Source organism: Cryptomeria japonica, chromosome 4 (genome assembly GCF_030272615.1).
Source record: "Cryptomeria japonica chromosome 4, Sugi_1.0, whole genome shotgun sequence".
Taxonomy (NCBI): Eukaryota; Viridiplantae; Streptophyta; class Pinopsida; order Cupressales; family Cupressaceae; genus Cryptomeria; species Cryptomeria japonica.
Window position 1 is genome coordinate 237,309,202 of NC_081408.1, and position 72,089 is coordinate 237,381,290.

Here is a 72,089-nt window from a genome sequence, read left to right on the forward strand (position 1 = left end):
CTGAGTCAATGAGCTAATGGACTTTAAGGCATCCACCTCAACACTGTGTTTCACAATGGAAGGAATAGTCACATGCTCCACCATAGGTCTACCAAAGGGTCTCAGTGCTACATTTGGGTCACACTGTGCCCCTACTCTATCATGTGATGATCCCCCACCCATACCTTGAAAATTTAGGTAGTGAAAATAGTTAGGGATCTCATTGAGGACAAACTCACAATAGAGTTTCCTCAAAAAGTATTGAGGCACCTCATGATTATTACATGGTGGGTGATCAAAAACCATCCACCACCTATCCCAAAATTTATTCCTTATCCCTTCATGGTGGCACCAATGGATAGGGAACCTCCTACATCCATGTTGTAAGGGTTGATTGGTTCTAGGGTCTGTGAAAAGTGCACACAGGTCAACTTTGTTTATTTTCTTTTTCTTTATTGCAGCATATGATAACTTGTTTGCATAAAATTGTTTTGTTCTTCTCTTTTGTTGGACCAAATATTAATTTGACCACTCACTAAACCTACATGGGCTATAGTAGATTCTAGTGACTCTGCAAGGCTTGTCCTATTAGAGGTTGTGGAATTAGGATCTTTTAGCCTATTTATCAACTCCTCAAGTTGTTTTTTGTTGTTTTCAATTTTCCCTAATATGTTTTCTTCAGTTCCTGGGGGATGTCTAGGAATTGGGGGAGGGGTTGGTTGTGCCTCTTCTTTAGAAGGCTCTTCATGAGGAGGTGGTGGTGGGTTTTCAACATTTTCAGATGGGTTTTGATTTCCTGAAATTTAAAACAATTTTCAATTTAAATACCTAATTTAATCCATATTTTAAATAAAAATTAGAGAGTAACAAATAGAAATAAATACTTCTTCGACCCCCTCGACATAATGGTGCCATTTTGATGAAGATATCACACTACTGGAAGCTAAAACTATGTCTCTATTTGGCATGCCCAGTCTAGAAGGCGAGATATGCAAGTCAAAACGCGGGTTTAGCAGAAAATGGTGTCTAAAATGTGATTCTCCCACTTTTAAATATATGGTTTCTTATTTGGCATGCATTAAATGGGTTGTTGGGGACCAAAAGATTTTTGGCATCTTTTTGGTCCCCCATATTGGTGCATATGCCCTCATATGGTGTCCTAAGGGGTCATATGGTGTCCTGAGGGGAATATGGGGTCTTAAAGTGTCATATAGTGTCACAAGGGTCATAAAGTGTCCTAAGAGGTGATATGGTGTTGTTAGAAGTCATATGGTGTCCTAAGGGGTCATATGGTGTTGTTAGGGTTCATTTGGGGTCCTAAGGGGCCACACATGTTTTAAAACACTATATGGCCCCTTAAGACACCTTATGACCCATTAGAACATCATATCTCATCCATGCTTCTTATTCCCTTCATCTTTACCTCTCTATCCCCCCCCACCCTCCTTAAACTACCATCTCACCTCTCTCTCCCCTCTAGACCTCTCACCTCCCTTTCCTTCTGTGCACTTTATCACCAAGTCTCTCATTCCCTTCATGTTTAGCTCTCTATACCTCCTCCCCCACCCTCCCTAAATCCCCATCTCTCCTATATCTCCCCTCTAGGCCTCTCACCTTCCTTCCTCTCTATGTCCTTTATCCCTAAGTGTCTTATTCCATTCATGTTTACCTCTTTATCCCCCCACCCTCCTTAAAACCCCATTTCACCTCTCTCTACCCTCTGAGTCATCTCACCTCCCTTACTCTCTATATACTTTATCCCCTAGTCTCCCACCTTTCTCTCCCCTCTAGGCCTCTCACCTCCCTTACCCTCTATGTTTACCTCTCTATCCCCCCTTCCCTCCTTAAACCCCCATCTCACCTCTCTCTCCCCTCTATACCTCTCACCTCCCTTCCCTTCTATGCCCTTTATCACGAAGTCTCTCATTCCCTTCATTTTTACCTCTATCCTCCCCACCCTCCTTAAAACCCCATCTCACTTCTCTCTACCCTTTAGGCCTTTCACTTCCCTTCCTCCCTATGTCCTTTATCCTTAATTATCTCATTCCATTCATGTTTACCTCTCTATCCCCCCCACCCTCCTTAAACCATCATCTCACCTCTCTATCCTGTCTAGGATTTGCACCTCCCTTCCCCTCTATGTCCTTTATCCCCAAGTCTCCCACATCTCTCTCCCCTCTAGGCTTCTCACCACCCTTCCCCTCTAAGTTTACCTCTCTAAGCCCTCCACCCTCCTTAAACCCCCATCTCACCTGTCTCTCTCCCCTGTAGATCTCTCACCTCCCTTCCCTTCTATTTCCTTTATCACCAAGTCTCTCATTCCCTTATTTTTTACCTCTATCCTCCCCACCCTCCTTAAAACCCCATCTCACCTCTCTCTATAGTCTAGGCCTTTCACCTCCCTTCCTCTCTATGTCCTTTATCCCTAAGTATCTCATTCCATTCATGTTTGCCTCTCTATCCCCCCCCCTCCTTAAACCCTCATCTCACCTCTCTCTCCCCTCTAGGATTTCCACCTCCCTTCCCCTCTATGTCCTTTATCCCCAAGTCTCCCATCTCTCTCTTCTCTAGGCTTCTCACCTCCCTTCCCCTCTATGTTTACCTCTCTATCCGCCCACCCTCCTTAAACCCCCATCTCACCTCTCTCTCCCCTCTAGACCTCTCACCTCCCTCCCCTTCTATGTCCTTTATCACCATGTCTCTTGTTTCCTTCATGTAGACTATTAGATAGGTGAGAATCCTAGAGCAGGAGAGAGAGGTGGGTAATAATATAGAGAGGGAGAGGTAGTGAGGTGAATAGGGAGGGAGGGAGGGAGGGAGAGCCCTAGATATGGGGAGAGAGAGTATAGAAGGGATAGGTAGTGATCAAGAGAATGGAGATGGATGAGAGAGAAACAATAAGAGAGTGAGAGAGAATAAGAGAGAGGGAGGGAGTAAAGGATAGAAATAGGGGTAAGGAAGGATTGAAAGGTAGACAAGGTGGGATATACCTAGAGAGGGGAGAGAGAAGTGAGAGAGACAAGAGAGGGAGAGGGATAGGTCTAGAGTTTGGGGAAGATAAAAAGAGTGAAATACAAAGATAAAATATTATAATAGGAGCATGCTAATTAATGAAATTTGACTATTTGAAATTTTATATGATCCTCTAAAAACTTGAATCTACGTGATGACTTCTATAGAGTTGAAACCACTCTCAAACATCCTGCCAATATATACATGAAATATAACTTAAGATTAAGAAAGAAAAAAGACATATTGAAATGTGAATTATACTTAAAACTTATATTTCATGTATATATTCTCCTTTGGGGGTGGGTATAACTTGTGGCCAAACTAGAAAAATGCAAAAATCAATAATGCATGACATTTAACAATGCAGGACATTTGGCATGCGCCAAATTTGGTGTTTGCCAAATGCAAAAAAATTCAATTTTCACATTTGGCGAGCACCAAATTTTGTGGGTGCCAAATGTGAAAATTCAAAATTTTGAATTTGGCAAGTGCAATATTTGGCATTTGCTAAATGTTTTGCCTTGGAGAACACCAACCCTTTGGGTTGGATTTGCCTTGGGAATCCAACCCAAATGTTTGGAGGACCATTTCGTGCCAATGATGCATTTTTATCAAAAGGTTAAAAGTGGAACCTTTTTGGTACCACGACTTGGTGCACTTACCCACAATACCCCATAAAATAGTGTTGCCTTGTAAGAAAAACAAAAAGTACAAAATAGCCACTATTAGATCTATGACCTAATGAGAAATGGTCAATATTTACAATGATAAATTATACATAAAATATGGCTTCTAGGGCCCCAAAAATCCCCCATTGAGGCACGTGGCCCCCAAACCTCAAAAGTAGGGTAGCCCCCCTTGCAATCCCACACTCTCATTTATCAATAGTAACCTTTCATTATTGCAAGGTTGAGACACCATTTTCCTAACAAGAATTAGGTATTATAGACTTTGACATTGGTTTCATACAATTATATGCATAGGGTGCAACACTCTTTATATATGCTACCAAGATATCTATGCCGGATTAATTCAATGATAACATAAATATTTAACTAAATTGTTTTCATAAAACCAACATATATATGATATGAAAAGTTATGGGAGGGTAAGTGCACCAAGTTGTGACATAGAAAGGGGGGATTAAGATGCCATTTTTTTTCCCTATAACTAGTAAATTATTTTAGCTTTGACAAGAAAATGAAGATAGTTACATTGAAAATTTGAATATGTAATAAGAACAAGAGTTGTAGTGCTCCAAATCTACTATCTAAAATACTATTTTTTTGGAAAATGGTGAAGATTAAAGGTTTCAAAAGAGAGGAGAACACAAAATGGTCCTATTATTTAAAAAAAACATAACATAGTGTCTAGTGTGCTCTCTCTAAAATGTTTTTTATTTTTTATAAATTTGAAAAATTGATTCAGTAAGAAATTAGATAACATGATGTAGATTATGTGAGTTTGTTTTAGCTATTTTTTAAATGAATATACAAAATTTTACTAATTTTCAAAGTGTACACATCATCAAAAACAAAATTTTTAGCTTTCTTCCCACTAAATTTTTTGAATGCTAACCAAATATCATTTTTTTTTCAATACATGTAGAATGGAGTGTAGTTTCTAAAAATGTAATTTGTCTAAAAATTTGATGAACAAGTGAAAAACTATACACAAAATACGACACGTTGGTTTTTAACAAAAATGGACACATAAACAACAAAAATAAAAAATGAAAACCTTAACATAATGAAAACATGAAAAAACTTATATGGTTAGATAATCAAGAGAGGGATTAACATCATTGTGTTGTTTTTTAAATTTGTATTGAAAACTTGCAAACTTGATGCAAAGCACTACCAAAATTGTGTCATTTTTTTTTTACCTTTTAAAAAAACACATCTTTGCATGAAATGGTCATCCAACCCTTTCAATATGTCTTCTTCCTTTATTATAATTTAATTTATATTTCATGTGTATATTGGTAGGATGTTTGAGAGTGGTTTCAGATCTCTCTAAAGGAAGAGAGAAGAAGAGAGAGGGAGGGAGGCAAGTATAGAGATAAGTTTATGGAGGGAAGGCAAGGTAGAGAGGGTAGGAGAGACCTAGATAAATAGAGGTACCGAGGGAGAAAGGAGAGGTGTGTAAAGATAGAGAGGATACATATAGTACAGAGTGAAGTGTGTGTGAGAGAGGTATAAAGGTAGATCTACATCTTGGGGAGAAAGGAGAGAGAGATATAAATGTAAAAAATGAGACAGAGGAAGAGTAATAGAGAGATATAGGTCTAGAGTTTGTGGGATAAAAAGAGTAAGATAGACAGAGCAAGATAATATTGATACAATTTTGTTGATTACTAAAATTTGATTAATCTTGAAAATTAATAAGATCTTCTAAAACCTACAATTTACATTATAACTCCAAATTATCATCATATTCTTGTTTGGTAACTAGATCCTATGTCTTTAGACATTCTAGTCTACAACCATCCTTGTTTTCTTGTTTTCTAGGTGGACTAAGGTGCCTAACACCATATTTCCTATAAAGGAGGGCCAAAATCAAACATCTGTTTGTTGGTTCTCACCATTTGTGATCCGATCTCAATTATTTGATCTATGACCATTGAAAGGTAGCTTAAACTAGGAAATAGCTTGCAAACCATTTATAAAGGCATCATTTCTATTTCACTTTCACCTAAGGATTTTAATATATAAAGTTCATAAGTTACATTATCGAGCAAGGGCCTTCATATTTGAGTATTATAGAGTAGCAAGGTACAACAACCTACATGCATGTGTGTTTCTATGATTGATCTTGTTTTGTCTTGTCATGATGTCATGCTATTGCATTAATGCTTGAGATATTTATCAAACGAGCATTGATCAACACCATTATCAAGCGTAAGAAGAACATTTATTTGTTGATAATGCATACTTGGCCTCTATTCTTGGTGGAGTTCTCTTACGACAAGGGTTTCTCCATGTAAATCTTGATTTATGTAGTTGTCTCATGTTATTGATTTTTTATTCTTTATCGATATCGTATGGTGATATTATGCATGTTTTATTTTTGTTATAAGTTCACAAAATATGGTGGTAATAAGCTTTACATGAAGGTTGATTTTTAGAATCATAAAGCAATATCTAATCATGGACAACTTAATTTTATATTTTCATATAAATTTCATATTTTTTGTTGTAGTTGTCCCATCCCTATATCTCATCCATTGACTGGTTTATTAGATAAATATTAAATTTCACAACTTTTGGTTATGAACTTGTAAATTTCTGAACAATATCTTGCCAAATAATATTACTAAGAATATTGTTAGAGGATGTGTTCCAAATATAGAATGAACCTACCTTGTTGTGTTGTTATAACAAAAGTGCTATATTGATGACAAATAATCATGTGTTTCTTATTGCATAACTAGGCGAATTAAGATTGAACATCATGACATCCACAAGTTGCTTCAATAATGATTAGTTGAGGTTGCATATCATGTCATAGAAATGATCAAATAATAGGCATATTAATGAAGTCCCTAACTTGTAATAGGTTTTAAAAACTTGTTGACTTATCTTGAGTTTTTTCCATTGTTTATTACAAGTAAGAAACAAAGAACAATACACATTGTATAGTTTATATGTATTATTTAGTTTAGTAAATTCTAAAATTTAATATATTGTAAAAACAAAAACATTATCAATTTATAAATAATTTTATCGTTAGCTATTATTGTTTAATTTTCTATATAATAAAAAAAATTATAATCATAACATTTGAAATCAATACTTTAAAAAACTTTTATAATATATATTCTATAATTATTATTTCTTTTTATTTATATTATTACTTTATTCCTTCATTTACTACATTAAATCAAATATAAAGAATAAAGCCTTTAAAAGAATCATATACCCTTGTAAAAAATTACAATTTTCTACTAACCATAGCTGGAAGTTAAAATATATTGAAAATTGAAAATTAAATCCTCATTTATTAGTGAAATGTGGAAATCTAAAAGATACCGAGACTTCCAAATTATGTAGTCGTTCTATATATCCATGAAAGGTACAGATAATAATCTTTCAGTGTAATATACCTGAGAAAAATTCAGAATTCTTAATCAAAATCTATTGTTATGTCCACCCAGTTTTTACTAAGAAATTTAGCCATAAATGTCTCAACATCTTAAAATTTGATACAACCTAAAACTTCTGCAAGAGTTATGACTGATTATCACGCATAACTGATTATGGTGTTGACTAGAAATTTTTCAGGACGAATACAATCATTGGTTGAGTGAAATAATGTAACCCTAGAAAAAGCTTCACAGTATAAAAGACAATAATTATTTGATTGCTACTATATCAAACTGTTTAAAGGACAATAATTAACGATTTGAATTGTTAAATCGTGAATTATTGTAGACCATTTTCTGTAGCCCTCAGAGTCACATTTTGTGTGCCCTATCAAACATTTTTATGCAGTCAATAAAACTACGCGCATGAATGATTCAAATCCTTTTTGCCTGACCCAAAATTGTTGGCATTAATCCTTGTAAATTGTTATTGTTTAGGTACAACCTTTCAAGATTTGGAAGTATAGACAGAGTGGATGGGATTGTCCCACTGAAATAGTTTCCTCTTAATTGTAGCTCTGCCAACTTTGTGAGGTTGCCAATCTCATCCGCCAAGTATCCTTCCAGTTCATTCAAGGCCAGTCCCAAATAGTAGAGACTAGTTGAGAGAAGGCCAACTGTGGAGGGCATGGTTCCAGTAAGATTATTAAGAGACAAGTCTATAACTTCTAAGCTGGAGCAATTAGTCAAGGCTGTTAGAACAGGCAAACTGCTGCTTCCACTCACCAGATGATTTCCCCACAAAACAAGCTTCTGAAGCTGGAGTAATTTCCCAAATTCCAAGGGCACTGTGCCACTAAACTGGTTACTGTCTAAGTCAAGTATTTGCAGACGGGTACAATTGGAAATTGAACTCGGTATCTCCCCATTCAGTTGGTTTTCCCGTAAATACAGATTTTGTAGATTTGATAGTTTGCTGAACTCCCAGGGGATGTGACCAACTAATTTGTTCCTAGACAACTGTAAAATTTGGAGATTACTGCAGTTTGAAAGGGCAGTGGGAATTGGCCCGGTAAGGCTGTTGAAACTCAGAGTAAGAACTTGAAGTCGAGCAAGCCTACCCAATTCAACTGGAATATTGCCATGGAGTCTATTGTTTCCCAAAGTCAATTGACTTAAAGAGGACATGTTTCCAAAGAAAGGTGGGACTATGCCTGTAAGCTGATTTGAATCGAACAATAGAATCTCAAAATTTTGGAGATGCCCAAGCTCGGAGGGAATGTTTCAACTCAAATTGTTAGACAGAATGAGAATTTGCAAAGAATGGTAGCCTCCTAGAGATGATGGTATCAAGCCTTCCAATTTATTATAAGACAAGCCCAGTTTCTCTAAGGGACAGTTGTTAGAAGGTAAATTAATTGTAGCTGATCAAGTGTCGGTACAGACCCAGGGAAGCTTCTAGACATCCATACGTGCAGCTGTTCCAGAGCCTTCTTTCACCTGCCCGCCATTAATGCTGCATCTTACTTCTGTCTACAGTTGACAGAACATTTAATGTGTTTTTGCCTATAAATTGATTGAATCGAAATACTATCTCAGAACCCATTTATGGGTTTCTCTCCTGTCTCTTCTCCTCTGTATTTCTGTGTTTCTGCTGTTTTTATCATGGTATCAGAGCCGAAGGTGATAATAGGGTGTGCTCTAGTCTGCAGAGTTATTCTCTATTTGGTTTCTCTTTATTCTGTTGTGTTTGTGTTGTGTGTAGATGCTAGTGAGTTTTGCACCACCTGATTTGGTGAAGTCTGAGTTGTCTTTCTAGTTTTTGCGGTCGAAAGTAAGTGTTTATCTTGGGCAGGTAATTGAGTAGTTCAAGAAAGTAAGTCCTGTGTTTTGATTTCTGATAAGTCCTATGTTTGCTCGTGAGAACCCAGTCAAAGAACAAAGAGAATCCCAGAGTTCCCAGCACACTTATTGTTGGTTGAAGAGATTGAAGTCTGCCATTTGTTAGCCCACTCTGTCTAGCAAGGAAGTCTCCAGGAGTTATTGCCTATAGAAAATGAGGAAATTGTTTTGTTATGGGTGAAGAGAAAGATATTTCTAATCGGTTTTATTTCAATCATCTGTTTTATTTGAATATTCTGAAGCTGTTGCTGTGTGTTAAATGGAGCAGTAGTTCCAGTGAATTTGACATGTTGAATGTTGCCGCCCAAAATAAGGGGAAACGTTTGTGGTAGAAATGTATATCGAAGATGCTAGTGTTGAAAGATTGAAAAGACGCTAGCCAAAGATCGCTAGACTGAAGAAAGTTTGAAGTGATTCGAAGTGAAAGACTATTGAGACACGGGTGAAGAGAGTGGGATCTGAAACAGAGGCTGAAATAGAGGCTTGGAGTCGTGAGCGCTCCAGTTAGTTGTGTGGGGTCAGTCAATTGTGTGAACTTTGATTTTTAAGGTTTTGTAATATGGTAGTGAACTGTCTAGGTTTGTGTACCTGTGTCGTAAGTAAGACATATAGGCTTGGTTTTTGTGAATATGTGTGAATGTCTAGTATTATAGATATTAGATGGAGTTAGCTGTGATAGCATAATGTGCATAGTGTTTTGATCTGCGGTGAGAAAAATTTTGTCTCTAAATCTGAAGGCTATGTCATTGTCAAAAGTGGGACAAGTGTGAAAGTATGTGAAAGTCACGCGTGGAGCTTGAAGGTGTGATGATTTGTGCATCATTAAAGCATTGTTGTGATCCTCCATAGTATTGTTTGTGAATGGGCATAATTGATGAATTTGTTTCTTTTTGGAAAAATATTTAAAGGCAAAACAGAAATGGGTATTCTATCTAAGTTTGTGTAAGGGGTGCATGATCGATGGTACCCGACACCCCCCGGAAGTGTTTGGTTTAATATATTGATGAAGCATGTATCTGAAAAACATTCCTATAGAACTGGCGAGCACAGTTGCTGGTTACCTATGTGTCTCGGTAGATGGTTTTCTTTTTATATGGACTCAATAATTTTAGTAAAAAAACTTCGCAGTGATGAAAGTTTCCCCATTGTGATGGTCATTGGAACCATGTTAGTGCTGAGTCTCTTGTGATGGTTTGTGGTAAGCCAAAACTACTTGTTTGGGTAAAAAGACCCAAAGTAATGTGAAATTCAAAGTGATTGTATCAGTTGGGGAAAACCCAAATGGTTATGGGTAAACTGGTTAAAAACCCAAAAGTTATTGTAAAAGAGAAGTTTGTAGTGAATCGGTGTTAAGGGTAAACTGTGAAAACCCAAGTGATTAGGGGAAACAAAATTTGTTGTAAATGGGTACCTAAAAAGGCTTGAGACCAAGGCCCATCCTAATTCGATTATGGGGGGATATCAAAAACAATTAGACAATTAATTTATGGGGGATGTTAGAAGGTAAATTAGTTGTAGCTGATCAAGTGTCGGTACAGACCAAGAGAAGCTTCTAGACATCCATGTCTTTCACGTGCAGCTGTTCCTGAGCCTTCTTTCACCTGCCCACCATTAATGCTGCAGCTAACTTCTGTCTAGAGTTGACAGAACATTTAATGTGGTTTTGCCTATAAATTGATTGAATCGAAATACTATCTCAGAGCCCATTTATGGGTTTCTCTCCTGTCTTTCTCCTTTGTATTTCTGTGTTTCTGCTGTTTTTATCAACAGTCCGCTAAAGCGGAGGGAATGACACCTTCCAATTTGTTAAAAGATAATCAGAGACTTCTTAAGCGAAAAAGCCTTCCCAGCTGAGGTGGGATTTGTCCCCGAAAGCTGTTATTGAATAGATCAAGTATTCTAAGGAAAGAGAGATCCACCAGAATAGGAGAGATGGGGCCAACCAGTCAGTGAAGTCACACGTGGTCAAGAGAAAGAGAGTTCTTGAAAGCCAAAAGAGCATCTCGATCAGAAGAATTAGAATTATGGAATGTGTGAGCAGGCAAAACAAGTTGTGCAAGGAGAGTGAGAGTGAAACACAGAACTACCATTATGGAAAACATTTTTATGCAGTCAATAAAACTAATAATTGGATGGAATGGATTGAGGAGTAGGGGTGGCCTTATAACATACGCGCATGAATGATACCACCAAGTAACCGCAGTTTAATTTTTCTTGATTCTTTTTTAATTTTATTATTTCTACCTTATCATTGGCTTTAGGGAATTATTCTCTTCCTGGTTTGTCTACAACGTTTTAAGTTAATTCCATTAAAAGAGGGGTAAATGTCCAGAAAATTTATTAATAGGATGTTTAAGTTCATTTGAGGGTACCTTATTTATTTATAATCTTATTCTGTGTCTTTTTCTGTTTGTTTTCTAGTCTTAATATTGACTTTTGTGATGTAATCTTACTGTGGTTTATCTATAATTTTTTTAAGTTAATTTGAAGATATATATATAATAATTTTTTTTAAGTATCTTTAATTTTATTTAAGGAGGGTACCTTATTTGTAATCTTTTGGGTGTCTTTTTCTTTGTTTTTGAGTCTTCACATTGAGTATTGGGTATAATTTCAGTTTAATTATTTTTTATGTGATATAATTGTATAATTTATCATTGAAAAAGTATATATTGAAAGTTTCAATGAGGAAGGTTTAAGTGGAAATAAAAAATTCTTCTATATCTTTTTCCCTTTAAAATTGCAGATTTTTAATAGTATATTCAATATATAATATGTTTTGTCATTTATATATTGCAATATTGGGTATAGAACTGCATTATGCATCATCCCATATAAAAGTATATCTTGAAATATCTCCTAGAGAAGACTTATGTGGAAATAAAATATTATTTTATAATTTTTCATTCTTTATATGATAGCTTTTTAATATTACATCTTATATACTATATATTTGCCATTTTATAAAGAATTTAAGAAAATAGTTGTTGTCAAGCTCATAGGAGATCCATTTACAACTCTATTATAGTGAATGATTATCAATAATTCAATATTTCATTGAATGTGTATAAAAAACTAAAAATAGTGTTGAAGACCTATAATTGGTTATATTCTAGCTCAAATTTATACTCAATCTTCTAGTATTAGTTTTTAAAATTCTATCAAATTTTTCGTTCTAAAGATGGATTTTTCATTGCACTTCATGAAGTATATTTTGTATAAGAGTAATTATTAATTAATTCTCTTAAATTATTTTATTTCATTTTTTCAATATAAAAATTAATGAGAAAGTTCACAATAAAAGAACTTATTAATCCTACATTTGATACATAGTAAATTTTGTCATTTAGAAATAATTTAAAGAAAATACTTTTGGTAGAAGTATATAGGAACTCAATTATGCCCTTGCATTTTAGTGAGTGTCTATCCATTGTAATTATATTGGTGTTTAATTACATATTTTAGGAAAAAAAATTAATAAAAAATTGCATATAAGATATTTTATGCCTATTCTTTTAGTAAACTTAGGCTAGACACCGATAGGCCACCCAAAAAGTGTTAAAGTGAAAAATTATGGTAATTTACAATTCAAAAAAATTAATTATTTTAATGTCTTATCTCTCATCTATCTATTAGAAAGATATATTTTGATGAGATGCTTATTTCTCAAAAATATAGGATCTTCAAGCCATCAAGTGTACATTTCTATAAGGTTCTTTACTCTAATCCTACTCTCGAATACTTGATGCTCAACACTATCTTTAAAATACTCAATAACTACTGACTTAACAATAATGCACTTTGAGATAGAAGGATGAAGAATGCATTCCACTAGTTGAAGACCACATGAGAGATTTTTGGAGATTGTAATTAAACTTGAGTCCTAAAGCAAGGAATAGGGAGAATAAAAAATGTCCTCACAAGTGATTGGAAGGTTATGATATACCAAATAATAGTGATGATTAAAAAAAATGTTAAATGAAAAGGCAGTAATAGATGAAATTAATTTAGATGGAAAAAGTACTAATTTTATAGTTGAAATATGGATTCCCTCAAAAAATAGATTATAATTATTGTTTTTTTAAATGATCTAGCACACAAAAATTCAAAGGTTGATAAGTAGTGAAATGGTTCTCCCCACCTATTTTGAAAGAAGATCAATCCTCCTAAGGGTAGAATGTTGAAGATTAATATGTCATGGAATACTCACATAAACTATTATGTTGAGCTTTGAATTAACAAACTAGCCCTTGTAATACTTGAGCTATTTTATAGAATGGGAAAATGGTTAAAATAGTTATTATCCTTTTTTGAAGACTCTTTTTATTAGTTATACTAATAATAGTTTCCATCCTTTATCATATGTAGTTTATTGTACCTCAAACATAAGTGTGGGAATATGAAAAGAAAAAAAATACATATCTAGATCCTTTTCACCTATTTTGCACTCTTTTTGGTTTTATCATTTAAAAAAAGACTATATTGGATCCCATAACAACAAATGATGCTAAAGTACTAGGGTATATCAATAAAAATCAACAAATGAACAAGTCATAACACAATAGTTACTTAAAAAAATCTTTACTATCCAAAACCTAGAAAGAAAACACACCATTATTATTATATTAAATAAAGTTAAAATACAATGAAAATAGGTTTGTGATATAGGATATTTCCAGGCATGTAGAGAAATTCCTATCCCAAAAGAGATTTATAAGCAAGATGCTAATAAGAAGTCATAAGATATTTTAAAATTATGAGATGTAATAGATGGTTCAAACAAAGATATTGAACTAATGCATTCCATTTCATCAATACAATTTTGAAACATAAAATATAAATATAAAATATATTTTTTTACTTCCATTGTCAAGGGGCTCAAATACTGACCCCAATCACCCCATATTAAAGCATTCATTTCTTCTATAAGATACCCTTACACACTCATGTACATGGTTATATTTAGTTGATTAATGATTCTCTACATAGTATTGTTGTCAATCTAAATCAAATGCTCTGTTGCAAACATCATAGACAATAATTGAAATTATAGTAGGCAAAAACAAGAAATATTGGGATATATCCCGAAGGTTCTTCTACATTCCATTAGAGAAAAACAAGTATGACATCATATCTACATTGATTTTCACTGTGCATGGCACACTTGGCATATCAACTTACAAACAATGACCTTTGATTATTTTTTCCCCTTGGAGCACCAATTTTGCCTACAATATTACTACACACCCAAATGAAACCCCCATAATGTGTAGATGCCTTCTCATTATCATTCCTCACAATTTTCCCACCTAAGATGCCAACACTTCACACTCATTTCTAGATTTAGTTTTTTTTTATTCTTATTCAAAGACTTACTCTTCATATCTTAAGTGTTAAAATTTTACTACACTGGTTTGAAAATTTTAGAGTTTTGCTATAGATGAAGAATAAATGGAAACAAAAATGGTCAAAAAAAGAAACATTTATAACCAAACAGACAAAATACTTAAACTAAAGAAAACACTTATGGCAAACAACTAGATATTCCTTATGAGACATTTATGGTTTCAATATATAAAGGCTTCACATAATTTGTGGTTGTCTAAAATAAATATTAAATAAACCTAAGATCATGAATGGGTCAAATACCCTATCTTGCCACATGTAACAATTTCTTCTAACAAATTACAAATAATAATTTTTTTTTTCAATATTTTCAAAGGATATCATTATATAGGACAAAACAAAAACTCATAATTAAGATAGAAACATGTGGGTGAATCAAACACCAGTGCATGAATAAGACATGATCATAAATGGACATATAATACAATGATGAATGAGACTCAACTATGAATACTACCATCTCTAACAATACTGTTCTAAAACACAACATTTAAAATCCACATTCTACTATTTCAAAGATTCTCATTTTCTTTCCTTTATCATCAACATCTTCTCTAGCCTTCAAATTGGACATGAAATGCCATCCATGTTTGTTTTATGCTTTCATTTGAAATGGACATTCTCACTCTCTATTCTATGATTTTTTTGTTATTAGAAATCTAAAATTTATCATTAAATAATTTTAAAAGTAATTAAAAATTATATGTAGAGTACTATTACTAATACTCTAGCCTTGAAATTGGACATGAACACCCTTCCTTGTTCACTTTATGGTTATGGATGTTCTTACTCTCTCTTCTATGCTTTTTTGTTCTATAGAATCAAAATTTTATTAGTAAATGATTTTAAAAGTAATTAAGAATTATTTTTAATATACTATTATAAAATACTTCTATTGTATATTAGATACAATTCTTTTTAACATTAACCTAAATTTGTGCTCGTGATAAATGGTTTCTTTTATTATTTTGAAAGATGATTTTCAAAAAAATCCAAATCCCTATACAAAGTAAAAATCTAACAGTAGAACCTAATGGACATCACATTACACATTATTAAAAACTACCATAATGGTTCCTTGGGATGGTAGTATCATTAGGTTGTTTTGTAAGTTATTCTAGCACCATTATGTTTACAAAATTTAGAAGGATAAACTCATGCATTGTAATTTATTTTATCACTGATTCAAGATTGAGCTACAAATCTAAAATATCTTTCATATGATAGAATTGTTCCTTAATCTTGTCCATTTGATCAGTTATTAGATTTAACTGCATATACAAATTCTCCATCTACATCCTTCTTCAAGTCTACAAAACTAGATAACCATACAATTTATACTTCCAAAATGTCTATTTGACCCTTGATGTCTTTGCTAGATATAGGCCACTAGTGACAAAACTAATATGTCATAATAACATCCTTTAAACTCTTCTCAAACACTCTTATTCCTTCCTGCAACCAATTATGTTCAATTGCACATTTATTCACTAACTTTTCTACTCTCTTTTCAACATCTTTCAAAGTTGTTGCTTCCTAGTTAGAAGCATGATCTTTTAATTCATTAAGAAACATCTATAACTACTCTGCATTAGTCAATGTATCATCCAATACAACATTCAAAATATTCTCGTAGAGAAACTTCACTGTATTTATTGATCAGCTATGTTCTCTGCATTTGAGATTTCATGAAAATTTTGCACGTATACTGGTGAAGTATATCACCCAAGTGTAACATGTGCAAGGGGGAGAACTAGTTAAAGTATACTTGGCTTTGTGTTATAGGTACCTAAAGTGTTGGGATGTTGTTGTTTGAGTGTTACAAATATGTGCTTGTGTGATATTTGAGGATGTTTGAGAGATATGTTGTCATTGATGTCAACATATTTCTCTATCTGGTGTAGTGATGCAATGGTATTCTGTAACCTGATTTGTACTATGGGGAAGTGCACAAATATGGTGGTCAAAAAGGGGGGTATAAGTGGACACTTTTTTTTTCTTTCTGAAATCAGGTGAACTTGAACTTGGAGGCAAAATTTGAAAGCCATCCACTCAAGATATGAAGATAATAAAAGAACAAATATTGTAGTAATTTGAATCTAGTTTCCAAACTACTAAACTTTTTCAAAATTGGATAAGATTAAGGGGGTCAAATCCTTCGCGCACAAAAAAATGACCTTGATTTTTTCTAAAAAACATAACATAGTGTCTGACGTGCGCATCAAAAAAGTCATAGTTAGATTTAGTATTTTCACAAATCCTTTGGCAGAAAGATAGTTAAGAGCGAGCACTAGAAGATGTGTACTTTTTTGTAATTTTTTGTTGAGTATTTTGTTTTTTATGATTTTTCCAATCGAGCACATCCTGAAAAATTAGGTACCTATTCATGTGCAAAGCATAAGTTGCACTAAACAAATAAAAAATACAATGTTTTTTAAAATTGTAAAGAATCAAGTGCACTACAACAATATATAAAGTTTTTAAAATTTGGATAAGTATATCAAAATTTATTCAAAAAATGGCGCACCTATGTCTATGAGAACTATGGAGACACTGGTAAAAGAAATTCAATAATAATATGTTATTGTTGTTTAAATTGAAAAAAAAAATATGGTTAGAAAGCTCAGAAGATAGGTGAAAATATGGTGGCAATTTTAGAAATACCCACTTGATGAAGTGTAAACCTGATGATGAAAAAGTCAATAAACCAAGTTGATAAAATAAAACACGTAAAAAATGAGAGAAATGGAGGAAAATCAAACTTCCAAACCGTAGCTTTGTTATCTAGGACTATTTCCAAGCCTAAATAGTCAAAAGCGCGTATGAGGTACTAATGGTGTAAACAGTGCATACACACTCTTTATACTATAAACAGCGCATACGCGCTATTGTATAATATCATATTCTATATATAATATGTGTATATACATATAATATATGTAATATATAATATATGTATAATATGATATTGTATATATAATATGTGTATATACATATAATATATAATATATATATATGTATGCATATATATATAATATATTAAGTATATATATACACATGTAAGTGTATTGTCTCCCCCTCTCAAACTCATACAAGGTGCCCCTCTCTCTCTCTCTCTCTCTCCCTCTCTCTCTCCCCTTATCCCTTCCTCCATACCCCATCCCTCCCTCTCTCCCCTTATCCCTTCCTCCATACCCCATCTCTCTCTCTCTCTCTCTCTCTCTCTCTCTCTCTCTCTCTCTCTCTCTCTCTCTCTCTCTCTCTCTCCCCTTCTCCCTTCATCCATACCCCATCCCTCTTTCTCTTTTTCTCTCCCTCCCTCCCTCCATACCCCACTGCAACTTGTCTGCACTTCTATAGAAGTAAGTGAATTTATTTCTTGTCTGCAACTTCCTCTTTGATTTTTATCTTGTATTCTCTCCTAAGAAAATTGACTAATGGATTTGTGTGTGTATATTGAATAGGAGGAATAGGGTTTGAAATTGAACCACAGATGTATTACCATGACAAATAAGGAAACTTGCAACAATATTCTTCTCGAATGTGTTTTTAATGAGCAGAGAAGATGTGGAAAATAATGTCAACAAAGCAACATGATGAGTCAGAGTACCTGCAATATGTTTTTCAAAAGAAACAACAGCTAGGAAGAGAAAGAGGGAGAGTAACATAGATGATGTCCTAGAGAATGATAGTGGTTGATATGTGAGAGTTCCCATGTTGTTACACAACGCCTATCACCTAAAGAAATTAAAGTTTGTTGTATGCATGGTAGTGGTAGTATATGATGATCATCACTTGTCAAACGGCTTGGAACGATACATACCCATGAAAGATATCAAGTGTGTAATTCCTATAGTCACAATCAAGATCAATCTTATAACCTTGCAAATTTAGTAGCATCATATATTTTAGAACTTAGGCAGTACTCTTAGGGTTAGGTCAAGCTCTTACACTTGCTTTTTAGTGAAGCCTCGTTGTTTGTTCACTTGGAGTCTAGTTGTATGATGTTCTATTCATAACTTTAAATTTAATATATCATTTTATTAGCCCACCATATGACCCCTTAGGTGTCATTAGAGGTCGTATTATTTCCTAAGAGGTCATATGGTGTCCTATGACCCCTTAAGACACCATACAACCCATAATAACACCATATGGTATCCTAAGGGATCATAGGATGTCATATGACCCCTCGGGACGCCAATGCCCCATAACAACACCATATGGTGTTCTAAAGGGTCATATGGTGTTCTATGACCCCTTAGGACATGATTTGGTGTCATTATAGGTCCTATGGTGAGCTAAGGGATAATATAATGTCATATGACCCCTTAGGACACCCTATGACTGTTTAGATGTTGTTAGGGGTCATATTGTGTTCTAACAGTCATATTGTGTGTTGGATTCGATATCTCTTCCTCTCCCTCCCCCTCCTTCTTCTCTCCCTCTCTCCTTGTCCTTCTCTCTCTCTCTATCTTTGTCTGTCTGTCTGTCTATCTCTCTCTGTCCCCTTCTCCCTTCCTCCATACCCCATCCCTCTCTCTTTCTCTGTCCCCTTCTCCCTTCTTCCATATCCCATCCCTCTTTCTCTTCTTCTCTCCCTCCCTCTTTCTCTTATTCTGTAATTCCTATAGTCACAATCCAGATCAGTCATATGGTGTCCTGTGACCCCTTAAGAAACCATATGACCCCTTAGGACACCATACGACCCATAACAACACCATAAGGTGTCCTAAGGGGTGATAGGATGCCATATGACCCCTCGAATGACCCATAACAACACCATATGGTGTTCTAAAGGGTCATATGGTGTTCTATGACCCCTTAGGACACCATTTGGTGTTTTTATAGGTCCTATGGTGTTCTAAGGGATAATATAGTGTCATATGACCCCTTAGGACACCCTATGATCCCTTAGATGTTGTTAGGGGCCATATTGTATTCTAAGGGTCATATTGTGTCCTGGATTTGATATCTCTTCCTGTCCTTCCCCCTCCTCCTTCTCTCCCTCTCTCCCTCTCCCTCTCCCTCTCTCTCTCTATATATCTCTCTCTCCCCTTCTCCCTTCCTCCATACCCCATCCCTCTCTCTCTCACTGTCTCCCTTTCTCCCTTCCTCCATACCCCATCCCTCTTTATCTTCTTCTCTCACTCTCTCCCTTTCTCCCTTTCTCCCTCCCTCTTTCTCTTTTTCTGTAATTCCTATAGTCACAATTTCAAGATCAATCTTATGGTGTCCCGTGTCCTCTCTCTCTCTCTCTCTCTCTCTCTCTCTCTCTCTCTCTCTCTCTCTCTCTCTCTCTCTCTCTCTCTCTCTCTCCTCCCCCCTCTCTCTCTCCCTCTCTCCCTCTCCCTCCTCTCTCCCTCCACCCTACTCTCCCTCTCCCTTCCTCCATACCCCTTCTTTTCTCCAACCCTCCCCCCTCTTCTCTCCCTCTCTCCCTCCCTCTACCTCTCTCCCTCTCTCTACCTTCCCTCTCCCATCTCTCCCTCTCCCTCTCTCTCCCTCCTTCCCTCTCTCTCCCTTCCCTTCCCTCTCTCTCTCCCTCCTTCCCTCTCTCTCTCTTCCTCCCCCTCCCCCTCCCTTCCCCCTCTCCCTCCCTCCCCCCTCTCTCTCTCCCTCTCACTCCTTGTCTCCTCTCTCCCTCCACCATACCCTCCCTCCCCCATCCTCCATACCCTTTCTTCTCTCCCACCCTCCCCCCTCTTCTCTCCCTCTCTCCCTCCCTCTACCTCTCTCCCTATCTCTACCTTCCCTCCCACCCTCTCCCTCTCTCTCTCCCTCTTCCTCCTTCCCTCTCTCTCTCTCTTCCTCTCCCCCCCTCTCTCTCTCTCTCTCTCCCTCCTTCCCCCCCTCTCTCTCTCTTCCTCCCCCTCCCCCTCCCTCCCTCCCCCCTACTCTCCCTCTCCCTTCCTCCATACCCCTTCTTCTCTCCCACCGTCCCCCCTCTTCTCTCCCTCTCTCCCTCCCTCTACCTCTCTCCCTCTCTCTACCTTCTCTCACCCCCTCTCTCTCTCCCTCTCTCTCCCTCTCCCTCCTTCCCTCTCTCTCTCCCTCTCTCCCTCTCCCTCCTTCCCTCCTCTCTCCCTCCACCCTACTCTCCCTGTCCCTTCCTCCATACCCCTTCTTATCTCCCACCATCCCCCTCTTCTCTCTCTCTCTCTCTCCCTCCCTCTACCTCTCTCCCTCTCTCTACCTTCCCTCTCCCCTCTCTCTCTCCCTCTCTCTCCCTCTCCCTCCTTCCCTCTCTCTCTCTCTTCCTCTTCCCCCCTCTCTCTCTCTCCCTCTCCCTCCTTCCCTCTCTCTCTCTCTTCCTTTCCCTCCCACTCCCTCCCCCCTCTCCCTCCCCCCTCTCCTCTCCCTCCCTCCCCACTACTCTCCCTCTCCCTTCCTCCATACCCCTTCTTCTCTCCCACCCTCCCCCCTCTTCTCTCCCTCTCTCCCTCCCTCCTTCCCTTCTGCCCCCCTCCTCTCTCCCTCACCCCTACTCTCTCTCTCTCTCTCTCTCTCTCTCTCTCTCCCTTTTCATTCACATTTTTTCTACTACCAATAGTGCATATGGGGTACTGAAACTATTAGTTCACTTCCCTGCCATAACCTTTTTAAGGCGTAGGAGCACATACGTGGTACTTATTACTTGTAAGCATGTATGGGGTACTAAGCCCATTATTCGCTACCCTACGATAACATTTTTTAGGCTTAGGAGCGTGTACACTCTACTTATTAGTACAAAATGGGAAAAAAGAATACCGTTGGGCTTGCCAACATTTTATGGACTAACAGCACATATGCGGTTATTAATGTAGTGCGTACGCGGTACATAGACATAGTTTTAGTTGCCCAAGAGCCTCAACGGCCTCAAAAGACATTTTTGAGGTCGTTGAAGGCTCCACTGGAATTGTTTCTGCACTTCTATCACTATTTTCTACATAGAAGTAAGTGAATTTTTTTGTTTTTGCATGATTTCAAATGATTGAATTGTTGTTCCTATTATTTTTGTCAATAGTATTGTGATTATTTAATAGTTTGATTCCAAAAAATAGTGATAAGATGCATATTTATGGTTATTTGTTTGTTTATGAAGTTTTGTTTACATATATATGTAATATGATTCTATTTAGGACAACTGATATCAACCATGGGAAAGAACAAGTGAGGAATGATGGAACAACGAGAGGCTCAAAAGCAAAGACAAAGGCAATGTATGAAGAAATTGCATAACATAAGAACAATGGGAGAAGAAGGTATGTCATCCTTAACATCTCAATTCGATTTACCAAATGAATATAATATACCTTCTCTACTTGATGAATTGAATGTACATTATGCACCGATGTTAACACCTCCTAGAATCATTCGTAGGAAACCAAAGTATTTGATTGACATTGATGAGAATATATTGAAGCCAATGCCCAATAAAATGAATGAATGAATGAACTTGTAGGAGAATGGTTAAAATAATATGGAAAAGCTATTTTGAAAACTTAAATCAAACTGCAAGATGTCAATTAATTGTTCAAATGATTAAAAATTTGAATTTTAGAGAGACAATGAAGGCCTAAGATCATCTGAAAGTAATAGTGAAAGAACTATTGTGAGAAATCTATTTGATGCATATTAAGCTATTGGTTCAAAATCACATACTAAAGATTCTAATGCTACTCGACGTGTCATTACATCAACCATAATGAGCAAGAAAATAAAAAAAGATCGTTTGATAAGCAAAACAAGTAAGTCATTAAACGTTAGTAGAACAACATTAAGTAAAGAATTAAAGAGGTGGGAAAAAATAGAGAAACCTAACCATAATTCTCTTTGGTCATTCTCGAGTAGACTACCACGCAAAGACAAGGTTGTTGTTGATGCACTAAAAACATTAATTGAAATTTTTTGGCATGACAACACAAGAGTTTCGCCCAACCAAAGAGATGTTGTTAGAAGGTGAATTAGGTCTACAAATCATGAGCCACATGCCAAACACTATTTGGATATGAATCAAACTAAATTTTATGAAAGATTCCTTCAAAAGTTTCCTCAAAGAAGAATTTCTCAAAGATTTTTTGAAATGACAAAACCTTTTTATATTAAGATTAATCATTTATGCACCACGTGTTGTTGTAGGATGCATATTGAATTTTCCATGCATTATGATATTTTTCATCATATTTGTTCTACTTTGCACACTAACGATGTTTTGTAGGAATGTTATATACAAGCACCTCCTAAGTCGGTAAGAGAATTTAGTTCAAGTGTGTTATGTAATAGACATGATGGTTGCATTTATTATAAGATGCCTTGTTTGGAAGGTTCTTGTGCTATATGTGGTGGTTTGCAATGTTTACCAAGATGTGTACATTTGGAGAGCACACATGAAATTGGTACGAAACTAGTTTCTTTTAGAAAATACAAAACAGTCACATATGGAGTTAAAGATGGAAAAGATTTGAAGAGATGTGAGCTAGTGAAAAATGATATATGTGTAGCTCAATTTATGAAAATGTTTCAAGAGAAACTATTTTATGAGTACATAATGCATACACATAGAGCTCGATGCTTAGATGAGCAATTCAAGTTATGTAAGGACACATTTATTCTTGGTACCATTGTCTCTATCATTGATTTTGCTGAAAATTATACACCACAACCTCAAAATAAAGTGCAATCCATGTATTATCACTCTACACAAGTTTTTATTTTTGTACACATAGCATCCATGGATGTAGATGATAGCACAGAGGAGGATAGAAAGGTTGTAAGAGAGTATCACTTCTACATAAGTGATGATCATAGTCATTCATCGGAGTTTGTACAAGGATGAATTAAAGTTTTCTATGATAGTTTAAGGGAAAGGAACATACGATACAACCGACACTTAATATGGTCAGATAATTGCACCGCACAATTCAAGAATGCAAGGATGTTTTATTGGTTGACAAGGATGCATATGAAAAGTGGTGTACAATATTTTTGGAATTTCATTGAGGTTGGACATGGTAAGGGAGAGCACGATGGTGCAGGAACATGTGTAAAAAGAGCCCTAGCTAGGGAAGAATTGAAGTACGAAGGTAGTGCTGAGTTGATAGATGCAAAAACAATTGTGCGATGGTGTAAGTCTACGATGGGTCCAGGTAATCTAGGTACGTCAATGGTTCGTAGATATTTTTGGTTGATCACTGAATCTAATATTGAAAACTATCTAGATTGTTGTACAGTTGTAGGATTGAGTGACATGCACTCATTTATGAGTTCAAATTCAAGTTCACTGGTAATTTATACAAGATAGATGGTATGTTTTTGCTCTTCATGCATGTATTGTTTATGGGAAGACTGTGAATCATAAGAGTGGGGTGACAAATGGTCTTGTAGACCGTTGGTTCCCATTGATTCATATCAAATTCCCAAAGCACTACAATTGAGCCAGATGGAGACATTAGTGGATTTTGATGATGTATTCGACCTAGTGGATTCAGGTGGTTTTTTGAGTTAATTTTTTTGCGAGTATTCTTTTTGGTTTATTTTGTTGTACATCATACCTCATTTTTGTTATTAATTAACACTTTATAAAATGCAGGTCATGTGTATGCAGTTGTTGTAGAAGAGAACAATGAAGAAGGAACATATTACTATTTGTGTCGTTGTGTTGAGCCAAAATGAAAAAAATGACAACCACAATCATTGACAAAGAGGGTATTGAGTACCCAATAGGGTCTGTTGTTGTGACAGGAACATGGCTTCGGAGATACCCTATCAAGAATTCTGATGTTTGGTTGTTCAAGGACTTTGAAACACACAGACATATTGTTCATTTCTCTAACCTTGTTGTTGCAACAAATATTCATTTGATTAAGTATCGTGGTAGACCTCATAACAAGATTTTATGGAAAGTTCATGAATCTGACCACAAGGCAATACTTGACACAATACATGTTAGAGCCTGATCCTAAAGGCTCACTTGATTGATTCTATGGTTCAGAGTAGAATGATTTTGAGAATTTTGTATAAATTGTCGACGAATTGTTCTATATTTGTTTTTTGTATATATAAATGCCCATGAGCTGATTTTTACATGTTTAAGGGCATAATTTTGTATATTTAACTGGGAATGAGCTGATTTGTACATATGTATATGCCCAATTTTATATATTAAAATGACAATGAGCTGAATCACACATATTGTAATGCCATATTTTGTATAAAAGCCCATGAGATGATTTTTTATATTAAAATGGCAATGAGTTGAATCAGACATATTGTAATGCCAAATTTTGTATAAAATCCCATGAGATGATTTGTAAGACATTTTTTTGTATAATCAAATAGCCAAGAGTTGATTTGACCATATTTAGAGGCAAATTTTTGAATAATATGTGAAAATATTTGGTGACTATTTTGTGTGTCAATGTTTTGCAACTATGTTTTGAGTATATGTGATGTGTCCCTGGTCAATCATGAGCATTCTTGATTCTTGTATAATCATGGAGAATTGTTTGAGTCATTATCGGGTCATAGGGGTCATAGATTGAGACTAGATACAATTTGAGCAAAAATTGTCATTGTTGTCAAAAAAATTGTCAAAAAAGTTGTCAAGCAACTTCTACATTGCGTTGGTAGGGTATGACTCTCGATGTTCTGATGCTTTGGGATGCATAATAGGGACATGCCTAGTGCAAAATTGCCCACCCAGATGCGCTTGTGACATCGGTTTGTGCACACAATGAACAAAATAAATTCTAGCCAATCCCGCAACTTTGCGTTGCATGCAATTGATGGCTTTTGCAACAGGCAAAAAAATGCTACCAATTGAAAATGGTTTTGAGTCGTCAAAAACCGAGATGGCCCATTGTAGAGGAGCCTCATGCAACCCCATAGGTTCAAATAGATTGACCATATATGTCCTGGATTTGAAGAAATAGTCTGTCAAATTTTGACAATTTTTTGGACTCAAGGCACTTGAGAGATCGCACTGGTATGGTATGACTCTCAACGTTTTGATGCTTTGGGAGGCATGACAGGGGCATGCCTAGTGTAAATCTTCCCACTTAGATGCGCTCGCGATGTCTGTTTGTGCACATGACGACCCAAATCGATTCTAGCCAATCTTGTAACTTTTCATTGCATGCAACTGACGGTTTTCCCAGTAGGTGAAAAAATGCTACCAATTGAAAATGGCTTTGAGTCATCAAAAATCGAGATAGACCATTATAGAGGAACCTCACGCGACCCCACTGGTTCAAACAAAATGACCACATGTGTCTTGGATTTGAAGAAATAGTCTATCAAATTTTGACATTTTTTTGGACTTAGGGCACTTGAGAGATCGCACTGGTATGGTATGACTCTCTACATTCTGGCACTTTGGGATGCATGATAGGGGCTTGCCTAACGTAAACCTACCCAATAGGATGCCCTCACAACATCGGTTTGTGCACACGATGAACGAAATCAATTCTAGCCAATCTTGCAACTTTGCATTGCATGCAACTGTCAGTTTTTGCAGTAGGCAAAAAAATGCTACCAATTGAAAATGGCTCGGAGTCATCAAAAACCGAGATAGGCCATTGTAGAGGAGCCTCACACAACTCCATGGGTTCAAACAGATTGAACATATGTGTCTTGGATTTGAAGAAACAGTCTGTCAAATTTTGACAATTTTTTGAACTCATGGCACTTGAGAGATCACACCGGTATGGTATAACTCTAGACGTTCTGACGCTTTGGGATGCATGATAGGGGCATGCCTATTATAAACCTACCCACTTGGATGCGCTCGCAATGTCGGTTTGTGCACATGATGAACTGAATCAATTCTATCCAATCTTGCAACTTTGCATTGCATGCAACTGATAGTTTTTGCAATAGACGAAAAAATGCTAACAATTGAAAATGGCTCCGAGTCATCAAAAATCAAGATAGGCCATTGTAGAGAAGCCTCACATGACCCCATGGGTTCAAACGGATCGATCATATGTGTCCTGGATTTGACGAAATAGTCTGTCAAATTTTGATAATTTTTTGGACTTAGGGCACTTGAGAGATCACACCGGTATGGTATGACTCTCAACGTTCTGACACTTTGGGATGCATGACAAGGGCATTCCTAGCATACAAATTCCCACCCGGATGCACTCGCGATGTCGGTTTATGCACACGATGAACCAAATCAATTCTAGCCAATCTTGCAACTTTGCATTGCATGCAACTGACAATTTTTAGAGTAGGCGAAAAAATGCTACCAATTGAAAATGGCTTTAAGTCATCAAAAAATGAGATAGGAATTATAGAGGAGCCTCACATGATCCCACAGGTTCAAACGGATCGACCATTTGTGTCCTGGTTTGAAGAAATAGTCCGTCAAATTTTGACAATTTTTTGGACTCATGGCACTTGAGAGATCACCCTGGTACGATATGAATCTCAACATTTCGGTGCTTTGGGATGCACAAAAGAGGAATGCCTAGCATAAACCTATCCACCCAGATGCACTTGTGATGTCGGTTTATGCACACGATGAATTGAATCAATTCTAGCCAATCTTGCAACTTTGCATTGCATGCAACTGACGATTTTTGCAACAGCCAAAAAAATGCTACCAATTTAAAATGGCTCCAAGTCGTTGAAAACCGAGATAGGGAATTTTAGAGGAGCCTCATGTGAGCCCATGGGTTCAAATGGATCAACCATATGTGTCCTAGATTTGAAGAAACATTCTGTCAAATTTTGACAATTTTTTGGACTCAAGGCACTTGAGAGATCGCACCGGTATGGTATGACTCTCGACGTTCTGACTCTTTGGAATGCATGAAAAGGGCATGCCTAGCATAAACCTTCCCACCTGGATGTGCTCATGATAGTGGTTTGTGCACATGACAAATAAAATTTGACCATTGCGAGTGTGAGGGTGCTCTCGCACTAAACACATATTGTTGTTTATATTCATATCGTCGATTTTTTTGTTTATATTCATATTGTTGATTACATATGCAAATATTCATTTAAATTTATAAAAGGGCAGCCACCAAATATATAGAATACACAATAATGAACTGAATACAAGGAGTTTTTTAGGGTTAATTCAACATTTTAGAAATTTTATCAAATCATATTCCACGATTGCAATGTTTTATATCATATATTTTTGTTGTTTATATTCATATTATTGATCACATATGCAAATATTCATTTAAATTTATAAAAGGACAATCACAAAACACAAAGAATACAAAATAATGAACTCAATACACATTTATTAGATCGAATATCGATATTTATATATATAAAAAAAAAAAAGGCATGTCTGCCAAGTTAATACAAGTATTACAAAAATGTGGCATATGCCACGTCCAAATTGATATACAATAAAAATGTATAATATATCTACATGTATTGGTCATTCTATGACCAAAAATAACACTATATGATCCTAAACTTGTGGTGGATCATCAAAATCAAGCCTCTTCGATGTAGTATGCAGCTCTGTAGATGGCTGCAAAACCACAATTCAAAAGACAAGTTAGAATTCTTTTGTAGAAAATAGTTCATAATTAACAACATAACTATTCATTTAACTATAATTCCTTTGCAATTGAAATTTAGATTACCTCATCAGCTGATCTAGGAGGTAATGCCTTCGCTCTCCTCTCCTTGTCACTCTTAGGAGTTTTCTTGAAGACATACTTAAATGGATCCACATTATGGCCGTACCGTGAAGGGGTCTATTGTAGATTAAATGTACAATTAATACAATGTACTAACATAAATATATCAAAAAAAATTAAAAGCTATAATATAGAGAACAATGACGTACCTGTGCCTGAGATGCTTCTCCAATGGACTGAGGATGGCTCACCATCGATGTAAAAAATGTCGCTATTACCTATACAAAAAATGTTCAAAGATTAAATACAATTAATATAATGATAAGTATTGAAGGTTAAAAACAATTAATTTTACATATCAAACAAAAGTGTACCGGATCTTGAGATGCTTCTCCAATGCACGGAGGAGGGTTCGCCATTGATGAAAAAGGTATGCATATTTCCTGTATGAAAAAAAATAAGATTATAATATATCACAAGTTCACATGTATGCGTGCATGTAATCATGAAATCAAGAAAATAAAGTAGGGATACATACCTCTGCCCTCTCTTGATCCACGAGCAAATCAGGCACATTCAACAAATCCATGTAGCTCAATAGCCGCTGTAAATGTAAAATAGACAAAAAACACTAATCAATCTACAAACCCCAACTAATACTTGATTTCAACATTTTCAAACAATTGTACAACTAAAAATGTGTTCAATTACCTTCTTCCCACATTTTGGCATCTTCGAGGAATTCTTTTTCTTAGGACGAGCCCTAGACATGTAGGGGGTACCCTAGAAAAACAAAATTAACATGAGATATTAGTACAAATAATAAATTAAACATAATTTTAAAAATCTAAAATGAAATGACTTGCATATTCCATCAAAACAATACATAAAAAGGGTTGTACAAAATATGATACCGTATAGCCTTGTAGGCCAAAATCGATTGCTGAAAGCATGATGTCATCAATCTGAGACATTTCGTCCCCTGTCAACACCTACAAACCAAAAATTGGACCAAGCATTAAAGATAAATAGTATATCTTGTACTTTTTTAAATTCAAAGTGTACTATTCTATTTTAACATGTTACAAAATTTATACCTCAGGCATCAAAGTTGCAGCTATAGTAATTGGAGGAGGAGTATGGGATACCACTGTTGCATCCTAAAATGCATATTATTTGTCTCAATTTAAATTGATGTATAAATGAAAATTCATTTATGTAATTACAAATTTAAAGTGACTGATAAATAAAATGCTATGAATTCAAATAAACACACCTGTGTCTGTCGCTCATGGGCAAACACCATGTCCATCAACTCATCTATCAGTGCAAAATCCTCAACCATGCAGTCCTGACATCTATTCCTGCAAATCATGCACAAATGAGATGAGGATCCATCTGCACCTGCTGCATCATCTATCCCCGAGCATAGCCCTAAGGAACTGACACACATATGTTGGATGGGCTCTCTGTCGCCAGCTAATGGTTCATCATCCACTACAATAGGGTGTCCTAATGATGTCCCATGCTGGATGATGGCACCAGTCAATGTTGTGGCCGCCTGAAGAGTCTATAGCTCCATCGACTCTTTCAGCTCTACTGGGACAACCTGATGCACCTTGGGTTTGGGTGCTAGGGGGCGGTGACTCTCCGCGGGTAATTGCCTACAGGCTCCAGGTCTATCTTGGGTAGAGCCACCACCTCTACCATGGAACTCTCTCATGTCAAAATAGTTTGGGTGCACATTGATGACAAACTCACAATATACTTTTCTCAAAAAATATAATGGCACCTCATAATTATTACAAGCTGGATCATCAAAGACCATCCACCACCTCTACCAAAAAAGATTCTTCATCTGCACATTGGCACACCAATGTATGGGAAACCTCTTTGCATTCAGAGGTAATGACTGACCAGTTTTGGGATCAACAGAAAGGGCACATATTTGTTGTTTAGTAGTATTTTTGTTTTTTACTTCATTGTATGATAGCCCATCGGTACTATAGAATTGACGACACCTATCCCTAAAGATTCCCCATTTGGTAATTTGTGTGGAAACAACTATGGCACCACTAGCTAATGTTTCTAGGCTAGTGGCGAGGGATTGATGATGCTCAAGTTTAGAAGTTTTCAATTTAACAATTTGTCTATTGATTTTAGACGTATTTTGTCCTAACTGATGAATTAATTGCTCCTGTGTTTCGGGTGTGCGGTCAAAAGGAGGAATTGGGGGTTGTTCTTGTGGGTTTCCAGGAGATGCATTTGGTTGTTCTTGTTGTGGATTAGAAGAATCTATTTTTTGAAAAAATAAATGAAAAAACCTAATCAAAATTAATGAAATTAAATTCAAAATGTTAAACAAATTGAACAAACGGGAAAGAAAGACATAAATAAACAAAAACTAACCTTGATCCATAGCTTGGACGACAAATCTAGCACCTTGTTTGCAGTTTAGGAGAGGAAATGAAAAAAAAACAAAGTAAAATGTGCTATTCATGGGTAAATGAGACCCATTTTTTTTTTAAAAACCTTTTTTAATAGGCACCGCTACGCGGTTATATTTGGATTATTAGTGCATATGCGCTCATTTTCCTATGAGCAGTGCGTACGCGCTCATTTTCCTAGGTGTAGCGCGTACGGGCTCATTTTTCTAAAAGCAGCACGTACGCGCTACCTTCTCTAGGCTCAGGAAGAACAAACCTAAGCGCGTACACAGGAATTTCAAATTTTAGAACCGTGTACGTGCTGCTTGTTTTCCCATGTTTTTTTTGGGTGGTGTCCACTTTTTTGACCACCATCTTTGTGTACATACCCCTATACATTGATGATTAGTGGTTGCAAATTAAAGGGTTTTTAGGGGGATGTTTGTAGTTGATTCATTTCAATTTACAAAGAAGTCTGCATGATAATTTGAGTATCTGTGTTGTGGCCAGTTTTTCAATTGTTCAGTGTTGTCGGAGTGTCTGTATTTTGATCTGCATTGCTCCGCATTGTAATATCTTGATTTGTGGATTTGGGAATATGTTCAGGACGTTGATGTGTGTGGGTGCCTGCAAGAAGTTGTGTCCACTTTCTGACCCAAAAGTGGAAGTTTTTCCTTTTTTTTTTTTTAATTTCTTTCTATTTGACCTAAACATTTGAATCACTTAAAGAACGAATCTTGGAAAAATTCAATAAGAGAAAATGTAGTGCTCGAAGTCTACTTTCCAAATATGTAATTTATTTTAATACCCAGATCTTAAAAATGAAGTTTGAATAGGCATTACTAAAACCTATAGTTTAAAAGTCACTTTTCAGGACCATACCATGCTAGTGTATAGCAAGCATAATTTAACCTATATGAAAGTATTTTTATTTATCTTTTTGAGAAAATATCTGCAACTCACTCACCTTTGATGAGGATATTTTTAGGTAATTTTTTTTGTATATTTTTTTTGGTTATTTTTTTTATTGGGCATAATCACTATTTTAAAAAATTCCCATGTACGACAAGCATAATTTGAACTAAAATTAACATTCTTTGATTTTTTTTTAAAACCGTATAGAATTGTCTCTATTTTGATGCCATATAATTTTTTTTCAAAAAACTTAAAGACAAAAAAATTATTAAAAAATTAAAAAACCCTATTATTTAAAGTTTATGGACCTCTTTCATTAGAATTTTTTTTAAAATTAAAAATTTTGATCCATTCTTTAAAAAAATATATATTTGGAATCTAGACAGTGTTTACTATAATGGGTTTTTTTTGTTTAAAGAAATTCTGACAATTAGGTGTTCAGATATATTTCTGAAGTCATTTTTTGTATGAAGTTTGATTTGGCCTTCAAGTTGTAAGTCAAACCAGTTCCAAGCCTTAGGTTCGACTCTCCAAACCATTTTTCAAGCCAAATTTTGAAGCTACAAGCAGGCTCCATAACATTTTTTTTACAAATGGGATCCCGTATCATTAATTAAAAATGCACAAACAAAACAGGATCTTGTTTTGAATTAAAATGGGATCCTATTTTGTTTTGCATTAATTTATTTTTTTCAAATTTCTATAAATAGGAGTTATTAAAAATTATAAAATATGTCTTCTTATGTGCAAGTTTCTACATAATATTTTATGATCTAGTTGTCCTTTGGATGCTCTTTTGTTGCGATTTCAGATCCATTTTTTGAAGGTGGCATTTACTGCATAATTTTTAGTCATGGGGTCTAAACAATGTCAGAAGAAGAAACAGAGGAGGGAAATGACCGCCGAGAAAATTCAAGCAAAAAGAGAGAAGGAGGCCAAATGTCAAAGAGATCGAAGAATGAGGATTTGACAAATGAATAATCCTGATGCTTCTGGATCCACAACAATGGAAGAGACAAACATTCATGATGATGCCTTGGGGGATAAGATGGACGTAGATGATGCAATTATGCATGATGTTGATGTGAATGAAATAATTATGAAGATTATTCCAAGTACTACATCCTCAAATCCAGGTACATCTTCAAATTATCTAGGTACATCTTGAAATCCTTCTCTGGAAGACATGGATAATGTGATTATAGGTGATATTCATATTGATGATTTAGTAGACGCTAGATATACCAATGTTGAGATTGATATAATTGTCCATGAAAATGAAAACCCTCATGTTGTTAAAGATGAAATTCCTTTGAATGTTGAAAGTGAAAATCCTTTGAATGTTGAGAGTGAAAATCCTTTTGAACATGGTGAAAATGAAAATACTCCTATTGTTGAAGATCAGGGAAACTTTTTTATAAAAATTGAAAAACATGTTTTGGATAATCTTCCTGGTAAGATTTGTTGGAGATAGATAAGAACATATGCCAATAGAATATACAAAGAACTCTTTTATCAAAAAAAACTTGCAATTCAATGTCAAATTATGATGAAATTGATGAGAATGTGGAAAATGAGAAAAGTGATGAAAAAACTAGGCATCTTTGTGAAACCATCAAAAAAAGAAGAATTAGTTAAGCATGTTATTTCCACTATTGCAAGTGCCATTGAATCTATCGGTATGAGTTGATCTATAGATAAGAATGCGGAATGATGAGCTATAACAACTGGCATAGTGAATAAAGCAACCTTGAATTAAAGGATGGTAAGCAACATTAGTGGAATTTTAAAGATGCATCCTAAAACATTAGTTATAGAAGCTAAAAGAAGAGATAGTATTGAAAATGTTCCAATCAACCAAAGTTGTAGTTTTAGTGGTAGACTTCGAAGGTCAGGTATGAAATTGAATATAGAAGTGAAATCTTTAGTTGTATTTTTTTGGCATGATAATACAAGGGTATCATCTAATGCTACAGATGTTCTAAAGTTGAGAGTGTGGTCAAAAATTCGTGACCCTCATCCAAAAACCTATTAGACACAACTCAAACCAAATTTTATAGAATTTTTTTGGATGAAGTTATGCTACTTGGAAATATTACTATAAGTCAAAGATAATTTGAAAAATGCAAGCCCTGGTATGTGAAAATTAATAAGCAAAGAATCTCTTGTTGTTGTAAAATGCACGTGCAATTTCGTTACTATGATGATGTTTTTCGATACATATGTTGTGCTTTGCATAGTAACATGCTTATCTAGGAATGTGATATTGATATGCCACCTGAATCAATCAAGGAATTTGTAGCAAGTTTATTTTGTGAAAGAATTGATGGCCAATTATTTCATCTACATTCATGTATCTCTGGACAATGTTCTAGTTGTGGTAATTTTTCATCACTAGTAGAATGTATGCATGAGAGTAGTGAAACTGATTTTGGACAACAACTAGTGGATGTTAGAATATTTAAGAATGTTGAGTATCCCTTAAAGGATGGGAAAACAAGAAAGAGTGTCGATTTAATCACATAGAAGGTTAGTGTACATGCATTCATGTCAGAATATAAAAGTAAGATTGTACCAAAATATGTGACACACTCTCAACATGTCAGATGGCTTGATGCTCAATTTCGGACGTGTAGAAATACGTTTCCAGTTGGAAGTATACTATCAGTGGTGGACTTTGTAGAAAACTATACTCTTAAGCCACAAGAGGAGATTCAATCTTAGTATTACAATTCCACTCAAGTTGCTATTTTAGTTCATATTGTTTATAGAAATGTACATGCTAGCATAGAGCATGATAGAAAAATCTTAAGGGAGTATCATTTCTATGTGAGTGATAATTGGATGCACTCGTCACAGTTTGTTCAATATTATTTCAACATATTTTAAAGAAATATAAGAGAAAAAAGAATCCATATGACATAACATCTTATATGGTTAGATAATTGTGCATGACAATTGAAGAATGCTTGAATGTTTTATTGGTTTAGCAGGACTCACAAGGAATACAATATCCAACATATATGGAGTTTTTGTGAAGTTGGACATGGTAAAGGAGAATATGATGGAGCTGGTGCATGTGTTGAAAGAATTCTTGCTAGAGAGAAATTAAAATTTGAAGGTAATGTAAAATTTAAAGATGCACGTACAATTGTGGATTGGTGCAATACAAAATTATCTACTAGATCAGGTGTGAAGTCTACAATTCAATGATTCTTTTGGTTAGTTGAAGAGGAGAACATTGTGCCTAGACTTGATTGTGAGACAATTAGCAGATCGACAAAATGACATTCATTTAAGAGTTCAAATGCAAGCACATGAACTATATGGATAAGGGAACTTGCATGTTAATGTCAGTTTTGTATTTCAAGTGATTTTGATGTATGTGAGAATATTGAATGGGCTGAAGATTAGAATCAAAGATCATTGACTCCTACTCAAGCACAAGATCAAATTGACACAATTGAAGATAATGATCAAATGTTTGCATCAAATTATTATGATCATGTTTTAGACCTTGTACAAAAAGGTAATCATTTAATTATTTTGTTTCATTTAATGAAATTAGTTTCAAACTTTTTTATATTTAATGTAAATTAAAAAAGGTGAATTTTTTTATTCTAAATTTTGATAATTTATTAATTTTTTGTTTGTAGGACATGTGTATGTTGTTGTTGCACTTTAGGGCAATGAAGAGGACACAAATTATTGGTTGGCTCGATGTTTTGAGACTAAACACAAATTAGTTAATCCTCGAGAAGATGATGATGGTTTTCATTATTCAACTGGTTCAGTGGTAGTTGTTGGAACTTGGCTAATAAAATATTTGACAAGGAAGAATGGTTTGCCTACTTTTGAAGATTATGAAACACACAAGAAGATAATACACTACTCATATTTTATTGTTGCATCAAATATACAACTAGTAAGCTATCGTGGCAAACCTAGTAATAAAAAGTTGTGGACAATTTCTATGGAAGATCACAAGACAATTATAGATGCTTTGGAAAAAAGAGAGGATATAGATGGTACAATTAAATAAGTATTTAAATAAAGAGGTATATATATATGTAATTTATTTTTATTGTACCATTTGATCTATGGTTTAAATATTATTGTTTGATATATAGGTCCACCCCCTTATTGAGATTACACAATTGTGGTACATGTAATGGAATAAGTATTTAATATATAGAGGTACGTATAATTGTTTTTAAAATTACTTGTCTTTCAAAAATAAATTGAGAAGTTGTTTTTAATACAAGCTTTCATAATTCATATAGAATGTGAACAACCATTTTTTACTTCCTTCTAGATTCTAATTTTTTTTGTCCCCTTAAGCCATGTCCTTATCAGTTTGATCCCCTTAGGCCACATGTCCCAATTGTACACCCATCCCTTTAAGCCTCATGTCCTAATAATTTATTTTCCCCTTAAGTCATGTCCTAATTAGTTCAAATGATCCCCTTTTAAGCTACATGTCCTATTTCTAGTTTGATCCCCTTAAGCCACATGTCCTATTTCTAGTTTTATCCCCTTAAGCCACATGTCCCAATTACGCCCATCACCTTAAGCTTGCCTCATGTGTCTTAATTAGTTAATTTCCCATTAATCCATGTCCTAGTTAGCTTAAATTCACCCACCTATTTTCTATATATAATATATATCTAACTATTTTTTGTTGTTGTAGGTTTATCTAACTAGTTTTTTGTTGTTGGTGGCATGTGAACAAGTTCATGAATCTTTAGAATTAAATCAAGATTTGCAATGAATTGGTAAGCATCATTTTTTTGTTAAATGTTTAGTTTTAATTTCTATATTTGATGTTTTTCAATGATAAATTGTTAAATTGCTTTTAATAAATTTTGAAACCATTTTGTAAGTTTCCATCTAGATTCTAGTTTTATGTCCCCTTAAGCCATGTCTAGGATTTAGTTTGATCCCCTTCCTCACCACATGTCCCAATTAGGTAGATAGATCCCCTTACAGTTTGCCTTGTCCTAATTAGTTCAAATGATCCCCTTTTATGCCACATGTCCTATTTAGTTTTATCCCCTTAAGCCACATGTCCCAATTTTACACCCATCCCCTTAAGCCTCATGTCCTAATTAGTTAATTTCCCCTTAAGCCATGTCCTAGTTAACTTAAATTCATCCCCCTATTTCCTATTTATAATATATAACATGTATGTACATGTGCATTAAAAAATAATATAGATATAAAGATCGATATATATAAATTTAAATATGTATAACAAACTGTATGTATGTACAAGAACCCATACCTATTTACCACGTGAATCATGATCTATGGGATAGTCATCGACACAAATAAAATCGACATATGATCCAATATTATCATGACCAGTGGATGCTCCCCATGGAATTGAATAGGATGGACCATGATGTGAACTCAAAGCAAGGTCTGGACCATCACGAGGGCCATAGCATAGTCGATGGCAACTCATACAAAAATGAGGTGCTGATGTATGTGGAATGACTGTACTCATGTCAACATCATCCTCACCTCCTAGTAGATCTCCACCAGTGTCAATATAGCCACCTACCAAATCAGATATCTACTCATTAAGGCTACTAGTGAGTGTGGTCGATGAGTCCAATGTGGAGATAACAGAACATTGATGAACAGTCATGGGTATAATAGGCATAAGAGCCACAATGGACTAGCGACGGGCTGGTCTATTGGGGTCAATACGTTCCCCCAACCTATCTTGTGGCATTTCACCACCAACACATTGGAATACTCCAATATCAAAATAATTGGGCTTTAAACCCAAAACAAACTTTGCATATAATTTTCTCAAAAAGTATAAAGGGCACTCTAAGTTGGCATGTGGTGGGGAGTCAAATACCATCTACCGCCGATCCCAAAAATTATCGGCCATGACTCAATGTGTACACCACCCCATTGATATGTGGGATTTGTTTGGTGGAATGGGTTCACCTATGATGGGGTTTGAAAAATATGGAACTAACTGAGCTTTGTCTATTTTTAAGTCCAAAATATCCCTATAGGAGAGTCCATTAGAATAAAACTGACGTCTCTCCTCTCTCCATGCTTGATGTGAATTGAGATCTGCATCTATAGACATAAATGCATCAATAACATTTTGCATCTTTGATGCAAAATGGTCCATGTGTGGGGACATATGGGGTGCTCTAAGGATCTCATTAACTTTCCCTTGTATGAGAACAACATTCTCATCAATAAGGGCTTGATATTGAGCCTCATTAGATCCAGGAGGTGGAGGTTGATGTGTGGGTGGAGGTGGAGGTGGGGGTGGGGGTGGGGGTAGACGTGGTGCACCATGAGCAGGGTCATCTAAGGGGGGTTGAGCCCTTGCTGCATTAAGAAAATCTTCTATATCAAACTCATCCATGATGATGTGTGTTGGTGTAATTAATTATTCATGTTGGATATTAATACACCTTACTTAAGTTTACTTAGGTACATGCATATCTTAATATTTTGGGTATGAGACACTTGGGTGTTTGTGCCACATTGGGATAGTGTGTAGGAGAATTTCCACATTTTATGGTGTGATCTTGTTACTACTCTATCATATCCACTTATTATGGAGTGATAATTCCACCTTCGATGGGTGATCCACCTCATGTGGAATATTTTATTGTTTCTCCTACCTACCACACCTAATTCCTACCTACCCTCATTTCTTATTGAGCCACATGTCATGTTTGTGTGCTCACATATCCATATAGACTTGCCTATATATGCAGGCTCATATTCATTGTATGAACAACTATTTTTATCTAGTGATGAGAATACAGTTTATTCTGGTCCTATATCTTGTCTCTCTATTTTTTACTTTTCATTGAGCTCTTGATCTTGACAAAATCTCACAAGGTATTAGAACCATTAGAGAGTCATTGATTCATCTTTGAGAAACATTATTGCGACGTCAAGGGGCAGATCTGAGGAGCAACATCTTTTGGAGGCATCCTAGACCAGATTCGACCTCGCCATTGCGTTCGGGTGGCCGTTTCCATGAATTTGACCATAAATTCGCCTATATTGGGTGAAAGTCAAATTTGGGGCTTGGAGAAAATTTTTGCCCAATTTGGATAGTACGGTATGGATTTTTGAAATATTTTTTTTTTGAATAAATAAAAATTTAGTTTCTTAAAAAAAATTATTTTATTATCTGCAGAAAAATAAATTTTATTGAAAAGTTAAAATATATATATATATATTATTGTGGGGGGTTGATTTACCCTGCCCCACCATACCATCCCTGTGTATTTGGTAGGACTTGCAAACTTTGTTGGCTCCCACACGTATTCCACTAGGGACCTTGGTCCTCTCGACATCGTACCCTGCAACTTTATTGGCAGGCATGTCGTACTCTCCCCCATGCTATTGCGTTCATTGTTTCCCGGTCCCTCCAACTAGCACCATCGACCATTGAGCCACTCCTCCGACCACCGCCCGTGGCCCTACCGACACCGCTCACCTCACCTCACCGCTGGCACCCGCGCTACAACCTCCAACCCCATCGCTAGTACTCCCGTCAGTGTCTACTCCTCCCGATGACAGCTGGCACTCTCACCAGTGTCTACTTCAGCCACTGACCTGTTCCCGTCGGCTTCATTCCAACATCGACTGTTCACCCACTGGTCTCTGTTCCGACGTTGACACTAGTACATTTAGGTCAAAATTTCGATGGCAAATCGTCAGAAGTCTGATGCATTTTTGTCGCACTACCGACAAAAAAAGCCATCGAAAACTTTTTGTCAGAAGTTCCGACTATCCTTGTGGTCATCGCAATTCCGACATCAGCCCCATCCTTTCCGACGACTGCCATTGATACTCATACCCAAAAAGAATACTGTCTCAATCTCGGGCTATCATCAGAATTCTCACATCAAAACATAAAAATTCTGACAGAGGAGTGTCATCGGATGCACAGAATCCTTGTCAGAACTCTCCTGGAGGCCATCATAATTTGAACCCCTTGGTGTCGGAATTACGATGGTCCCCAAGAGAGCTCTGACAAGGATGCTATGCATCCGATGACACTCCTTTGTTGGAATTTTTATGCTTTGGTGTTAGAATTCCGATGGTAGGCTGATTTAAAAAAAAAAAAAAATTATAGAAAAAGATTGGCATTGGTATCTCTATTCTATCTCTCTTCTCTATCCCTCTCTACTATCTCTCTTCTCTCTCCCCTCTCTAGGTCTCTTTCTCCATCCCTCTCTTCTTCTCTCCCTCTCTACTTCTCTTTCTCTACCCTCTCTAGGTCATTATCTCTTCCTCTCACCCTCTCTCTCTCTCTCACCTCTAGTCTGTGCATATGAGCCTTTCAAACCCACTTAGGGGTAAAATAGCCCTAAGTTGGCCTTATTTTGAGGAAAAATGCAAACGTTTAAAGGATAAAATCAGTAATTTTCTACATTGCCGACCCCAATCTGTGCAAACCTTCTTGTTATTTGTGCCTAAATCTATGCATGAGAGGAGTCCAAACACACTCAGCAAGAGAAGAGCACCTTAAGTCTACTAGAAGGAAGGTAAATTCATGAATTTAATAAACAATTATTGGGTTGGCCGACCTATGGAGGTGAAATGAAGGCAAAGGTAAAAAGGAAGCATACAAAACAAAGATCAATTGCTCATCAAATTCAATTTGCAACCAATTAAGAGGAGAAGAATTAGGGAGCAGGTCTCTGAATTAGGGTATAAAATCAGATTAAATTTATTTGTGATGCATTATTTGTTTTTCATTTCACTCACGATATGTTCTTTCTTGCTTTCAGGATGTCATGAGGACTTCATTACAGGGAAAAGAACACCATACCCATCACGTAGAGCATGCCAACATCATGCTTCAATGCAAGGATGAAGACACTTGATGAAAGGAGGCTTCAAGGCATGAAAGAGGACATTGGCATCATGGAGGGTTTTCACATCAATATCAACACCAAGATTCACAAGTTTAGGATGGCAACATGAGGAGCTAAACCTATTCAAAGCTTTCAACAATGCAATACAAAGGAAGGAGCATCTCAAGGTGCAAGGACAATGTCAAATGATGATCAAGATATTATGAGGATTCAACAAGGAAGAAATAGAAGACTATCTTGCATTCCCTTCGAAAATCCAAGAATAGCAATCAGTAGAATAAGGAGAAATCAATAAGGATTGCTTTAAAATGAAGGGATCTACAACACGATAGGCCATATGTAAGACACCAATCACCAATGATCAAGGTATTCAAGTTAGAGTTACAAAGGTGATCAAGGTTGGATAGATCAAGAATAAGTGGGTTCTACATCAAGCCTAGGCAATACAAAGTCTATATCAAACATATTCACCAAGGTGAACTACCCCACAAAGAGGTAGATTTTTGAATCTCAAAGTTGATTTCATCAAAGCAAGCCATTCAAGTCAAGTATATGCACCATGAAGTTGAAGAAAGCATCATCGGTATGGAGATGCAACAAAAGGAGGACCAAGCATCATCAAACAAATACTTCATTAAGCACACGATCACATAAAAGGATCAAGAACTATCAGGAAGATGGAAGGACACAAACATGATCAAGTAGATAGTTTCAGAAGAATTAATCAAAACCTAAGGACTTGATCATCTAGATGATACAATTTGGGAATATGTCCCACCACCCTCATCATGTTGAGAAAACTAGATAACATTGAGTATCAAGAGATATTGCTCAATCACATAAGCTTTGTGATGATCAACTTGGCAAGTTGAGTTGGCATCCAATCATTGTCAACCTAATCAAGTGAAGCCACATTGACATGTCCAAGTTCATCATACTTGATTCATCTAATGAATGAGCTAGTGACACATTGCAATGCATCAAAGTTTGTTCAAGCATGCCTAACCTATTTCCTCATTGGTTAGAATTCAAGGTGGACATGTGTCCTATTCAATGTAATTATTTAATTGGCTAGAATGGAGTTTGTTATAACAAGACCTAATTAGGGTTTCACTATATTATCTCAACTGTTGATTTGATAGTCAATCTGGGTCATTCATTATAATGGGGGTCTATAAAAGGCCTAGCCTTTTCATTTGTAAAGGTTAATAGTTGCTAGTCAACAATTAATAGTTCATAGATAGCAGTTAGATAGCAAGTATAGTAGAGTAGGAGGAAAGAAGGAATTGTTGCCAAGACTTGTTGATTTTAATACATGATCTTCATTGAAGCATGGTGGATTTCTACGTGTAATTTCTACATGTTGCATGGCTTCTTGTTACTTCTCAAGTTTAGATAAATTTCATATATTGCAATGGAGAAATGTGATGATTTCTTGATGGAATTCCTATTCATACTATTTGTAATTTGCTGGTTGTAAGTTGCAATGTATGGTTAGTCTGAACTTCATTAAGCATAAGTTCAGTTGTGAATGTTCACTTAAATTGTGCTAGTTTTGGGTATTCGAATGAATGTTCATGATATGAAAACCCTTCGTTATTCCTTAGAAGATTGCATTAGTTTTGTGTACTTGTTTGTGCATGGCAAAGCAAAGCTTGATTATGGAATTCATCTATCAAATCATCATCCTTTATTGTCACTATTCTTAGGATTAAATTAGATCTCTAAACCCTTTATCTCTTTTGTCTTTTATTTTCCAAGCAAGTTAGTGTAGAGTCCATGTTCCGGTAGAGTTCAAGAAAAATGTAAGCCCCCTTGCGATTCCAACAAAATCACACCATATTCACTAAGTCTATCCCATGCAATTAAGTTGCATAGTTTGTATTGTAAACATTGGAGTTGCTTTGATTGATCACTTTGTTTAGCATTCAAAGTTTCTTTGTTCAAGAGATGATAGAATACCTTGGTATTTTATTGAGTTTGCGGTGCATAAAAAAACATCAATAGGTTGTTCTAGATGAAAGATAGTTGTGGGTTTGCATGCATGTTTAGTGCATGATTCAAGGAGGTTGTTTGCAACTTTCTCATTGAGGAGATGTTGGTATGCAATCATTAGTCCCTCATCATCTCTACAATATTTTCTTGATGGATTCCTTGACTAGTGGAATTGTTTGGCAAATCAGATTTGGAGTTGATTTGGTGTCTTTGTCTTGAGATCCATATGGTATTTCTTTGTATCTTAGTTTGCAATTTATTGATGTGATGATGATTTTTACATGCGTCATTGTTTTAGATCTACAAGTTACACAGTTGTATGGATTTAATCCACCCATTGGTGATGCAGAGCCCTTGTTGCTGAGATAGGATCCTTCACTCAAGAACCCCAAACAAGGAGCCTACAACTTCTACAAAGACTTCAAGGGTTGGATTGGTTTCAATTTGATTGTTTTCATACCTCTCCCCATACTAAGCCATCTGGACAATGCCAATCCCACAGTGTCTCACAAAAGTCTCTTAGGACTCAAAGGCCACTACACCCAACCAAAGGTGGACACACACTTCCTAAGGAAATGGGGACCTCCAATACCTTGATTTACTATCCTATAGGGTTAATAGACCTGTTCCAATCATCAAACGTGATGTAAATTGAGAAAAATTAGTACTGTTGCTACAATTAGGCCTGTCACGCCTAGTAGCCCTGCCAGTCTGAAAAACTTAAGGTTTCTTGTTAATTTCTCAAAAAACCTCTACAAATGAGAGTGGATTTTGTTTCATTCAAGTGATTTCCAAAGGATTCCAAAAGGGTTTGGGCAGATCCAATGTCTAAGGGTTATAAACCCAACTTCACTCCTAGGCCTAATAGCCCTAATTAGACCACCTTAACAAAGGAAGTATACTCAAAACCTACTGCCTGGGAAAAGTAAAACTTGAGACATGTGGGGGACATGGATACAAAATATATTACCAAGTTATAGCCCTTGGTTCCACCACTATCATCATTTGTGGGGTCAGATGCATACCCAACCAAGGTGGTCACATAGAGATGCCCACCTCTAAAACTTCAAACCCTCACCTTTACCTATCACTTACCTACAAAAGGTCTTGGAAATATTAAATTAAATTTTCACCACTTGCTTCACCCCAAAGGCCATACAAATCCCATGAGGTATCAGCAAGAAAAACTCATATTTGCTGTCAAACCCTAGGTAGAATGTCAAATCTGGGGTACCTTCACAAAAAACCACTTTTCTGATGGCTCTAGAAGAGTTAGAGGCTCAGAATTCTTGCATTGGAAAGGTAAGACATGTGACTTTCATATTCAAGAGGTTTTATTCCCTGGAGAAAGCTATATTGTACGGAATATGGGAAATAGCAACAAAATGCAGGAAAAAGATAGATTTTTATTGGTTTCTTTGTTCACAAAACTTTCATTTTCCTTGAAAAACCTTGCCAAAGGTTGGAATTCAACCTTTGATGACAATTCCAATAGCTATCAACTGATTTTGGAAACCAACATGGCAGTTTGGAGGAAGTTGCAATTTTGGGTTAAAAGTTGTCATAGTTGCTTGACAACTTTTGACAACTTTTGACATTTTGTCCTCCTAAACACACCTAGACACTAGTTGACCCCTAAGACACTTAAAACTCTTCAAATGCACTAAAAATTCCTTCAAGGCATGAATAACCCCAATTTCCATATACCCAAGGTGGTTTATAACACACCTACCTAGGGCATAGGCTTACAAGGTGGGGTGACTTATTACATCAACATGAAAATAAACCAAAACTATCCTTAAGTGTTTCAAAACCTGAAAACCAATCAAGAGGAGTTTGATTCTTCAAGAATCCCATGATTTGAATTTGAAGATGCCCCTGCATCAATTGGCTATAGTGAGATGACTTGAATGTGGACTGTCTATATCCACAAATCTATGGTCTTTTGTGCATTGGTATGTTGCACTGGGATGGGAGGAAGGAATATTAGAGTACCTAGACAGTTATATATTGCCACTCTTAGTGTGGGCCACTATTAAGGGATTCTTGAATGGTCATGGAAGGCATACAATTTAGTTTGCAGTAATGAAGTTCCCTCAGAGGGCATGATGCCAAGCTTTTTTTGGGGGAGTTACCTCCCCATTTGATGGGGAAGTTGCAGCTTTTTGGACAAGACTTGGCTTTGATTGTGAAAGTTATGCTTGCATGATTATGAAAGGATATAAGTTTTACACCTAGGATCTAGATGCTTTCTTTCCTTACCTATGCGGGGAGAGATTTTCCTTCAAATCATGCCTAGCCAAGGTAAACCTCTTTGGAATAATAATAACAAGCATTTCTTTAACAAAGTAAATTATATATAAGAGCAGTATATGCATGGATTTACAAAAGTGTCATGTAGAATGTAGATCTATACCTTGTTACTTAAAAAAAAAAGTTCTTCTTCGTGTTCATTTTTCCATGATATAACTTGACCTCGGGCAACCTTTTGACTATCAAGAAGTGATTGCCTCAGATGAAAGTAGTGATAAATGTCACTATCAACAAAAGAACAACCAATAAATGATAAATTTGCAGTGAGATCATAGTGCCTAAATCAGTCTAAAAGCTTATAAGGATCAGAACCAAGCCATATAAGCTTCAAGAACAATTTGAGAGCATCAAAGTCATCTACCAGACATTAGAAATTGTCAAATCAATGACACATTCATATCAAGCATCTTTACTTTTTTGAAAAGTAGACCACATTTCAGATCTAGATGACACCATAATGACTTTGATTTCCTCTTGCAAGATATTCCTCCATCATGTATTGCTTCATCGAAGTTCAAATTTTCTTCTTCAAGGGCTCTCAATGATTCTCTATATAGGATTCTTCATGTCTATGAGATCCACTTCATTGGGAGGCCTACTTAAACATTTCACATCTGTTAGTGGACTCTCACCTTTCAAACATTTCACATCTTATAATTGAGCTTCGCTTTGTTTCAAGAATAGTTTAATATTCTCTACTTAACAGGGCGAACCACGTGAAGGTGGAAGCTCATTTGGCCCCTTCCCCCCCCCCCCCAACATCACTCTAAATTCCCAGTTAACATCTAACATTCATTCATTCTTTCATCCATTATTAAAATATAACTTTCATTCATTATCACATAATGTTCATTAACACATAAAATTCATTAACTTTCATTAAAACGCAACATTCATCAATAATCATCAACACATATCAGTCATGAACATTCATTAGCACATAATTACATTCATTACACATAAAAATCAATCATTATCAAATAAGGTAGATTACAATCATTTCTTTCTTTGTTTTTTTTTTGAATCTATGAAAAGACTAAGTGGAACATCGGTTTCTTCATCATTTCCCCCATCTGCGGATGTTATGCCCTTTTCTCGTGCTCTTGATGTATGCCTAGTCCTATACAAAGGACGAGGATGCTGAACCAAAGGGGGGTCCTCTACAATAACAAAGAATTGGGTTAAATTCAAAACATTTTTTTATTATTGTTACAAGTATTTCATTAATTTAAAGAACACAACCATTACACTCTTTACCTGATGGGGCCACATCATCTTCCACATCATTTTGTCTAGCCTCAACCTCGAGATGCTGAGCACCCTCTAGATCCTATGGAGTTGAAATACGAAACGTTACATTAATCAATACACCAATTGCAATTAAATTTGTTTAAAGGAATAATAGTGGTCCTCTTTACCTGATTGGGGAACATCACGTTCCTGATGTTGTCTACCTGGATCATGCTCCACTTGGTCACCACTGACTACATGCTCTAAAATATTAACAATAAAGGTTACATTAATTACTACACTAATTTTCAATTTAAGATGTTTAATTGTATTAATAATTACATAAAAAAATTTGAATAGCAAATGAATACCTCCACTACTAGGATGCACATCCGGACCTTCATGTACAGGTTCTGTTCCATGATTATCATGTTGCATTGCAATGTCACGCGCAGTGTTATCATTGCTTGCTTATTTAAAAAAAATATAGTCACTTTATGTTGAAACTTAACATCAAATAGATTATTGGTTAAGTATTCAATTTGAAATAATTTTCATTTAGCTTAATTACCGTTGTGACAGATATATCAGAATCTCATGTTTGCCCACTCATTTCTCATAGTCGTTCAGCCACGACTATGTAGCCTTTCTGGTAGCCAATTCTCTTGTCATCTTCCGTGGGCGCTCTATTGAATTCAGAGCCCTACATTTTTGCTTAGTATTGTGAGTTTTGCTTGTATTGTTTGATAAAAAAAAAATTGTTTACAATTTATAAATATTTTGATGTGATACTTAATTTACTAATTCTTACAATTTGTGCGGCAAGTTTCATATAACCACCAGAGCCGAGTTTGTGTTGCCCATTCTTTTCTTGTCTTGCCTTGGTTGCCTTTGACGTGTCACTCAATCTATGAAAAGTTTGAAATATGTTAGATTATATAAATATAATGAATAATTAGTACATATTCACATTCTTAATAGTATCACATACCTTCTTCTGGTGTCTGGTGGTGTATTTCCTTTTTTCCTTTCAATTCTCTCCTTTGCATCCAAAATCAGGTCCTTCCACTCCCTCTCTAGAATCATGGGGGGACGCTCATACTTTATGTTCTTCTCTAAATGTGTCCTATATTGGTCCCTCACATACTTCAGATATGTGCCAACTTTTTCCAGGAGCTTAGTCTTGTCGAATGTGTCATTTCCAAACAACCCTACCATATGGTTTGTGAGTTCATCTTTTAACTTTTTTTCTTGGTCATTCCACCTTAAAAGCAAAAACAAACCTGTTAGATTTAGAAAGAAATTGAAGCTACCTTTGACATAGTTCAAGAAATGGATAAAAGGAAAACTATTCTAGCAATGATATGAAATCAAAATAGTGGATAAGGGTTAGTTCATGTATGATGTTCCACCTTTTACGTATGGTGGGCCCAAATATCTGCAATGAAATGTCATTAAGATTTTTATAAAAAATATCATTTCTTGCAAAAAAAAACATGGGATCATTAGTCCAAAATGAGTGATCAGTAAGTAAATTACAATTAGACTATATATAATAATATTTTTAAAGTACTTGGAACCTTCTGTATCTTCAAGGGAATCAATTCTTTGTCGCTCACCACCAATGTGGCCTGCAACGTTCTCGTACTAGCAATATGGGAAGATCTAGGAAATGATGATATGTTATCAGCAGTACTCGCCTCTGGCGCATCCTCATGTGCATCTCCTGCCACAGTAAATGAATCCACTATGAAATGCCTCCAAGAAAGAACACTTCAAGGGTAATAAACACATAACGAAAGAGAGAGAAAAAGAGGGATCTACCACTAGTGGGTGGGTCAACATAAGTCGGTGCAATAGATGATGTCTGCATGCTACGTGTTGCCGACATTGCAGTCGGCAATACAGTTGCGCTCGACCTCGGACCCATGTTAGCACCTAAAGAGTAATACATTAAATATGTAAAACATTAAAAAAGAAAGTTCACAAGTCCAAAGGAGTGGTTTTAATATATAGAACATGGTCATCACCTGAACTACTTGCAATACCCTGATCATCACCACTAGGATGATGAGGCCCTATAAATTTCTATAAAAGCAACACATACATATTTTAGTTAATGACATAAAAGAGATAAAAATATAAACCATTATTGAACTTTTGTTATGATTAAAGCTTTCATTACTACTTACTTGCAAGTTTTCCATTGTCATCAACAATAGTTGCACCCTCTTTGTTATCTCATCAGTCTGAGGACTTATGGTTGCCAAATCAAGAATCTCTTGCCTAATTTTTCTAATATTCTTATGTACAAATTGCATAGGGTTTGCGGTAAGTGCGATGTCATTAGCGCATAACACTGTCGAGTGCCCCACATCCCTATGGAGGTGCTGAGGTACTGCAGGTTCCTTTCCCTTATCCTGAACATCTGTCTATGACAAGAATATAATTAACACTATCAAAATTACTTCAAAACACTCAAGAAAAGATCATAATGTAATAGTTTGATTCTATCTAATTTGTACAATTACAATGAGGTTTACTTGCTCCATAGAAGTGTCAGGACCTACACCCCTATCTATGTTATGTGGTGGATCCATGTGGCCCTGTGACAAAGAAAAAATATAAAAATATTAGCGAAATGAAACCAATAGACTTAGCAAAAAAACTTAATAATACAATGGTTTATTAGATTCATTAATTGGAAGTTGGCTTAAATGGTATATATATAGTACGTACCACCCCCATGATAGTAACTTTGTTTGTATCTATATGATTCAAATTGTAATCAATTAGCATCTCTTCCTCTACACTTATTGATTTTATCACACATACAAACACACAATTTCCCTCACGTGCCTCAAATATGCAATTGGGTTGCTTATTAGTTGACCCAGGTCATGTACTATTTATAAAACCTGTAATATTCCCTGTTGCTTTTGGCCTTCCATCAATGTATACAGCCACTCGTTTACTTTGATCATTATCTTTTTGTTGTATATAATTGGCTGACAGTGCATACTTACACATACTTTTTTTATATCGAACAATCTGCATCCAATCATTATAATTGTAACAAGGTCCAACAAACTCCATCAATTCAGCAACTTTGTTGTAACAGACCTTTATGCTGTCCATGAAAAATAGGCCCAAACCATGTAACGACGAAGGTGCTATGTGATATATCCTCTCATTAACACAAAAATCAGTGTTTATTGGAGGAAGTTCCTTGGGTACACATTGTTTCAGTAGATGTTTGTACCTCAAGGGCACCTCAATGTCGCCTTTGGTCTCATCATCATAAGAACATGACCCCCCTTGAGCAAGAAAAAATTCCATGCGTTTATTGAATTTTCTTCTAATCTTTTGACCTCTAGTTGATGTCCCTATTTGAGATCTACTACATGTCTCACTTTCCTCTTCTATTCCTGCATTTCCCTCACTAGAGGAAGACACATCTGACAAATACCTATTTGGTGATACCTGTGAACCATCAAATGAGAGAGTTAGTTGGTAATGAGAGAGATATTTTGCAAATGAGGGTAATATTGATGAAGAATGAGGGTAATATTGATGAAGAAGTCAGCCATAAAGTTGATGTTGAGATTAAAATTTGAGTAAGTCCAACTGGGGCCTCAAGTGTTGATAACTGTATTAGATTTGTTGCTAATGTTGATGTTTGAAAAACTGAGGAAGTTTATTTTTCTTGTAATTTTTTAAAAATATATTATTTCTATAAGGTGTATTGACTTATACCTGTCGATCCATAAGACTATGCAGGATCCTCATCAAAGGGGTTCAGGTTCCTGCACCAACAATTGAGCATCATAAGCATTACATTTATAATTTGATAAACAATAAATTCTGCAATATCATAAGCATCATAAGCATCATAAGAATCACATATGTATCATCATATATGTAATTGAGCATCATAAGAATCACATATGTATCATCATAAACATGTAATCCATCACATACGTATCATAAATCACCATCCATCACATAGCTAATAAGTAGTCCACATTCCATAAATAAACACAAAGTTCAAAAAATGTCACATGTATCATCATAAGCATGTAATCCATCACATATGTATTTAAATCACCATCTATCACATAGCTAGAGGTGCATCATGAATTAATTAAGTAATGGCATTAGAATTCAAAACATATGAATTATTTATGTAACCATATAAGTCAAATCAATTTCTATCAAGATATCAATATTAAATAGATAATATAATAATCGTATCTCATACATTTCATTCATGTCATTGATCTTCTTCTTCATCCAACTCATCATCATCATCATCATCATCATCATCATCATCATCATCATCATCATCATCATCATCATCATCATCATCATCATCATCATCATCATCGTCATCGTCATCGTCATCGTCATCGTCGTCGTCGTCGTCATCGTCGTCGTCGTCATCGTCGTCATCATTGTCGTCATCGTCGTCATGTTTGTCATCATCATCGTCATCACCATCACTGACACCATCACCATCACCATCACCATCACCATCATCATCATCATCAGTAGCACCATCATCATCATCAACTTTTTCTTCATGTACATTTCCGTGAGGAACATCATCGAGTAACTGTCGATCGTGATCATCTATATCATCTTCTACTTCTGTAGTATCTTCTTCTTCCATCACATTATACATTATCGGCCTTCCTCTTGGATCATGTCTAACAACAAATGACCAACCCGGTTTATGTGGAACCTCCGAGTAAAATACTTGCTCACATTGACTTGGAAGAACATAGGGCTCATCCCCAACTTGTTCAAATGACCTTGTATTAACCATTGTAAATCCATTATCATGTTCGATAACAGTTCTATCAGGATCATTTATATTCAGTCGTAGCCTATACCATTTGACGACAAACATAACTAATTTGAAGGAATTAAAGTCACACTCAAGTATATCATCCAAAATGCCATAGTATCGATTTTGAGACACTTGAGGATGTATTTCGTTTCTAGATGAATTATTGGTCACCTCAAAGACTGTAGTTATCCCAGAATCACAAGTTTTCTTCGTGTCATCCAACTATTTGATGTGAAATTTATGACCATTGCAGCACATAGCCTTGTGGCGTTTGACCTACAATATGTCTAACATATTAAAATTATTGCATCATGAGTTGATAAACATACAAGTGATTAATAAAATTATACGTACCTATTGATCTCTTAAACCATATGCTAAATCAATTTCCCTTTGTGTAACATTGGAATCTCCATTACGATGAGCTTCTTTAACCAATGAAGCGACACCATCCCATGTTAATGTGTGACTAGAATGTTGGCATCGTTCAATCCACACCGTCATCCAATCAAGATTGTTTGCAATATACAAATGTAGTGCATCCCACTCCCGACCAACTATACAAATAATTAATAGACCACTTACAATTGATTTATTTAGAAGATGAAGAATTAATTTACTACAATAACATCTTATAATTACCTCTCACTTTCTTCAATCTACCTTTCCCCATCAAGTGCTCCCCTTCGAATTTATTAATGGGGTTGGGATCCCAAATGTGATCTACGTGGATTTTTGCTGCAAACTTAGGAAGATATTCAGTAATGTACACCATAGTTTGGTATACCATATATCCCTCCACCATAGAACCCTCAGGATGTGCTCTTTGTCAAACCAAAGCCTTCAAAAATTTCAAGTTCCTCTCAACCATCCACATTGACCTAGTGTGTACAGGTCCACACAATTCGATCTCCTCAACTTGGTGTATGAGGTAGTGTTCTTGTGCATTGAAAAAAGTTGAAGGTAGACACTTTTGTATTTCACACATTAGATGAGGGATTTTTCTCTTCCAATATTTTATATCTTCCTTGTGGATTTCTTTAGATGACAACCACCTAATTAAAGAGATTGAAGATGCAAAAATATATAAATGAGACTTTACAAAATAATATACAAATATATTGCATAACAAGTAAAACAAATGGAAAATATAATATCTATACAACAAATTGAACAAACATCACTACTTACCTCATGTATTTTCCAAGATAATATATGACTTGCTTGATATTATTGTCAAAGTGGTCTGGGAGAGATAGAGGTAGAACGTACGCAACAATTATAAAATGATCTTTTCATTGTTTTCTAACATAATACAATGAAAAGTACATGCGCAGTATACAAATATATAGTAAATACACAAGAATGCGAATTACCTTAATGAAGGTATGCCAATCATGTGTTTTCATCCCTGGCCCAAATTCACTCTTCTTTGATATGAGATTGTTTATGTTCGCAGAAAATCCTATGGGAAATCGAATTTTTCGTATGACTTCTTTTATAGAATTGCTTTGTTGCTCTGTTAATAACCAAGGAAGGGCACTTATATTAATCTGATCTCCATTTCTATTTGATTGAATGACATTTTTCATTGCATGATTGGATTCCACAATGTCACTATAAATTTTGACAATTTTTTCTTTGTCACGCCTTCCATCCAATATTTTCCATAATGTCTTTGTTATATTCTTTCCAATATGCATTGTATCAAACAAATGCACAATTTGTAGTTGCTCGTAGTAAGGCAACCTACTGAATTGTCTGGGATAACTTTTTAGTCCCTTTGGAAGGTGGCCATCCATGCCTTGACGACCTTCAGTATCATCAATTACATCATCAGTAAACAAAACATGATAGAAAAATTCAAATTCCAAACATAAACCATTAGATGGAATGACATTACCTTGAGGATCAATTCTATTATATTCCAACTTCCATAAATGAGGAGTCATTCTTCGTGGCTTTGATGTAGTCTCTTCTTTCCCATTGAAAAGATGTTTTTTAGTATTCCGGTACTTATGATTTTTGTGAAGGAAGTGCCTATATTCATCAAACACCTGATTTCCTAAACTTTTTGAATGACGGGATTTCATCTTTGGACCACAAACTGGACATGCAAATTTTCCCTTTGTTTGAAGACCTACAAGATAATTTATAATTCTATTAAATCTGTTAATTTTTATAATTATAATTATCATGCGCAACTTGAACACTATAACGTACCACAAAAATGTGTTAGCCCTGGGGCATCATGTATTGTCCATACAAGCATTGCATGGAATTGAAATTGTCTTTGTCCTATTGGTCTAGAGATGTCATACGTGGTCACACCATTCCATAACTCCAGCAAATCATCGATAAGAGGCTCAATATATACATTCATATCTTTAACTTGGTACTTGCCTAGTGGAATGAACACAAACATTACATAATTATTATGACCATTTTACTGCAATATTTATAATTAAATGTAGAGGACTATTAAATGATAAAATACCTGGAACAATCATTGCCAACATTATGTGCTCCCTCTTTATTGACATCCATGGAGGAATATTATTGTTGATAACAAAAATAGGCCACACCGAGTAAACAGATCTCAACTCTCCAAATGGATTGACACCATCCACTGCCAATGAAAGCCTGAGATTACAAGGTTCTTCTTTAAAGTGTGGCCACTTTTCCTCTATGTCCATAAATGCTGAACCATCCGTAGGCATTCGAATAATGTCATCTTGACTTCTATTGCATGCATGGTAATCCATAAATTGTGCCAAGCTAGTGCACCTGAATAATCGTTGCATACGTGGAATAATGGGAATATAACGAAGAACCTTGCGAGGCACCTTTTTTGTTATTTGATCTGTTTGATATCTACTGATATGACATTCAGGGCATTATGTTCCAAATTCATGTTGTTTATGATATATAATATGATCATTGGGACAAGCATCTATTGTTTGATACTCCATTCCAATATCTTTCATAATAGCAGATAATTCTTGGTATGAGCGAGGTAGAATATTTGATGGTGGTAAGAAAAACTCACCTATCAATCTACAACAAAAAAAAAAGTTTGAGGTGTTAATATAAAGAATATTAATGGTACATGATTCACCATTTATTAACTATAATGACATTTATGACACACCTTAACATACGAGAGATTGTTATGTTGGATAAACCATTCATAACCTTCAAGTTCACCAACAACAATATAGCAGAGAGAAGAGTTGTTTGGGAGCCTTTGTAAAGGGGCTCATATGCCTTCTCAAGAAGAGGTAAATCATGAACATCAAGGTCATCCTGATCATCATGATCAGCTGTGCCAGTACTAAATGTGTCATGGATCAATGTATTTGTACCATCATCTTCAATTGTGTTTTTTGGTGCATGATCGTCATCTTCCATGGGATCATTATCTTCAGCTTCGATATTCACACCTCCATGTTCCTCCACTTCCAAAACTATATTCTCAAGGTTTTGTTGATCCATACCATGTGCTCTAGGGTGCTCCACCTATATAAAATTGATATACATAAATAAACCGTGATCATGATCTCATTATCAAGTGATTTCTTATGTATATAAATGGTTAAAATGATATAATGAACAACTTACCAGTGGATGATAATCATGTCCCCCTTCAATGTGACCATGCTGCCTACAATGTTTCTTAGTTGTTTTGATTATAAGTCTTCCAGTCTTTAAGCCCTTACAAATTTTGCAAGGACAATAACATTTCCCATCACCTTTTCTTTTCAAGTTAGACCATAATCTAGCAATTGTCTCCTTATTTTGTTCTTCATTGATATTATCTAACATAGTCTTTCTTCATAGGCAAAAAAATCAAGCTATGGAAACTTCAGTGCAAAAGCTTCACAAAAATTGCAAATCGAACCAAAACCATTGAACTTAATAGAGAATGTATTTAATGTAGCAGATTGTGTGAATTTCTGAGCATTGTGTCTGCAAATTCTTACTAAAAGTTTGCCTGTTGTAGACTTTTGGAGAGACATTTTTGAGTATTCTAAGAAAAGCATTTATTTAAACATACACTTATTCATCCACATTGCAAGGATAACAATACAAGGCTCACATATTGGTCTAAGAGGATGCCATGGTCTCACAAAGTAACCAAGAACCATATGAAATGATGGTCGTCTTGAATCCACACATAACTAGGGAGGATCCATATGATTATGTATGACTTCCCCCTTGTTTGTTTAATGGGATTAGCCAGCTCCAAGACATAGCCATCAATAATCACTAAGAATGTACAAGTGGATCGTAGCTACCCATACAACAAACACTTACCCCTATCCTCAAATTTTCCCAATGTTTGATTCCTTATATACACTCATCCAAGGTTATCTATGTCAATCTTGGTGAGGAATCGCATCACAACAAAGAAGGCAACATTTAAAAATAGCAAGAGTTTCACTAAACTACCAAAGATCATAAATATTGAAAGAAAGAAAAAATAGTAACAATAATAAGTCAAATAAATGTGTTCAATTCCAATAGAAAATCAAACATAGCCACAATACCTACACAATAGAGAAAACTCACAATAGTGATTAAACTAATTCAAACAAGATAAAATAAAATTGTTGGCCAATGCAACAAAGATGAGAGATCATCAATAATTGAAGGAAACTTCACAATCCTTAAAAGTGCACATTACATAACTATACGACTAGAAATTGTGGCTAAATAAAGTGAAGATTCATCATGACTCCAATAATAGTCCCTCATGTGTGCATTTGTGGCATGAACACAAAACTTCCCACACGGCATGGCCATGTACCTAATGGAGAAGACATGCCTAGGCTGCATGCCCAAAAAACATGACTATAATAATAGTCCCTCATGCATGCATTTGTGGCCTGCACACTACAAATCCTAACATATCATGGCAATACACCTCATAGAGAAGACACACCTAGGACCACATTGCACATAGCAACGTGCCTCACAAAGAAGACATGCATAGGGCACATGCCACATAGCCTATTTGCTAATCGAGGATACTTGTTGGAGTCAAACTAGCTAGAAGAACCACTAGAAGATCACCTAGGAGCTCCACATGGATGAAAAAGAGAGGCCATGTGCAACCAAATAGGTCACAATGCTCCAGTGACCATGATCCATTTGACCAACTGATGAAGATACCTACAACCAAGAAGATTGATTTCTATGAGTTGAGAGACTCCTACTTGTCTAGTGTTCTTAATGAGCAGCCCTAGGAGTAGGAAGAAGATGAAGGAACTCTATCCATGGTACATGAGGCATTACATTGATGGTTGAAAAATATTTGATGGTGAGCCACTTCTAGGGAAACTTTGTTGGTGTGTAGCTGGATCTATAATAACATTAGAACAAATTATTAATTGAGAAAAAAGTGAAATATTTTATTAAAAAATGAAATGAAAAACTTATAGTTTTATTTACCTATCCATATGTTGCATAGACTCCAACTACACATAGGATGTGCAACAAGGGTCTTGGATGCTCAGATGAATTAACACGACCCCACAGGTAAGCCTTAGACAAGACTACACTGGGCAAAGTGGACCAATTTAGGCTCTAGAAAAGTAAAGTAGATGGTGAGAAATTTATATTTCCAAATCGAGATAAATGACTATAAATGCCATCTTTTAAAGAAAATGATATTCAAGATGTGGCTTATAGTTACATAAATTTGTGTTTGGACCCCAACTTCCAATCTTTCCACCAAGGTTTAGAAGATTGAATACTCGTTTTGTGAATCATATCAAGTAGAATATCCTCTATAACAATTTCAAAAGTCTCATGGTCATAATTAGAAAGGGAAAACTTAGCCTTTGTCTCAATTGATGACATGAGACTCAAAATTTCTAGAGAATAAATCCTTTGGGCATTGGATATATTTTTTGTGAAATTACATGGCCCTCACCCATTGCAAGTGAGCCAAAGGATGACCTTGATATTGTAAAAGAGGAAACACCAAATGTTCTACTACCTAAAGGAAATGACATCTCAAAAATTGAAACCAGTCAAGACAAGTGAAGGTTTAACAACCTCCCAAGTTCTCCATATACTTTTAGCCATAAAACTTCCATTGATGTGATTAAAATACTTCATGGTGAGAAATGTTTAAAAACTAATCCTTCTAATATTGAGACAAAGAGATTTGGACATGAAGTGTTAGCTTTGTTTGCCAACTCATTGTTGTTGGCAATGTGGAAAACTATAGAAAATAATTTTTATTTGCAAGGTTCTACATTAATGTGGATGAGGAGAAGGTGCTTCCTTCTCCAATTACATTATCATGTAGGTTGGGAGTTTGGGTGTAATAGATCAAATATATGGTCTCTTTGGTTTTTGAAATTAATATTTCATGGTTGGCCATGCCTCTCATGGGTTTAGGGTTGGAAATCATCTTCATCCAAATAAGGAGGATGAGATTAGACACATTCTAAATATGTCATTCTTGGTTTCAATTTGTGAATGAGCTTAGTAAGTGGTTGTTGCCTAGAGGAGTATGCCTTAATAAGGCTAGTGAAACTCATTGGGGGAAATGATCTATGGACTCAAACAAGGAAAATACATAACTAATGTAATGAGAAGAGCTTTAAGGGTCCCCCTCTCCCCTTGGATTCATATCTTAGAATTGAAGAAAATCATATTTTGATTGAAGCTAAGGATATGGACGCTTGCAAGGTATAGAGTTCCTTGGTGAATTTCAAGTCACTTTAAGTTGTGAGTTTTGTAGATATTTTGGGAATTTTTCCTATATTTGTTTCTAGTGCCAGTAATAGAGTGATATTCAGTTTTTTTTGTTTTGTTTTGTTGTTGGCTCTATGTGAGCACTTCTATTACCTTTTGGCTTTTTGCTTGTCTCTTTCTATGCTATATACAAGGGTGAGGCCCTTTCAAAACTCCCTTTTCAAATTCATATAGCTGTATCCTAAAGCATTCAACTTAATAGTAAATATTTGCTGACAACACATACTTACATATACCATGCTCTTTTGCCACCCAAGTACTAGTGCTACACATTTTTAGTAGATTGATAAAAAGATATACAATCATTCAACAAAAAATGTTAAAATGTATCTTTCACAAGCTATACCTACAACCTCTAAAGTATTTTTTTAGTGGAAATTAAAGACTTACAAAATTAAATAAAATATAAGACAAATGGAAAAAGGCATAATCATGCCAATCTATCTGAATTTAACACCTTCATTAATTGTCCTCTCAGTATATATTTCTGATATAGATACAAAGTACTTGTTCTTTGAATAATATTTCCAATATGAATATTTGTTTTCTTAACTCAAATTTTTTACTTTCTACTCCAAATTAATTAAAATGTCCTAGTCCTTATTGTAAGTTTGCAAAATGAATTTGTGCTAGATTCTTGAGGTTATTGCATGGAGGCAGTATCATAATGAATTTGCATCTTGAGGCAACTTACAATGAGGACCTATATAGATCGTTGACCATTGAGGCAATGGAGTGAGCATGAGAACATCCCTAAATTTGTTGAGCTTAATCTTAGTCTCAATGCAACGAGCATGTGAAAATCATTGAATTTGTAGAATTGAATTTTCATCTTGAGGTAGCTTGCAATGAGCTCATGTGCAGATCATTGATCATTGAGGTAGTGCAGTGAGCTATGAGCAGATTAGTGAACTTGTGGAGTTGATGGTTAGGCAATTCATTAGTTAAAACTAAAATGAACCTATAGAATTTGATGTAGGAGCATCAGGGAGAATTTGGAAGATTTGTAAATCCTTATTGTGTCATAAAGAGGGCTATTAGAGAGTACGACATTCTATCTTAGTTCATTATTTGGTCTTGTTGTTTGGATAGTAGGTAGTGGTGGTATTAGGGAGTGTTCTTTGAGTTTCTAGAGATTTGAGCTACCACAAAGATGTTTGGTGATGATAGGGTGAAAATTATGTTATTTTACTTGATTAGGGAGTCAATGGGGAGTGTTGCATTCTGCTGCACTTGAGAGTTATGATTTTTAGTTTGGATGGAGAGTATGTCTACACACGTGTCATATTTTAGAGTTTTGGAGTTGAGCCTCATCGAGCAAAAAGTTTGATGTGATAGAGTTGTACAAACTCGCCGACTATTTGTTCCACATTGATGTAGCCAGAGGTTTGTAACGTGTTCTCATCAAAGATAGTATGTGGGTGACCATTGGGACTAGATGTGTTTACATTGGGTAACACATATTGTGTTCTTTCCTTTGGAGTAACATGTGGGGTTTTGGGCTTGGCCTATTACATGTTTGGTGAAGGTTTATACTTTTAGTCAACTCAATTTTTTTTAAAAGAATTGTGGATGATATATATGCGTGACTTGTGATTCTTCCAAGTACGGAGAAAAGAGAGTGAGGAACTAGAAGTAAGAAAGTAGAATCAGAAGTTAGGAAAGAGCAATGATGTGTGGGAGATGAGAGAAGCAACTGAGTTAGCAAGTGAAGGATTGAGATACAGGCCTCCTTGTGGATATGCCATAGAGTTTACTTGATATTATTGTAACCTTGGGCTACAACCGAACTTGTGTGAAGCTCTAGTGGCAAATATTATGAGTTTTTGTTATCTAATATAAGAAGGTGAATCTTGAGGATTTTTTTTTTCCCTTTGAGGGTTTTCCCAAGATAATCCTTACGTCTTGAGGCTCCGTTGTGTGGATTATATTTTTGCATCTTTTTGTTGTTTTATGTTAGAATTATGTTCCCAATCATTGAGGTTGCAAGGTTGGACAATTTGTTCAAGTATCCAAAAATAAAGTATCCTCGATTAAAGATCAGAGCAAAACAAATGAATGATCAAAATCTGATCAAGTTCATTTGTTTGTACAAGTGAAGACAAGTAAAACTTGATCTTCCAAATCACCTTATGCAAATGGAACTTTAATCATCGATTTGGGAGTGAAGGTTTTGTTCACATAAGGATGAGGTAATACAAATGGAGAACCTAAGACCGACTTGATGCAATGCGAATGAATGATGAGGGGCAGATTTGTTTATACAAATGAATAAGAAAAAGCATCAAGACCTTGTGATACCAATGAAAGGGAAATGATCAATTGAATTGAGGAATACCACAAATTCAAAATCTAGATGCAATTGAAATTGCAAACACTGAGGGAACAAGCTTTGCTCTGCCTGTGGTTCGAAAGCCAATTGTAAATCCATGCATCTGACTGTGGTTTGGAAGCCGATTGTGAGTGTAGTTGCTCCTAGGTTCCCCTCGGTTAACTAGGAGTAAGAAGAAGCTGCCTAGTTATATCTAGATATATAGATATAGAAATAGATAAGTAGACGAGGCAGGCTATGCATTTGTCATCAATGCCAATATTAGTGAAGGAAGAAAAAACAAGGTGGTCCGATTGTCTTAAACAAGTTCATAAAAGTGAACTCATCAAACAAAGAAGATCAAAATACAGATTTGTTTACACAAAAGAATGAGAAAACACCAAATTGCTTGCACAAAAGAAACATTCAAAATCTGCCCCAAGTGAAAAATTGTAAAGGAACCTAATTAATATTTAAGGATTGCAAAGCAAGTTTGAATGGCTGATCAAATCAAATCATGAAAAGGTCCTTCTAAATGCCGCCAAAAACCTTACCTTGCTTGTAGTGCAGAGATCGCTCCAGCAGGGGGGGGGCAGCGGCTTCGGTTTGCTTTATCACAATGAAAATGCGTTGTGGCTTTTTTTTTTTAATATAATGCTCAAGGTCATCAGAATTCCAATAAACACAGGCATTTTAAAAAAAAGAATCAAATTTTCACACAATGCTCCTTGTCCGTCGGAAACCTCTGTCGGAATTTGACCCCAAATGTATTAGTGCAACCTGCTCATGCCAGCACTGTCGGCCCCTCTGTCGTCGACCTTGGCACTGCCCAGTTGGCAACACATTAGCTACGCAAACAACCCTCTGCACATTCACATGCCATCGTGGTTGCCGTGTCATCTTGCCACTTGGATTCTGTACTAACACATCATCTATATGGGTGAATCTGACTATCACATGTCAACAGTCTGTATCGTACGGAAGCCATGTCAGCAGGGAGTGAAGTTTTCAGCAACGACCATGTGATCATCAAATTTAATCACACATTTCGCTGACGTCATCAATTTTAAAAAATTTCTTAGCCCCCTCTCGTTGAGATTTTTGATTTTGCAGGCCAAGTTTGGAAAGCCATATCTTGCTCATTTTTGCTCCTTTATTGGTACAATTGATTTTTGAAATGGGCTAATTTTTCATGTACTTTCTCGTGGTGGCATTATTTTCTTATTTTGATGGACACTTTTCTTAGAAATCTCAGTTTTTGGTGATTGTACCTATCCAATCCCCATTTCTCCAACTTTCGGGACTCCATTTGGGCTCATACGAACTCCTTTTCAAGTGCCTTTTTTTTTTGAAAGTGCATAAATTTTCCTCTAATTTCATAATATGCTATCAATTTGCAGTGATTTTGGGTAGAAATTGTACTTTCATCATATGGTCTCTTTTTTGGCCAATTCGACACTTTTTATTGCATAGATCTATCTTGCTGGTCATTTGCATTGTAGTTCTTAGCCTATTGGGGCAGTTGTAAAACAAAATCAGAAGTCCACCTTGCCATTGTTTGCAAGTGGCCTATTGTACACACACTACATATAAAGTGTCAAAATCATCAATTTGGGGGGGGGGGGGGTACTTTTATTGAGTGAATTTGGGGGTGTCTCTTGTGATTTTTTGCTATTGTGTTCTTTCCATTTTGCTGCTATGGGTTCTCCTAAGTTTCCTCTCTTAACTCCTCATAATTATGCTACTTGGAAAATTGATGCATGGAGTAAACTTATGGAAAAAGGGCTAACTCATTACATTGATGAAACTATTGTTGCTCCTGTTGATCCTAAGGTTGATCTTGTTGCTCACTTGGATTGGCTCACTAAAATTATCATGGCAATTGGTACCTTAAGAAAGTATGTATCAAAGGATCTCATTTTTCATATTGAGAAATGTACTCTAATTAAGGATGCTTGGCAAAATTTTCAATACTTGTATGGTCAAGTTGATGAGATTAGGGGATATCAAATTGATAGTGATCTCACCATGTTAGATCCCAGGAACTTTGATACTATACAATATTATGACACTAAGGCAAAAGAGTTGAGGGTACAACTCAAATATTGTGGCATTGATAAGAAGGATACTCAATTGATCTTCAATTTGTTGGGAAAGCTTCCACAAGAATATGTAGCATTTGTTTCTAGTTTCTAAACCCATAGGATGACAATAGGTTCAAGCTACACAATGCCTATATTTGATGATTTTGCTGAAATGTTGATGATGGAACAAACTAAGTTGATAAGCACGGACATTCTTAAGAATTCTAAGTCTCAAGCATTATTGGCAAATCAAGGGAACAAAGGAAATCAAGGAAAGGACAATTCAAACAAGAAGAAATGGCAATCAAATCCTAAGGACAAAGCATCACCTTCTCCACAACAAGGAAATTCATCCTCTTCAAAGATGGACAATTCACCAAAGAGGGAGAGACCTACTTGTGCCTATTGTAAAAATTTTGGTCATGAGGAGCGTCATTTCCATTCTAAGAAGATTGATGAGCTCACATATATCCTCAAAAATCACAACACTGATTTGCCTAATGTCTACAAGAAGGAGAATTCATCAACTTCCACTTCCTCACACTTAAAGGGAAAAGGGAAAGCATTCATGGCTTCTACAAGTGGGAAGTCACTCTTTTGGGAAAATAAAAGGAAAAGATCTTTATGCTACTACAAGTCATGATTGAGGGAGATGGCTTCTAGATTCAGGAGCTTCTCATCATATGACATCTTCATAGTCTATGTTTTCTACATTTGAGCCTTGCACCATGGCACAAATTTTGATGGGCAATCATACATACATGGATGTGATTGGGAAAGGGTATTACGATTGGGGATAACTCCTTCAATGATGTGTTGTGTTTACCACATTTGATAAACAATCGACTTTCCATCTATCAACTCATACATGGCGCAACTAAGAGAATCGTGGAGTTCACAATTGAGTCAGTTTTTGTTAGAGACTTAGAGACTAGAGCTATTGTTGTGACTGGGGTGGTGGATCATGCATCTCAGTTATAATCCTTTTTATATTTTTTTGATGAGGATGATTTCACATATGATGATTCTACACATAATGGCCACACTTCTTGTGATGATTCAGATTTTGAGGAGAGCTTTGGGTACTTGAACTTGGGGATTCTCACATGTGACCCCGTTCTTGAGCCTTGTGTTTTAGCTCCTCCTATTGATATCACATCACCTATTGCACTTGATGATGTAGATAGTGCGATTATTTTGCCTTCATGTGATTCAATGAGTAGGATATATCTTGTCGTCCAGCTTCAGTTTCATGGGATGAGTACTTGATAGAGATTGCAGATTTGGGAGACATCATTGATGATATACATCTTCTCTTTGATGAAGATGATCCTTCTTCGATTGTTGCGAGGGCACACTCTGACCCTCTTGTTCATTCTCTACATGATCATTCTGTCAAGGTTGACATGATTGTGGATGCTTTAGTACAGTAGTTTGAGGAGGTCTCTTTATCCTTAGAGGAGACATGTGAGTCTTTGGGACATGTTATACATTCATCTCCACTAGATCTTGGACTACCCTTTTCAACAGTGTGGAGCAGTTCACCACCTTTGGAAGGGGTATCTTTCAGTATTGACATGGGGACACTTTAGAAGTTTTCAGAGACTTCATTCATCATGACTTTTTCAGACATCTTCCCTTCATGATTGGGGAGACTTCATGGATAAACCTTTGGTTTTGTTTCTTCCTAAGGGGAGGAATGTTGTTCGACTTTCATGGAGAAGTTTCTTCATACATCATCGAGCTTCTATCATTGGTGAAAATTCTACATTGAGGGGAGACTTCCTAGCTTCTCTTCTTCTCTCATATGGGGGGGACTTTTTCCTCACATTGAGTTTTGTTCCCCATATACTTCTATTAGAGTTCTCTTGTATAGTTTTCATCTCTCTTTTGGGGGAGGGTTTTTTCCCATTGGGTTTTTCTCTCTTTCCCCGCTTTCTGGGAGATTTCATTGCATGCATTTTCATTTCTACATGGGTACCTAACATGGCCTAGTAGCCGGGACCCATCTTTCATTGCTTGGTTGCATTGTAGACTTAAGTGCATTCCCCTAAGTTGCACTTAAGGGGGGGTGTTGGTGTAATTAATTATTCATGTTGGATATTATTACACCTTACTTAAGTTTACTTAGGTACATGCATATCATAGTATTTTGGGTATGAGACACTTGGGTGTTTGTGTCACATTGGGATAGTGTGTGTAGGATAATTTCCACCTTTTATGTTGTGATCTTGTTACTACTCTATCATATCCACTTATTGTGGAGTGATAATTCCACCTTTGGTGGGTGATCCACCTCATGTGGAATATTTTATTGTTTCTCCTACCTACCACACATTTCCTACCTACCCTTGTTTCTTATTGATCCACATGTCATGTTTGTGTGCTCACATATCCATACAACCTTGCCTATATATGGAGGCTCATATTCATTGTATGAACAACTATTTTTATCTATTGATGAGAATACAGTTTATTCTTGTGCTATATCTTGTCTCTCTATTTTGTACTTTTCATTACAAATCAAATATAAATTTTAAAAACTAACTTTTGAAACTAAAACATGAATAAATTATAAATAATTTTAAAACATGTCCAATCTACATATGTACATACATACAAGCCCTATAGACAAATAAATGATCAAGAATGTCCATATATATACATACATGTGTACATGAAATCAAGAATATGTTTTTATAATCACATAAGAATTTCAAATTTAACATCTACGAATTTTGTAATTAATCATAAGACATATGACTTAAGGGGATTGACCTAACAATGACATGTGGCTTAAGGGGATCAAACTAGAAATAGGATAGTTGGCTTAAGGGGATAGGCCTAATTAGGATGTGTGTGGCTTAAGGGGAAGAAACATTAAATAAGACACACATGTGGCTTAATGGGATCATTTTAAATAAAAAATTACTACCATCCCCTTAAGACACATGTCCTAATTACATGTGTCTTAAGGGGATGGTCATAATTAAATTTAATTTGATCATAATTAATTAATTTTATATAGTTAATATGACCTATTATGCCATTTAATATATGTCATTTAATAGGTCATATTATGCCATCTATGATCCCTGAGGACGTGATGTGATTATATGTGACTATAAGGGGTACATGTTGTACATGTGTACACTAGTACATGTTAAAAGGGGTATTGTCGTAATAGTATGCTAAGAGCCTGGGTATGGTCGTAATTAGTTAATTTCATGTACTTAGAATAGGAATTTCAAATTTAACATCTACAAATTTTATAATTAATCATTTAAGAAACATGACTTAAGGGGATTGGCCTAACTAGGACACGTGGCTTAAGGGGATCAAACTAGAAATAGGACAATTGGCTTAAGGGGATATGCCTAATTAGTATGTATGTGGCTTAAGGGGAAGAAACTTTAAATAGGACACACATGTGGCTTAAGGGGTATGGTCATAATAATACATGTTAAAAGGGGTATAGTCATAATTAGTTAATTACATACTAGATATGTGTCTTAAGGGGATGGTCATACAATTAGGACACAATGTGAGATATTATGTGGTCCAGTTGGGTCATAAGGGGTATGTTGTATACACTAATGTTAAAAAGGTGACATTGTGTCCTAAGGGACCATCATATATAAATGTGGTCCTAAGGGGCCTGACGCATGTGTTTTAACACATGCGTGACCCCTTAGGACCACATATTCAACCCTTTTTAACATTAGTGATCCTAATTGGGACATGGCTTAAGGGGATGCAAGCCTAATTGGGACATGTGGCAAGAAATGGGATCAAACTAAATAGGATATGTGGATTAAAATGGGAATGAATTTGAAAATAGGACATGGCTTAAGGGGACACACATGTTTTCAAATGTACATGCATGACCCCTTAGGACCACATAATATGACCTCTTAGGACACTATGTGATCCTATGGGTTCATACACATGTACATGATCCTAGAAGCCTGGTTGAACGCATGAGTTAGAACACATGCATGTGTGACAACCCTTTAGGACCACATTATGTTCTAAGGGGTCATATGTGATCCTAAGGGGTCACACATGTGTGACCCCTTAGGATCACATATGAGCCCTAGTTTAACATCCTAGTAGTGTATACAATACACCCCAACTAATAGGATATTAAAAGGGCTCATATGCGGTCCTAAGGGGTCACACATGTGTTCTAGCACATGCATGACCCTTTAGGATCACATATATGACCCTTAGAACACAATGTGGTCCTAAAGGCCCATCACACATGCATGCATTCTAACTCATGCTATAATATGGACATGGCTTAAGGGGATGCAAGCCTATGTGGGACATGTGGCAAGAAAGGGGATCAAACTAAATAGGACATGTAGCTTAAAAGGGGAATGGATTTGAAAATGGGACATGGATTAAGGGGACACACACATGTGTTGTAATGCACATGCATGACCCCTTAGGACCACATATGACCCTTTAGGACACTATTTGATCCTATGGGGTCATACACATGTACATGGTCCTAGAAGCCTGGTTGAATGCATGAGTTAGAACGCGTGCATGTGTGATGGGCCTTTAGGACCACATTGTGTTCTAAGGGGTCATATGTGATCCTAAGGGGTCACACATGTGTTAGATCACATGCATGACCCCTTAGGATCACATGTGAGCCCAATTTTAACAACTTAGTAGTGTATACAATATACCCCTTATGACCCAACTACTAGGATGCTAAAAGGGCTCATATGTGGTCCTAAGGGGTCACGCATGTGTTATAACACATGCATGACCCCTTAGAACATAATGTAGTCCTAAAGGCCCGTCACACATGCACGTGTTCTAACTCATGCTATAATATGGACATGGCTTAAGGGGATTCAGGCCTAATTGGGACACGTGGCAAGAAAGGTGTTCAAACTAAATAGGAAATGTGGCTTAAAAGGGGAATGAATTTGAAAATAGGACATGGCTTAAGGGGACTCATGCATGTGTGACCCCCTACCCACATATGACCCCTTAGGACACTATGTGATCCTATGGGGTCATATACATGCACATGGTCCTAGAAGGAGTTGAATGCATGAGTTAGAACATGTGAATTTGTGATGACCCTTTAGGACCAAATTGTGTTATAAGGGGTCATATGTGATCCTAAGGGGTCACACATGTGTGACCCCTTAGGACCACATATGAGCCCTTTTAACATCCTAACTTAGTGTATAGAATATGTACCCCTTATGACCCAAATTGACCTAATATATATACCATATAATATATATACCATATAATATATATACCATATAATATGGCATCATCTATAGGTCCTATTCAATTCCATAATAGGACCTATTATGCCATAATACATGGACATGGCTTAACTTGGTGATGCAGGCCTAATTGGGACATGTGGCAAGAAAGGGGATCAAACTAAACATGACATGTGGCTTAAAAGGGGAATGAATTTGAAAACAAGACATGGATTTTAAGGGGACACACACATGTGTTCTAATGTACATGTGTGACCCGTTAGGGCCACATATGACCCCTTAGGACACTATGTGATCCTATGGGGTCATACATGTACATGGTCCTAAGTGGTTGAATGCATGAGTTAGAATGTGTGCATGTGTGACGAGCCTTTAGGACCACATTCTATTCTAAGGGGTCATATGTGATGCTAAAGAGGTCATGCATGTGTTAGAACATATGCGTGACCCCTTAGGACCACACATGAGCCCTTTTAACATCTTAGTAGTTGGGGTATATTGTATACACTACTACGATGTAAAAAGGGCTCATATGTAGTCCTAAGGGGTCACGCATGTGTTCTAGCACATGCATGACCCCTTAGGATCACATATGATCCCTTAGAACACAATGTGGTCCTAAAGGCACATCATACATGCACGTGTTCTAACTCATGCATTCAAGCCCTTAGGACCATGTACATGTATGACCCCATAGGATCACATAGTGTCCTAAGGGGTCACACATGTACATTAGAACATGCATGTGTGACCCCTTAGGACCACATAAATGACCTTTAGGACACTATGCATGATCCTATGGGGTCATATGTGGTCGTAAGCAGTTAAACGCATTTGTTAGAACACATGTGTACATGACCCTTTAGGACCACATATTCAATGACCCCTTGGGATACTAGGATGTTAAAAGGGGTCATATGTGGTGGAATAAGGGGTCACAAATGTGTGAGCCCTTATGACTAGATATGACCCATTAGGACATGATGTGTTCCTATGTGGTCATAGGGGGTATGTTGTATACACTAGATGTTAAAAGGGGTCATATGTGGTCCTAAGGGCTCACGCATGTGTTAGAACACATGCGTGAAACCTTTGGACTATATATGACCCCTTAGGATCCACTGTGATCCTATATGGTTATATTGGGTCATATGGTCATGTATGTGATCCTATACTTTCTTTTTTTAACTTTTTTGTTTTCATTTAAAAAGGTTTTGGTTTTGGTTTTTCTACGTTTTAGTTAAATTTCTATGTTTTGGTTTTCGCTTTCGTAAATTTTAACAATGTTTTAGTTTCGTTTTTGTTGTAACTTTTTGGTTTTGGTTTTCATTTTGATTTTGTATTTCGTTTTGGTTTTTCTTTTTTTTTTGGTTTTGTTTTCGTTTCAAGGTTTTCAACAATTTTATTAAATTCATTCATCAACCATGAAAAAATAATTTTATGAAAAAAATACTATCATGAAAACCTAAATTAACATTTTAAAAAAATCCTAATCTAATCAATTCATAAAAAAAACTTCATTATCAATAATTAAAATTTTAAATTTCAAACTAAATTTAACTAATTTTTAAACTAAAAACATAATTTTTTAATGAAAAAATATTTTTAAAACTAAAAATCTAATTTTTTTAACAAAAAAAAAATTTTTAAACTAAAAAAATAAGTTTTAAACTAAAAAGCTATTTTTTTAACTAAAAAAATAATTTAAATATGAAATATTGAAAAAAAATGGTAAAGGGCATACCTAGAAGACTTGTTGGCGGCTTGCTAGCAGCTTGTGGGGAGGGCTCCACTACTTCAAGGATCTCGTATGGTAAAAATGAATTCCACCCTATTTAAAAAAAAATATTTTTTATATCTGAAACAGGATCCCGTTTTAAAATGAAACGGGATCCCGTTTCATTTTAACATGGGATCCCGTTTTGTTTTAAAATGGGATCCCATTTGAGGTTTCCAGCTTGGGATCCTGAGTCTCACGAGATCCTATTTGGTTTTCGACTCGGGATCGCATGCGTAGTTGGGATCCTAATTCGTCTCCTATTGACTCCGCCTGATTTTCACTTTTTTCTTAAGTATAAAACTTCCACATTAAGTGGACACAACTTCTTGCACTTACCCATGTCCTCAATTCAAGTGGTTCGTGATTTGGAGATCTCCAAATGAATCTTTCAGTTTGACAGTCAATGTTGTTGGTATTCTTGAGGTCCGGTATGATGATAATGATGATTCTAGTAATTTGAGTTGTTGTGGATGTTGATGTGGTAATTCATGATGTTTGTGGATGTTTTTAGATCATGTGTCAATCGTGTTGATGATCCTCATTGATTGTTGTGCATGTTATTGATAATTTTCCTTATTATATTGGTGTTCTTCATGTTCTTGGTCGACATGATGATTGTAGGGTATTGCAGATATTCAAGGCATAATTCTTGTAGGTGTTTCATGTTCGAGGTGGTGATTTAGGTCCATTCTATGTCTTAGCCAACATTGTTTTGGCCTGCATGTGATATTTTGTATCAAATCAATAGCTATATCATTATATTTGTTTTATGTGTGGTGAGCCGACCTTGTCTAGATCAACCGGCTGATGCCATGTATAAATAAATGTAATTATCATGTGTGAGGTATCATGTAGTGTGTGTGAATAATGTAATAATCATTTGGTAGTAGAGCAGAAGTAGGGAGAAGTTAGCAAAAGTTGGTATGTTCTTAACCGAAACTGTTACCAGACATTGAGGATGCTATTTCTCAGTTCATGATTTTTCAGACGTGATCTAAGTCTATTTCTAAGGTATTGAGCCTTCCCAAGGGTTGTAGCCCTCCTTGTTATTTTTTTCTGAGCAGTGAGCTCTAAGCAGTATGCCTGAATGCATGTGCATTCCGCATTGTAATATTTTGTATACTTCTAACAAGGTATCATCATATTGTGGATAGGTTCCCACTGTATTTTTTTCCTTAACCAAGTTTTCCACGTAAAAAAACTTGGTGTTATGTGTGTTCATGTGTTTTCATGTTGTGTTGATGTTTCATGATTTCATGCTTTCATTGTCAATTATCATATTTAAGTTTAAAGTTAGTTGCTGCAAGTTTTGGTGACAATTTATTTAGCCCCCTCTCAGTTGGCTCCCATATTTTCATCATAAAGTATCTCAATGGTAATTATTGGTTCAAACTGTAAATACTACTTTAACAATTTTTGTATTGAGTCTCTGAAAGGACCATAAGATTATCCACCAAACATGATACTCCTTTCTTCCTTTGTCTTCTGCTCCTATTCTTGTACTTTCTTTCTACCCTTCTTCTCTTCTAGTGTCTTTTCAAGAATATTTTCTCCAACTATTTCAATATTGTAATAAGTGGCTATGGAGATAGCCACCCAACATATAAAGACCTATTTAATGGCACAATAACAAGAGAAAACAATAGAGAGAAGAACAAACTATATTCTCATCAATATTACAATAAGCTAGACCAAAAATACATAAGAAACCCCCTTGGTTATATAGCCAAGGTGAGTGAATGAGACAATGACATGTGTCATTGTCACATTAAATGATAAGTATAGTGAAAAGATATAAACCCACCTAAAGTGGAAAAATGATCTCATGATAACACCACTAATGGTGGATCACCCACTAAGGGTGGAAAAGTGCAACCATGAAAGGTGGATATTCTAAAGTAATGACATGATAAGTCCACCTAACATGGAGATGCTCCAACTACTCCTATGCAATTCCCTAAGTAACCTTAAGTAAAGTGTAATTAGGACCTAGGAATGAATAAACCAAGGTAAAACTCCTTAATTACACCAACACCCCCTCATAAGTGCAACTTAGGAGAATCTCTACTCAAGCTAGCAATGCAAGATGGGTACCAACAACTAGGCCATGTTATGTACCCATGTACAAATTCAATGCAATCTCTCATAATTATAGATAAGGAGAAAACATAGTGGGAAAAAAATCCCTCCCAAAAGAGAGAAGAAAATAAAAAATAACTCTCAAATAAGAATGAGAAGAACAAAACCCCATCTGAGAAAAAAGTCCCCCTATAAGAGAGAAGAAGAGAGACCAAGTATCCCTCTGTCAATGTAGAATATGCACCAATGGTAGATGCTCAAAACTAAATGAAGAAGCTATTTCATAATCATCAACAATGTTCCTCCACTTAGGAAGAAACAAAACCAAAGGTGTAAGGATGAATTCTTCCAATCCCGAAATCAAGATTTAGGAAGAAAAATCAAGATGTATGGAATCTTTGAAAGTTGCTCTAGTATTCCCATGTCAATGTAGAAAATTTCCCCTTCCAAATCATGTGTAGTAGAACACACTACTAGGAAAGATAATCTAGGTTCTAGTGAATATGAATGAAGAACAAGATCCAAAGACTCAAGTATCTCCTCTAGGAATAAAGAGACCTCCTCCATTTTTTGTACATAAGTATCCACAATCACATCAAACTCAAAAGAATGATCATGTAGAGAATGAAAAAGAGATTCAAAGTGATCCCTCACAACAATTGGATAAGTATCATATCCATCAAAGAGAAGATGAATATTATCAATGATGTGTCCCAAATCTACAATGTAGGACACCACAAACAAAGTTGCAATGTCTGCCAAGTAATCTTACCAAGGAACCATATCTAGAAGATAATGTATATCTTGTTGCACTAAATAACAATAAACCAAAACTATAGTGACACAAGCATCATCAAGAGAAATAAAAGATGTGAGATTAATAGGAGGATATGAAATGCAAGTCTCAAGAATAGGTTCACATGTGAGAACACCCAAGCTCAAGTAACCAAAGTTCTCTTCAATATTGGAATCCACACCAAAAGTCTGATCATCATTAGAAGAACCAAAGTCATCAATAGGAACATTGTCTGAAAAGTACAATCAAGATGCATGAGCCACCACCCCACTTGCAATGATAGCTCTAGTCTCCAAGTCTCTAATGGTAACTGAATCAAGAGTGAACTCCATGATCTTTCTTGTTACACCATCAATGATTTGATAGATGACAAGAATATTGTTTGTCAAGTGAGGTACACATAACACATCATTGAAGGT

At 35.8% G+C, this 72,089-nt stretch overlaps 1 protein-coding gene across 1 annotated transcript; it reads right to left on the reverse strand.

Moving 5' to 3' along the window:
* Positions 1-7,510: 7,510 nt before the first annotated feature.
* Positions 7,511-37,719, reverse strand: LOC131064790 (LRR receptor-like serine/threonine-protein kinase RGI1). Its single transcript, XM_057999061.2, has 4 exons — positions 37,516-37,719; positions 28,517-28,582; positions 8,548-8,608; positions 7,511-8,289 (listed from the first exon to the last, which is right to left on the reverse strand). Exons 1-4 carry the CDS (start codon positions 37,717-37,719, stop codon positions 7,511-7,513), a joined length of 1,110 nt encoding a protein of 369 aa, XP_057855044.2.
* Positions 37,720-72,089: the final 34,370 nt, after the last annotated feature.

Coding starts and splice junctions, on each gene's coding strand:
- LOC131064790 (XM_057999061.2), bottom strand. CDS start 37,719: ATGGATGAGTTTGATATAGAAGATTTTCTTAATGCAGCAAGGGCTCAA. Junction 28,583..37,515: donor TTGTTCTCATACAAGGGAAA/GTTAATGAGATC, acceptor TTACATTTACAG/CGGCTATTGAGCTACATGGA. Junction 8,609..28,516: donor TGGATCAAGAGAGGGCAGAG/GTATGTATCCCT, acceptor TGTCAACTGTAG/ACAGAAGTAAGATGCAGCAT.